This window comes from Emys orbicularis, chromosome 5 (assembly GCF_028017835.1).
Source record: "Emys orbicularis isolate rEmyOrb1 chromosome 5, rEmyOrb1.hap1, whole genome shotgun sequence".
Classification (NCBI taxonomy): Eukaryota; Metazoa; Chordata; order Testudines; family Emydidae; genus Emys; species Emys orbicularis.
In genome coordinates, this window is record NC_088687.1 from 102,810,684 (window position 1) to 102,871,631 (window position 60,948).

At 43.4% G+C, this 60,948-nt stretch overlaps 1 protein-coding gene across 1 annotated transcript; it reads right to left on the reverse strand.

Annotated features, from left to right (window-relative positions):
- Positions 1 to 9,885: 9,885 nt before the first annotated feature.
- On the reverse strand, positions 9,886 to 44,834 carry C5H4orf19 (chromosome 5 C4orf19 homolog). Its single transcript, XM_065404571.1, has 3 exons — positions 44,768 to 44,834; positions 43,487 to 43,544; positions 9,886 to 10,888 (listed from the first exon to the last, which is right to left on the reverse strand). Exons 1-3 carry the CDS (start codon positions 44,832 to 44,834, stop codon positions 9,886 to 9,888), a joined length of 1,128 nt encoding a protein of 375 aa, XP_065260643.1.
- Positions 44,835 to 60,948: the final 16,114 nt, after the last annotated feature.

Sequence of the window (60,948 nt, forward strand, 5' to 3'; positions counted from 1 at the left end):
GTATCTAAACCAGTGGTTCCCAAACTGGGGTTCGCGAAATGTTACAGGGGGTTCTTGGGAAAAAAATCTCTAATGGCAGTCAGAGCCATCCCTAGGGATCCTGGGCAGCATGGGGCCAGCAGCCCGGAGCCCCTGGACTTCCAAGAGCTAAGCAGATCAAAGCAAACATAGCTATCACACTGAGGAGATTTAAACTTCAAGACTCCTTATAAGAAATGGAAAGGGAGGTGGATATTTTTTGCTGTTTTTAAAATTAAATAGGCAGCTAGTATTGTTTTTAAAATTATTATGAACAATTTTAAGCTTTGTTGTAACGTGCATTGTTTGCCTGGACTGCTCAAGATCTGAATGCTTGTGTAGGAGGAACTCTTTGGCCTGGTCCACACTAACCCCCCCACTTCGAACTAAGATACGCAACTTCAGCTACGTTAATAACGTAGCTGAAGTCGAAGTACCTTAGTTCGAACTTACCGCGCGTCCAGACGCGGCAGGCAGGCTCCCCCGTCGACTCCGCGTACTCCTCTCGCGGAGCAGGAGTACCGGCGTCGACGGCGAGCACTTCCGGGATCGATCCGGGATCGATTTATCGCGTCTAGACAAGACGCGATAAATCGATCCCAGAAGATCGATTGCTTACCGCCAGACCCGGAGGTAAGTATAGACGTACCCTTTGGGTTGGCTTCTTTAATGCCTTCATGCTGTTTCACATCTGATACTCCTTGATGAAACATAGGATCCTTGTCTTATAACAGGCTTATTCAAAGTGATACAAGCGACGAAAGTGAGATCTTGGAAGAGTGTTGCCATTTTCATAATGTAATAAAAATACTGTAATGATAAATAATAATTAATAACAAATAGTGTGTAATAAACATGTCATAAAAACAAATTTTATATTTCCAAGATCACTGCTTTTATACTCAGGTAAAGGAGAAAATCCCTGGAAATATTCATTTTTATGAGGGGGTTTGCGAGACTTGACATTTTAGTGAAAGGGGTTCACAGGTTGTTAAAGTTTGGGAACCACTGATCTAAACGTATCTGCACAAGTAGGGGATTTTGTCAGTAAAAATTAACTAGAACTCAAACAGCCAGTGGTATTGTTTTGACAAAATATGCAATTTATTATTAGATTGTTAACCTTCAAGTGTCACTGTTTCAACTACATTGAAAGGGGGATAGCTCAGTGGTTTGAGCATTGGCCTGCTAAACCCAGGGTTGTGAGTTCAATCTTTGAGGGAGCCATTTGGGGCAAAAATCTGTCTGGGGATTGGTCCTGCTTTGAGCAGGGGGTTGGACTAGATGACCTCCTGAGGTCCCTTCCAACCCTGATATTCTATGAAATGCAGCACTTTAACGTGGGCACCAGCACTGTGAGAGAGCTCTCTCAGCACTGTAAAAAAACCACCCCCATGAGGGGCGTAGCTACCAGCGCTGGTGCACTGTCTACACTGCCACTTTACAGCACTGAAACTTGCAGCACTCAGGTGTGTTTTTTCACACTCCTGAGCAAGAAAGTTGCAGTGCTGTTAAGTGGCAGTGTAGACAAGGCCTAAGTCTTGGAGATGGTCCTTCTAGGTCAGGGACAGGCAGAATGAGGAAGCTTGTAAAGTGGTTTAGACCACAGTGGTCTTGTGTTATGGGTAGAGAATTTCAGTATCCTAGTATTGTCAATCCAGCACCTTTCTCCTACACACCTATGCATTTCTCAGGTTAGAGAAATACATAGGTGTGCAAAACTTCTGATAGTTTTGTTATCACCTCATGGCTTAGGGGGGAGAAATTCCCCAAATGAGAACTATGATGTTATCCAGTCTTTTTTCATAGGTTCTTAGAAACTAGAGATGGAAAAGGCCTAATAATATGTAGGTTACCAACAACAGTCTATCCCCAGGCTAAATGCCAATTAAAGAGTGCTCCCTACAGTATATCTTTTAGTGCTTTTAATACATAACTGTTTAGGTTTTTCCAGATGCTTAGCCTATTTTTTTCCTTTGCTAATTTCATCCCCTATAATCATATCACCTTTTGTCACCTTAAATTCCTCTTCCTTTTCAGTAGTTACACCTTTCCAACATCTATGGGTAGCTATCATGCACTCTCCTTTCCCCCTCTGCAGATGGTATATTCCCTTGGATCTTTGAGTGCATGGGACACAGTTCTCTGAGTGAATCTGAAGAGGTGAGGTTGTTGTCAAACTCTTGTAATCTACCCTGTGTTGTTCAGTTCATGAGCATGAACCAAGCCCTGCAGAGGTTGCACAGTTTTGCTCTTTTCTCCTCTTTTGATTCTTAATGATTATAAACAAAAAACAAACCCTGAACCTAGCATAGATTCTTTCCCTACTTTACAGTAATTCTTCAGTTCTCCATATTGTCAGTTGACATGACCCTTTATTCCACAAGCAGTGAGAGGAAAGGAGATTTTCAAGAAATACAAGCTGACTTCCTATCAGGAAGCAACAAAAAAAAAGTCACATGAGGAGTATGGTGTAATTTGTTTGCTCACTGGCAGAGTTCTCTCATATTTGCTCTGCTATACAATATTGATTTTTATAAGTGCTGATGACCAGATGTGCAAGTGCTCAGCACCACTGCAGCTCTGTTTAATGTCAGTAGGAACTGCAGGCCGCCCAAAAGGGGACCGTTGTGATTTAGGCAGACTTCTTGCATAATGCAGGCCATAGGACGTCCCTGAATTAATTTAAAGACTAACAGATTTATTTGGGCATAAGCTTTCCTGGGTAAAAAAACACTTCTTCAGATGCATCTGAAGAACTGTTTTTTACCCAGGAAAGCTTATGCCCAAATAAATCTGTTAGTCTTTAAGGTGCCACAGGACCTGTTTTTGTGGATACAGACTAACATGGCTACCCCCGATACCTGAATTAATTTGTGTTTCAACTAGAGCCTATCAGGGTGGATAAAAATCTGATATTTAAAAAAAAGAATTTAAAAACTGGACTATTTATTTAAATACATGTTTTTTAGATTTAAATTAAATACATTGTTTAGCTAGTTCCATTCAATGATTAGTTCATTCAAAGCTGAGAAACTGAATGAGAGCTGAAATAGCAGGAAAGTTTGTTTTTTCTCATTCAATCTCTGAATAAAAACTAGAGCTGTACAGAAAATGGAAATCCCTTCCTGAGGAAAAATTGTGTGTTTTTGAAAAAATATCCCAATTGGGGTGAAAAGTAAAAAATGTGGCATTTTTCACAGGAAAGGATTTCTAGTACAATTCTGTTTTGGGAGAGCCAACATGAATGTTTTGGCTACCCAGCTGCTTGCCTTATCAATTTCACTTTCTCACCATAGGAAGAAAGAAATACTCAGGATCTTCCAGGCAGGCAGGTGGGGAGCTGTTATTTTGACTTTCCTGATGGAAAAATAATTTTTTCCCCATGAATGCTTCAACTTTATAAAAAGGGCATTTCCTATTGGAAAATTGTTCTGCTGGAAAATTCCTGACTAGCTCTAATAAACATGAAATGTGAGAGGATGATCTGCTAGTTCTAAAATCTTGAAGAACATGGTAACCAGAAACAATTATTTCTGTTCACTAACTAGGGACAATACTCCCTTTGTTTAATAAATCAGTTGGTTTTAAATGCAAAACATGTTTTGATAAACAAATTTTTTTCTTATATACCCTGCACATTTAAGATAATTATCATATAAAATCAATTTGTGTGCACAAAAGAGCATGTTAAATTGAATTCCAGTTCCCATTCAAGTGCAGATTGACACAAATCACAAAAAATTAATCATCCCTTTAGCAGATAAGAAACCCATCATTCACCATTTTATAACATAATACAAATGTAAAATTAAGAATCTGAATAAATGTATGTTAAGCTATTTAATTGCCTAAATCAATTTGCATAGGCATCTCCTGGCTAGCAAAAGAAGTACCAAGCAATGAGAATCAATCTTACCTTTTAGTTATTTTCTTAAGGAAAAGTCAATGATTTGAATCAAAGTTTCTTGCTTGCTGTTTTAAATTATTATTTAAATCTGTGATTTAATCACTTTGATTTAAATCAATCCACCCTGCAGCATATCTTTTAGAAAAACATCCAATCTTGGCTTTAAAATTTCCAGTGATGGAGAATTCATCACAAGCCCTGATAACTTGTTCCAGTGGTTAATTACCCTCACAGTTAAAAATGTATGCCTTATTTCCAGTCTGATTTGTGTAGCTTCACCTTCGAACTATTGGATCTTGTTACACCTTTGTCTGCTAGATTGAAGAGCCCTCTATTATCAAATTTTTGTTATAGACTGTGATCAAGTGACCTCATAACTTTCCCTTTAATAAATTACACAGATTTACCTTGTCTCTCTCTCACTACTAGGTGTGTTTTCAAATTCTTTAATCAGTCTCATGGCTCTTCTCTGAACTTTCTTTATTTTTTTCAACATCCTTCCTTCTTTTATTGTGGATGCCAGACTGGGTGCAGTATTCCAATAGCAGTTGTGCCAGTGCCAAATGCAGAGGTAACATAACTTCCCTACTCCTATTCTTCTATTTATACATCCAAGGATTGCATTAGCCCGTAGAGTCACACTGGGAGCTCATTTTCATTTGATTTTTCCCTGCACACCATCCCCCAAGTCTTTTTCAGAATCACAGCTTCCCAGGATAGAGTCTGTCCTCCTGTAATTTTGGTCTGCATTCTTTGTTCCTATATGTTTGATTTTACATTAGGCCACATTGAAATGCATAAAGTGTCTATTCCCACTAGCGCACAGGTGGACAAGAGATGCGCTCACACTGACATGAAAGCTAGCAATGGAAGACTACAGCTTTTAGAGCTCTGCTTTATAACTGATCCCTCTGAATAGAAGGAGCATAAATGGTATTTACATTACTCGTAGTTCTGATCTTTATTATGTAGCTGCTTCTGATGTGTGTTTGGGGATTTTTTTAACTGCTACAAAGAGAGGAGAGGGGCTCTTAAAAGGTGTGGTTTTGTGCGTGCAGCTTATGCTCAAATTTCGAAGAACATTGCTTATGTCCTCTACATTCCCAAGGTAGTAAATTTTATTCCCACTAATGGCTGGAATAAGAGGTTTTATGCAAAAATAAAATGGACTGTAAAAGTTGATAGCATTTGCATTTCTACATGACTGCATTTTAAAGGGCTGAAAAAGGCTTGGTGATTACACAGTTATTTAAAACTTATCTTATGCGGGGAAACATACAGAATTTGTGCTTCTGTGGAACAAGGGGAAGTTCAGGGTTATTTCAGAGGTAAGTTGCTTCTCTTCCCTTTTGACATGGGTTGTTATTAATTAATAACTATTCTTTGTTGTAGTCAGTGAAAGGGGCCGTAACATTGGCCCGTATGCTGCTTTAGCTGCTCGGTGGCAGGGGTGACAGCGAGAGCAAATCTACCCATAAAACCATAGTATGACCCTGCAGAGTGTGAAAGCGGCTAAGTGGGAGGCTGCCCTCAGTTCCCACCAATTATTATGCCACGGGTTGGGAATAGGAGCAATACTACATGGCATGATCCTCTGCAAAATTGTGACTGATTTCATTCAGTGCTCTGACTCATGGCAGAAGAGCCCATCTGGGGCAATAAACCAATGGCAGAGCAACTACTGGTCCTCCTGTGCTGCTATGGCTGGCAACCATAGAGCAGCTTGCAGGGGAGCCTTTCCACGCAGCTGCTTTTTATATGGAGATATAACTATCTCATAGAACTGGAAGAGACCCAGAAAGGCCATCGAGTCCAGCCCCCTGCCTTCATTAGGCAGGACCAAGTATTGATTTTGCCCTAGATCCCTAAGTGGCCCCCTCAAGGATTGAACTCACAACCCTGGGTTTAGCAGGCCAATGCTCAAGCCACTGAGCTATCCCTCCTCCAGGGTTGGAGTGTGGATCCTCAAACCTCCACTCCTTTTTCAACCTAGTCCCTGCCAACTCTGTTCCTTGCAAATTGCAGCATGCAGACTCCAGGTCTCCAGTTTTTCTGTTAATTTAACCTCCACATGCTTTATACAGAAGAAAAACATAGAGTGCTTTTCTTTTCTACAAACTGAGCATGTGCACTTTGAGCCTTATTTTGCATTTCCCTACGTGACCAGAACTCTCACTGAAGTCAGTGGGAGCTTTGAGTTCACAAGAAATCAGGGCCTCTGTTCTTGAACCTGTAGATTTGCTTTCAAAGGTGTAACCTGGGGACAGAGTGCCACACCAAGCAGGCATGGGTTACAAACAGGGCCGGCTCTGGCTTTTTTGCCGCCCCAGGCAAAAAAGCCTCCGGCCGCCCCCCCCCCCCCCGCGGGGGGGGGGGGGGAGGGCGGCCGGAGCCCCGGGGGAAGGGCGGCGAGCCCCGGCCGGGGCTCCACTCTCCCCCCGGCGGCCAGAGCGCAGGGGCCAGAGCGCCGGGGGGAGGGCGGCGAGCCCGGCCGTGGCCCCGCTCTCCCCAGCGGCCGGAGCGCCGCGCCGCCCCCCTCCAGGTGCCGCCCCAAGCACAAGGTTGGTGGGCTGGTGCCTGGAGCCGGCCCTGGTTACAAAGGATATGTCTGTACTAGGGTAAAAGGTGAATTTTAAAATATGTTGGCTAACGAGTTTGAACTAATGTATTTTAAAATCCTACTATAGAGAGGGCAAGGTGTATTTTAACATGTTTTGGCTGGTCAAGGTGAACTCTACAGGAGAACCTAGGGTTAAAATACATGTAAATAAGGGTCACAGAAAATTCCCAAGGATTCAGAATTAGTGCTACTGCTGCGGACACTTATGCTTCTTAAACATGTTAAATAATTTGGAGAAACGGGGAGTGTTTAAGTGGAAAACAAATCATAGTAAGTGAGAAAAAAAGTTGCCTGGAAAAGAGCCCTAGTATACAACCTCTAAATGTTCCATATTTATACAAGATACTTGGTCTGTGTATGTATTTTTTGAATTACCTGAAGACCCACTAGTTTCTCTCTCTCTCTCTTTTTTTTTTTTTTTTTTTGGCACTCCAGTAAATTGTTTATACTGCTTTTCGCTCTTCATTTACTTACCATGTTAACAGCTAAGCTAGAAACAAAAAGCAGCTGTTCATAAGGAATCTGATCCAAAGTCAGTCAAAAACTTCCCTTCAGTGGGTTTGGATCAGGCCAAAAATGACAAGTGTGAAACAACTTTAGGTTCCATTTCAATGGAATGTCAATCTTTTCAATGAAGTGGGAAAGGGTCATTAATTATCAAATTACTGTGCAAATGAGGCTATTTAAGTAAGGGGGGAAGTTAGTTTAAAACACTGAAATAAACTCCACTACCCCAAAATTACCCCCAAATTATTAACTGACTAAATCCAAGAAGTGGAAATCCAATGCTTTAAGTTGCCTTGAAATTGTTATATGCAGATGGGCAGTCCAAGTATGCAAATACTTCCTTTACTTATTTGTGTGTGTGAGAAACTGTCTCCTAGCAATGCTGCCTACATACTGTATCAGCAATGAGAAAAACAATACAGTACAATAATATACTGCAAGTCGTATAGTCCGTTAGACACTATCAACATGTCATTTTGATTTTATACAGCAGAATTATGGTGCACAATAAGTATAGTCTGATTTTTATATTTTATGCAGAACATATTGTCCTTCACTGAGTTTTCTAATAAGCCTTGTTGAACAGATGAGTTCCTTTCTACTAACCAGCTGCAGTATGAGAAATATCAACTGAAGAATATTCAGATTTTATATTTACATAAAAATCTAGTTTCACAATATAAAGGCATGTATGCAATTTACTAGTAGTCTGGTTTATCTATAATGTATAAATTGTCTACAAGTGGAATTTGGTAATATAGTAAATATATACGTGTGTGTGTGTGTATATATAAAATCACATATGAAAAGATTTAGTAAATATAACTTTGCCTTACTAAACATTATCATTTAACACGTCTCAGTTTCACAAAAATATCTCACTCATATAGTGCTTTTCATCCGGCCACTTTACAGACTATACATATACAAGAGTAAGTTCACTTCTCACTGAAATGCAGCCACTGCCGGGGAGGCAGAGGAAAAGGACAGTCTTTTGAGACTAATGTTCTGTATTAAGAACACATGGAGCTTTTTTTATTTTAAAGATACAATGTGCCAACTATTTCATTTTCAGTCATGTTTAGCTTTCTTGAAGCAGGGATTTAAATCACTATTAGCAGGAATATGTGTAGTGATTTGAGAAGCAGAAATATGGATTTAATACTGTAGTAATTATTTGGGAAAAACTAAGGATATGTCTATGAATTGGTGACTGCTGGCATAGGCATGTCACTCTAGCTATGCTGGCCTAATCTCATTGTGTAGACTCAGCATAGATGGATGGAAGGGGTTTTTCCAACAGCGTGGGAACAACGCCACCCCGCATCATGGTAGCTAGCTCAACGGCAGCATCATTCCATCGACATATGCTTATCTAACTCCCAGCAAAGATGAAGCTAGCTAGGTCGGTTAGGGGTGTGTTTTTTTCACACACCTTACCAAAGTATCTATGTCGACCTAACTTTTCAGTATAGTTTAAGTAAAGACTACAGATTAAAGGTCTTAGTATAGATCAGATACGAGCTCTACCTTCAGAATTCTGATCCAGCGACTAAAATTAGCAGAATTACAATGGCATAGTACCACTATCATTTCCTCACTTGAATAGACTGTTGGCATATAGACTGGCGGCAAATACCATATATTGCACAGGCAAAGGTGACATAACAATTGGTAATTTTCACACACATTAATTGAGGATGGGTTTTATATTAAGTTTCTTTGAAAGTTTATTTCTTAGCAATTATTGCATAATTTAGAAACCTAACAAAGTATAAAAGTCAACAGATAATGGTTCTTTAAATTTTAAAACAATTATTTTATTAACAGTTTATAATCAATTCAGGAGCCACCAATTCTCAATATAAAACTTGGAGCACATTTTCTATTTCAGCCATTCGACAGCGTCCAACATTTGGTGACTTTAAACATGAAGTGTTTATTTTCCATATCTCCTAGGCTTCCAACCAGAAATTGTACAAGAGGAAGTTTAACATACTAACCAAAAATTAAAAATTTGAAATTATCCAGAAAGGGTAAACATTTCTGAAAGTAGAGATTCAAAAGTTCTAAAGTGTAGGTACTTGATTCAGGGCCAGCTGTCTCCCTGCTGTAAGTCTAGGGACTGCTGTCCAGTTACACCAGGATGAATTTAGCCCTCGCTGGTTTTTTTACAAATGGGTTTTACTTCTTCTGGGAGGCTCTGAGGCAAAATCCATTTGTAAACAATTGGTGAGTCAAGAGATTGTGACTAAGAAATTAGCAGAGCTGTGAGATGCAGTCACAGTGAAACCCAAACCATGTGAAACTTCCTGGTTTCATGCTTTGCAACAAACTAGAATCCCAGGTCAAGTTTGCTGAAAGGTTTTCTGAACCTAGGGTCAGTTGTATATTTTTACACTGAAATAATTCAATTCTGTGGTTCTGTACGGAAATGGAGAAACTCTGGTTTTTATAGTTGTGCTTTGAGATTCATTTGAACCTGAAACTTGAGGTGTGTGTGCAAGCCCTCGAGTCAACTGAAGAAAACCTTCACGTGAACTATATTGTAACATGCTGGCTTTGTGTGAGTGATGCTACGCCCTTGTTTGTGGCCTATGGGAAAGAGATGGGCCTTATTACTACCAGAAGCCAAGGGAGTTCTTCAGTTCAGGTGGTAAAGGACTGTGTTTTAGCAGCTAAAATGATCAACATTCTAGTCCCAGCTCCTTTTGTTTTTGTGCTTTATACAATAATTGTCTGTTCTGTACAACACATGCATTCAATAGTGTTTCACACAGCTCCAGAACTAAGTTTACTATGAATGTGTTAGAAAGAAAGAACTCTCCATCTAATACTCCTCATCCTCTTCATAATCTTCCCCTGCAGTTGCAGCTTCCAGCGCTGCAAGAGCTTCTGCCACCTCTGCGTCCTCCACCTCCTCCTCCTCAATTTTTCCATTAATTTCTTTATGGTTAATGTGCTCTTCCTCTTGTGCTTCTGTTATGAGGCCCTCAGATGCAATACCATCAGGCATGTCCTCTTTGACACACACATTTACAGACTCAGTTTTAAGAGCTTCCTCCACTGAATCATAATTTTCCTTCATGTGCAAAGGCAGGCTTAGGCCAGGGTCCTCACCCTTATTTATCACTATAGACTCTGCATTTTGGTCTGAATGTGTGTAATTGTCTGAAAAACTATCCTTTTCAGGAGCATGATAGTTTCTGGTTTGGCTACCATGTGGGAGGTAATCCAGGTCTGGTAATTGGATGACATCGTTTTGTGTCTCCAGTATTGCACTTTCTGTGAGAGAGCTGTTTTCTCCTGCAGACTGTGAGTTCTCATCTAGAGAACATTCTGGCTCTTCTGACTCCGGCTTCTTGTGATCGCCTGTTTCTGGGTCACATTCTTTGCCAGATTCATTTGGTAAAGAGAGTCCATTGGTGCAGAGGTCTCTTGTCCTGTTGGCTAAAGAAGAACTTACTGACTGGCTGGAATTTCCATGTGTGATGGTTTCTTTGGTTCGGTTTGTGTTGTGATTAGGAAGGGGATGTGTACCACTACAGGAATTGACACCACTGTGAGCATGGTCAAACTTTCCAACACAGTTTCCTAGCCCTTCCTCGTCAAGAGCAGTTCCTCTGTGGTTCTGGAAGGCCTCTTTTGTGCTATTGAACTTGTTTTTATTTTCTGTTCTCTTTAATTCATCATTTTGCAGTTCATTTTTATGCACCGGAGTTTCACTGTTCTGATCGCCTTTGAATTTATTGCTGTCTTGCTTGTCTGGTTTGTAACTGTTTACTTCATTGGGGTATCTCGAGGATTGTACATCTTCTGAATCAAAGATATAGCTGGGGAAAGGAGAATTTTACCAGTTAATATTTTCTCTGTTAGAAACTGAAAACTGATTACACCCAACTCTGACGTGTTGAGATTAAAAACTAACGCAACTATGCCCGACCTACAGTATTGTGTACTAAGCATAAAATACACATACTTAGTTGTGGTCATTCTCAAGAGACTGAATGCTACAGAACAATTAGGCTCCGGGACAGAGAGGCCATGGAATGCCTCACTGGGTATGTCACAGCCACAGGACAAGAAGTCCTTCCACCTTATAACAATGCAGTTGTTCCCAACCTTTATCCCCTGGGGGCTCGATTAGCAGGTGGGCACCCCGTAGATGTTCCCTGTGATCATGTCCTGACCCAGCTGCCATCATCTTTCCTTCCCTCTGAGCATTTTCTCTCTCACATCTCCCTTCTGTTTCCCCTCTCTTTTTATTTTTTCCATTCATTTTTTTTACCCCCTCTGCCCCTTTTCCATTTCTGTTTTTTTTTTATTTTTTATTGCTCTGACACAGGTGTTCTTGTTTTTTCTTCACGATGCCCCCTTCCCCCTTATCTTCTCTGGTAGTTTCAGTTTCCTTCCCCATTTCCCTCACTCACCATGATTACTCCTGAGGGCATTCTGCGCCAAAAAAATAAAAATTCTGCAGACAATATTTAAAAATTCTGCAAATTTTATTTGTCAAATGTGGAGGTTCCAGTATGGCCTTGGGGAGCACAGGCCACTGGCTGCCTAGAGATCACTGTGCAGCTCTCCCCACCCCGAACACAAACTCAATGGTGAGGCTGCACCCAACCCTGACACAGCGCAAGGACCGGGCCTGCCCCAGAAACACCCCAGGGCCCTGCCCCTCCATGCCAGGTGCAATAGGTGTGCAGGCAGGCTCAGCAAGGCAGGATCCAAGTGTGGAGGGGCTAGTGTGGGGGGATCCAGATGTGGATTGAGAGGGTTCTGTGTGGGGCAATCTGGGTGTGGGAGGCTCAGTGGGGGATTTGGGTGTGGGGGGATCTGGATCCACGGGGGCTAGTTGGAGGGTTCTGGATGCAACAGTAATGGGACTCTGCAGGGGGGTCCAGGTGAAGGTGGTTGGGGCTCAGCAGGGGGGTCTGGATGTGGGGGGGATAGAGCTTGGTGGGGTGGTCTCAGTGTGGGGGACTCAGTGGGGGGTCAGATGTTGGGGGCAGGGCCGGCTCTAGGCACCAGCGCTCCAAGCATGTGCTTGGGGCGGCACTTTCCAAGGGGCGGCACTCTGGCTCCTTTTTTTTGCGCTTGGGGCGCAAAAAGCTGGGAGCCGGCCCTGAGCGGAGGTGAGCTGTGGCGGTGGGGAGCGCAGGGAGGGCCGCAGGAAGTAACCCTGGGGGGGGGGGGCAGAGGAACCACCCCCCACCGCCGCAGCTCCCCTCCGCTCCGCCTGCTCCCCTCTGCTCCGCTGCCGCCGCTCCGCTTCTCCTCCCTCCCTCCCTCCCAGGCTTGCTGCAAAACAGCTGATTCGCGCAGCAAGCCTGGGAAGGAGGGGGGAGAAGCGGAGCGGCGGCGGCGCGCTCAGGGGAGTAGGTGGAGCGGAGGTGAGCTGTGGCAGTGGGGGGTGCGGGGAGGGCCGCAGGAAGTAACCTGGGGGGGGGCAGAGGAACCGCCTCCCCCAACTCACCTCCGCCTCCTCCCCCGAGCGTGCCGCCGCTCCGCTTCTCCCCCCCCCAGGCTTGCCACAAAACAGCTGATTGGCGCGGCAAGCCTGGGAGAGGGGAGAAGCGGAGTGGCGGCAGCACGCTCAGGGGAGCAGGCGGAGCGGAGGTGAGCTGTGGCGGTGGGGGGCAGTTCCTATGCCCCCTCTCCCCCAGGGTTACAAGCCTGGGAGAGAGGGGTAGGAGGGGAAATGCGGCGCGCCCGGGGGAGGAGGCGGGGCAGGGATTTGGGGAAGGGGTTGGAATGGGGCGGGGAAGAGGCAGAGTTGGGATGGGGCTGGAGGGGGCGCGAGAAATTTTTTTTGCTTGGGGCGGCAAAAATCTTGGAGCCAGCCCTGGTTGGGGGAGTGGTTCTCAGTGGGGTGGGGATCCAGGTGCGGCTGATTGGGGGATCCGGGTGAGGGTGGCTCATCGGGGTGGTCCAGGTGCAGGGGGAGTGGGGCTCATCGTGGCGGGGGAATTCTAACTGCGGGGGAGGGGGGTGAGTTCCCCCAGGAGTACATGGTCATGGGGATGGCGTCCACATAGGGCTGAGTGGAGCATTGAGAAGCTTGGGCTGTCAGGCTGTCTAAATTGAAAGCCCTTTACCATGTGACCTGCCCAAAGCCAGTTATTGTGAAGGCTACAATGGAAGCAGGGATGGAAGGTGGGGGATTTCATGGAGCTGTCTCTGCCCTACCTGCAGATTTACAGCACATTTCCAGTGTTTAGAAGATGATCGATCCTACAGCTTCCCCCACCCACTGAACTAGTCTGGCTTCTTGCCACTGAGGTGGGAAAACGCTACAGTGAGAATTTGCCTCCATTGCCACATAGCTTCTGTGGGTTGGCAGCTAAAGAGATGAAACTCAATTAAAATAAACCAACATGAAGTTTACAGGAAATCAGCATTTCTGGGCTTCAAAATGCCTTAATTGATCTAAACTGTAAATTCCTGGATTATTTGCAACATGGTAAATATCCTTAACCTAAAGGATGAATGCAGGTGAGAATGGATTTATTTTTAACAAGCTTTTATTTTATTCTGATTCCAAGCACCATTTGTTCTGCTGTACCTTTGTATCATTTTACAGCACCTGCACCCCATCTGGATTACTCGTTGTTAACATCTGAAAAGAGAGAGAGAGAGAAGGCAAGGGAAAAGAAAAATGAGGGATGAATTATTTCATGCAAATATTAAATGAATAAACGGTGGCTGCACTGAACATGAGTCTCCTATTTTGAAAGGTTCTGCTGGTTGGAGAGAGATTCCCTGTGCTTAGCAATGGGGAATATCGCGGCAATTGGTAACAACTCTTGTACAGAATGAACTTTTTCAGTGTTACCACTATGTCACCAGAATAAATTCTTCCCTTGCAGTTTGACTAGAAATAACAAATTGTTGTATGTAGCTTTCTTTTTGTACATAGCATCGCACAACAGACAACAACAAAGCAGGCAGAGCTTCTCCTGTGGGGTGCTAGATGCCTTCAAATCCCACTGACAGCCCAACCCTTTATTATGATCAGAATCAACATGTTGGTTTGTCCCAATGGTAATCTTGTGTTTAGAGATGCGCTGAAAGCCAAAACCCAGATCTGAACATCCCAGAAATTTGGGAAAAATTGATTCTCAATTTTATGGCTTGGGCCCATCTCTACTTATGTCAATGGAGCCAGGGCCCTTTGTAAGCTTCTGTTTGCCAGAAGCTGGGAATGAGCGACAGGATGGATCACTTGATGGTTGCCTGTTCTGTTCATTTCCTCTGGGGCACCTGGCACTGGCCACTGTCGGAAGACAGGATACTGGGCTAGATGGACCTTTGGTCTGACCCAGTAGGGCCATTCTTATGTTCTTATGTTAACTATTTTGTAATAATGGAATTTCTATCCATTACTAGTTAGGATGCCCAGTTTCTCTTGACATTTGAGCCTGATAGAACCTGTTACCCCTTTGCCCAGTGATAGCAGATCAATTTCCCATTAGGAGAGAAATTGGTGACACTGGATCAGGGTATTTGCTAGTGCCATTGATTTAATGTATTTACAAAAATCCTGTTTATCTTGAACAGAAGTTCTGTAATTCCATTTGCAGAAATTTGAACTAAAACACCAGCATCAAAAAACCCACTCTCTTCTCTAGACTTGTTTCCCCTGGTGCAAGTGATGAACCTGGCACAAGGACTGAGAAGGGAGGCAATGCCTGTCCCCAATCCTGGCCCCAGTGCAGGATAGAGCAGCATATAGGGCTCCACTAAATTGTGGACTGATTGTGATGGACCCCTACGATCCATTCCAGCAGCAGCAATGAATTCCCATCTCTTTGTTCCTTGGTTGCTTTCTCCTTGCTTTCAGGACACTATCACTTCCATCATCATCTGTTCCTTTCACCAGGGAAGTCCCTTATCCCAAAGTCACTAGCCTTTGACTGTGTAGAGGCGAGTCTCAGCACTGACCCTCCTTTAGAGCAGCTGTTCTGCAATATAAAGGAATTCAGACAGGTTTGACTAGACCCTGAGTGTCCATTAGAGCTGGCTCCTCTACAAGTCAGACCTCATCCAGATAAAACAGAGTGCTTAACCCAGTAAGTCCCCTTTAACAATTTTCTGAGGACTTGTCTACACAAGAAAGTTGCACTGGTTTAGCTTAAGGTGTAATGTTAAACTGATTCAGTTTAGCAAGCCCCAATATGGACACACTGATTTTCATTTAAGAGTGTCTTGTTTTGATTTAGCTTAAACCTGTTCTTAATCGACTTAAACTAAACCAAAATAAGCCTAGTAAACTGAAATAAGTGTCCTCTCCGCCTTTGCATTGGTTTAAAATCACACCTTCAGTTAAACCATTACAACTCTGTGTGTAGACAAGTCCTGAGCTCTGTCACTGCAGCTAGTTTTCTTGAGGGACCTTGGTCCATACCCTCTAGGTTTAACCATTTTTATATTGAGTTTCTCATTGAGTGTTGATATCAGTTAATTCATATCCTGTATTCTGTTAACATCTTTTCCCACAAAAATATCTCATCAGTGGCCTTTAACCATACCAAGTGCTGAAAACTTTTGTTTTATTTAGTTGTAAAGCAGCCTGAGACATTCTGTAGAAAGATATTATAAATGCAAATTACTTCTGTCATTTCTATAAGAGCACTTTCCATGATTTTACACTATTGTGAGTATTTGAATTGTCTCTGCATTTACTCCTAGGTTTTACGAGCTGATAGTTACAAACATTTGTATTTGTCCTCTTGTATGAATAAACTAATGTTTATGGGAAGTATTTTGTACTGCATTCTTTTGTTAATAATTCTCAGCATTGAAGCAAGAATACAGGATTTTAAAATGTCCGTGTTTCAGGTTTTATTTTTTCTAGGTTTACAGCAAGTTTCAGAACCAGGATTGCAAAGTAATGGTGTGAAGTAATACAGTCGTATACAATGAAACATATGTTTTAGTCCTATTAGTATTAGACATCTTGCTATAAAAATTTCAGTGCTTATCTTACTAAAAGTGCTATAGATGTGTTGATATTTTACAATACACATAGTTTTGATAGATTCCCATCCAAAGCAAATTACAATTTGAATCACATGAATACTGTGGAGGAAAAATAGTCTAAGGCCTAAACTTTGGTCAGGTGAACTGTATGTAGGGTCAGGTGAACTGTATGTGTGGCCTGGAGGAAGGAAAAAGGAGGGGGGGGGTGAGTAAAAGGAGAAGGGTAGACAGAAATCATAAAAGCAGAACTAACTGTAGAAATTATAAAAGTAGAATTAACCTTTGTAACAGACTATGATTAATAGATGTCAGGTAACAGAGCAAAAAACCGCAAAAGGTAAAACTAAGAAAAACAGGAAAACTTGTTTTGTTTTATTCCTTATTTGGATGTAAAACTTTAAGGAAGTATATGTAATTTTTGTGGTTTTATCCTATATAATCTCTTGCATTTTATCTGTCGGGGGGGTTCGGCTGCCTTGGCTGACTCCCCCATGCATGCATGTTTGTTTGATCAATAAAGGAGCCTCAGGCTGTCTGATCCAAAATCAACAGTGTGGACAATTTTCCACAACAATTTGGGGGCTCGTCCGGGATCCACAGAAGACTTCCCCAAACCGGAGGACCGCGGGCAATCTCCCACCAAACCCAGGGCCCATCTGAAAGGTAAGAGACCTTTTGAAATCTCTGGAGTGGGTTTTGGTGGAGGATCTGCCCGTAGGCTCAGGGTTGGGTGAGTTGCACGCTGGATCTGAACCTTTTGCTGACAGACACGCCTGACACCCTTTTGTTTTGTCTTGTTCTGGTTGTTTTTTTGTCTGTCATAGGTTCGGGGTTGGAACCCCCCGAGGTAGGGGCCACTATGGACCCCGGGGAAGTGAGTAAGGTCGATTACTCTGGTGCCCCCGGAGTGGCCCTAAGTTTGGCCAGCAAAAGTTCCCACCAGCGGTAGGTTGGTGGTGAATGCTGTAAAACTAGCTGCCAGTAATTGGGGCTAAAAGCCAGTTTAGGGGGTGTGCCGTATGTTTGTGAATGAGTGAGGGTCGCAGGGTCCCCTACCCTTGTTTCCCTCCTGGAGCCCTAGGCTTCCTTCCCCGCTCGGAGAGCGAGGAAGCCCTGGGAAACCGTCCACGAACGCCTAGGCAGTAGGGTGACTGTCTCTGCTCTCTCGAAGACGGACCGGTGCCCTTTGCTGGGGTGTGTGTGCGGGGACCGCGCCTTTCCAGACCCTTTCTTGTATGGATGTCTGAATGTTGGGGTTTGGGTCACGCCTCGCCGGTATAAAGAGGGGGCACACAGTGAATGTTAAATGTTATATGTTTTGGTTCCCCGGGAAGACCCACAGGTAAGTGGCTAGGTGTGAGTTGGAGTCCCCACCAAAGTAGGCCTCGGTTGTAGGCCTCGCCTCGGCGGTTGTGTGCAAGTGTGAATGATTGGTGTGAGTGACCTGAGCGGTTGTATGCCGGAAAGCTGAGGATTGTGGGAGGTAGAGATTGTGGGTTCGGGGCACACGGTCGGAAACTTAGGGATTGTGAGATTGGATCACACAGTCGGTAACCTAGGGATAGCTAACCCAAGCCCTACAATCAGGAAGACTCCAGGGAAATGGGGGTTGGTGAGTCCAAAAGAACTGCCGTCCTGCCAAAAGGCACACCAGCGTTTTATATGTATAAAAATTATAGTCCTTCTACTTGCAAGTTTCTGGGGGGGAAAAATGTAATTGGTATACCAGAGATGATCTAAATTTGTAATTTCCATTAGAAGAAAGCTTCGACCTCGACAAGACTGTGCACCTCAGAGGTGCACTTCTTGCCAACAAAGTCGGACAAGATCAGTTTAATGTATATTTTATTGGTGTAAGGAAACAGTAAAACGGCGCCATAAATCTCAAGTAGGGAGTCCCAAGGACTCCCAAGAAAAAGCTTAAAACGCAACTAAAAAAAGATAAAAAGGAAATTGACTCTTTTCCGTAACCCCGCTGGCCAGCAGATATTGCTCTATTCATCTAGACTCCTTCAGGAGGCAAAGCCCCTTTGGAGTATCCCCTCCACACCTCCTGATCTTATAGACCTGTTATTGTCATTTTTTTCTCTTTAGTCCTTGTTCGCCGGTTAACCTTTTGGGAAGAGACTTGTTGTGTAAATTAAATTGTATAATCTGTTGTACCCCAAATGGTGTGTATCTGGACGTGCCTGGTCCCGCTCACAATGAAGTCCTGGCAGTTTATAGGAGAAGACTGACCCCAGTCCTTCCTCGTTGCAACAGGAACTGCTGGTTAAGGTCTCTCCCTCCCTGTGGGCCTTGTGAGCCGATCATGCCAACCAGGTTGGGTGCATTGGATCTGCCCAAGCCGTTAAGATTGGCCTAAACCCAACAAGAACCCTTCCCAAGGTGCAGCAGTACCCTCTATCAAAACAGGCCAAGGAATCCAATCTGTTATTACCTCCTTAATTTAACAAGAAGTCATTATTCTTATGGTCAGTAAGTGTGACTCCCCCGTTTTATCATGCTGTTCATGCTGTTGTTCTTTCTTCCTCTCCCATTGTCCCTAGCCCTGTTATTATTCTTTTTTATAATGCACCAGTGCTGAGGGGTTATCGCCTCAAGAAAAGATTGTATTAAGTCCAGACATAAAGAATTAAAGTTATTATTAAATAAGATGCATCTAGATGTAATGTGTGTATGTAAATAGGTGTATATAAATAAATAAAAGGGGGGTTAGTCAAAAGGCCCACCCTCCTTGCTAAATTGGTAGTGAAACAATGCCTGTGCCCATGGAAAGAAATAATGCAGCAAAGAAAAAAGGATCGGGCCCAAGCAAGGAGGCAACCGCAGTTTGAGGAAGTTGAAAGAAAGAAAGTGAGACGTTAACTCTGTAGTTATTGGAGGGAATTAAGCAGTGAAACTATGTATAAATGTTAAAAGAAAAAATTCTTGGTTTCTTTGCAGCCATTCCTTTGGGAATGTCTGTAAATAATCCAGGCAAGAGGTTATATAAGTGAAATCATTTAACTATGAAAAAGTTAGTCGAATTTGTTAAAGAACACTCCTGGTGTGTATAATCTTTGTTTTATAAGTTTAAAATAAATTAATGTTGTTTTGGGGTTATAAAACCAAAAAATACTTTTGCCAAACAAAAGAAACTAATATTATTTAATTTTGGTATTTAGCATTTAATCCGTAAGGTGACTTAATGCTTTATAAGATGTAAATTGTTTTAAATAAAGACCAAAGTTGTGGCTGCAGCAGGGTAGTCAAAGCCAGGAGAATGGAAGATTTTAAATCTGTTTTGGTAACAAATAGCAAATAAAAGCTGATATCAACTAAAAAGCTGCAAATTGTTCTTGAAGTGTTGCTGGGTACACTTTATACCCTGATCACCTTTGGTGCTCCCTGGACGGTTGCGCCTCAGGTGCTCTGGCCCTATTTGTTCGCGTGCATCACCGAATGACCGTGCACCGTTGATTGCTGCAGTTGAATAAGACTTTTCCTCTGTGGCCCAGCACTATTGCCAGCAACATAATGTTAGGCAGGCAGCACTTCTCCCCTCTTTGGGGACCTTTTCAAAATATTTAGATTAATTTTATTTAAATGTTTAAATGTTATAATTGTAAGTATGCGTTAGTTTTAATAATGTATTTTTTTTTTGTAAAAAGGCAGATGCCAAAACTGTTGTAAAACTTTTGCTTAAAAATTCTGTATCACAATCTGGCATACTTGGACAGATTATAAAAAAGTTATGTGCAGCTTCACAGATCCAGTATGGCTAATGCCCTTTGAAGGCCATTCCCAATTGAGGAAAAAAAAAAAAAAAAAAAAACCTCAACTCAGCCCTTATGATATTCTAACAGGGCACCCGATGCAACTACCGACACTGCCCTACTGGCCCTGGCTCAGATGAACATTCATTTAATGAATGACACAATGCTTAATTATTGCCAGGCACTAATGAAATGTGTTAGGTCTTTTTATATATAGCAGCCCTGCCACTCGCTGAAACCAGAAGACTGGATCTACATAGAGGTTCATCAGTGAGGAACCACCCTGAACCCACGCTTTGCACTGCAAAAAGGCCCCTCCACCGTGAAAAGATTCTCCGCCTGATGATTGGCTGTTTCTCCTTCTGGTGCTGCTGTTTCTTCTGGACAGCAGGAGAAAAGGACAAGATAAAAAGCTGGTAACCTCTCCTTTGTCCGCTGACAGACCCACTGTGCCTTTGGATCTTGCGAAGAAAACAACCTCTCCACCTAAGGACATAATAAAGCCTCTAACCAAGCAAGGTAATTGTGCTAGTAACCTCTCCCTTGCTGCCTCACTGCCGAACAGCTAAGTAAACTAAGACTACGGAATCTCGAAGAATAGCTTGTGGAAGCTAGCCAAAACTACCTGAAAATGAAACTTTTCCTTAGCCTCTCCTTCTTAACGAACTTAGGGTGGGGATGGGGAAGTAATATTTTTAAATCTTAGCCAATCAGTAGCCTCTGATTTAGCCTGTACCATATTGTAATGTATCCCTATTTATATCATTGATATTAATGCCTTTCTGCCCTTTGTAAAGGTGTTTAACCAACGGATGTGGTATAATACTTCACAAAAAAGAGATGTGTTAGGACATCGGTGGACTGTAATTAATGCCACATTAGGGACCATTAAGTTCACGCTGTCCTTATCCAGTTTTTAAATTATCTTTATATATCCAAATTGCTCTAAAGGAGCTGCCATTTGGCTAGCACAGCAAAAGACCTGGGCTTCTCCCCCCAAAAAAGAGAAGAGATTTGACTGGATACTTGTGGAATGGGGCTAATGGCGCAGCTGTAATTTGGAATATTCACAAAAGCCAACACCATAAGGAAAAATTAGGTCAATTAGAAAAAAGCCACTGGTCTTATTGAAACACAGCTAATGCAGGTTCAGGCTGGGGTTGGTAAATTGTATGTTATTTCTGCCCTTAGTTTTATAACCCAGAAGTTGCTGACGGAGATGGTCTTAAATATCACTGGTGCTGGGAAGACATTGCAGTGGGACATGGCGTGTTCAAAAGTCCTGGATTTTCTGAGTGACCAGCTAATGGCCATTCGGAGTGATCTTAAGCACCAGGCCTGGCCCACTGCCCTTACAAACACTTCAGGAGTACCATCTGATCTATGGCCATGGAGGCATACTTGAAGGTTCTCCGGGTAAAGGAGTGGATATTCACAGTGCTCCTTCCAAACATACGAACCGGTTAGAGGGATGTGGGCTGCCACATACTGAATCCTGCCTGGTCCATGGGGAGGATGCATCTGGGATTGGGTTATTCACTGAGACATTTGGGAAATCAAGCCACCTGGTATGCCTAGCCAATTCATAGTCAGTGATCCTGAAATAACACCCAATATTTGGATTGGATTAGGAAACCAATGGACACTCTGGCCATTAGAACCCCCACAGCTCCAATGTATATGTAAACTCAAGCCAGAGAAAGTTGTCACTGTCCATAACAATGTTTGTTGGGAAGGTAAGGGACTGGGGACCCTCCTGACAGAAGTCATGATCTTCCAGGCTAATAACAGCTGTGTATTTGTTAAGGCCCATATTGTATACAACGCCCATTTTAACCTCACTATGACTGCAGGCAGCCATGTTATTTATTGGCCTTTGGATAAAAATTTGCAATCAACTCTCAGGTATAAAATGCCCTTTAACTGGACAACTCTGGTACCAGACTGTTTCCAAAATCTGCTTTCATTAATACCCGAGGTCCAGAAAATTTCTGATTTATAGGGACAAAATCATATCCTTAAAAATATATATCAGATAGTAAAGGGTTCCTTTCAAACAGTCTATAGACTGTCTGCTTTGTATATTAGTCAAGATGTGTTGTGTGTGGTAACCAGAATTGTGCGCGAACCCCATCGTATCATCACCATAAGTGGACTAACACTTGTGGTGGTGTTGGTTGGTTTGGGATTGTGCCTTTATTATTACTGTTGCAAAAAACATTGCTGTATATATAATCTTCTGTTAGGCCCAGCGCAAGGGAACAAGTAACATTAATGATTGTTAATAAAATCTTTGATGAAAGTTGAGATGAAAAAAGGGAAAGGGAAAGGAAGGAAATCAATGGGCTCATAAATGTGGAAGTTTAGGCCAAAGGTGGCGCCAGAAGCGCCAAAGGGGGGAATTGTGGAGGAAAAATAGTCTAAGGCCTAAACTTTGGTCAGGTGAACTGTATGTGTGGCCTGGAGGAAGGAGGAAAGGGGGGGGCGAGTAAAAGGAGAAGGGTAGACAGAAATCATAAAAGCAGAACTAACTGTAGAAATTATAAAAGTAGAATTAACCTTTGTAACAGACTATGATTAATAGATGTCAGGTAACAGAGCAAAAAACCGCAAAGGGCAAAACTAAGAAAAACAGGAAAACTTGTTTTGCTTTATTCCTTATACGGATGTAAAACTTTAAGGAAGTATATGTAATTTTTGTGGTTTTATCCTATATAATCTCTCGCATTTTATCTGTCGGGGGGGTTCGGCTGCCTTGGCTGACTCCCCCATGCATGCATGTTTGATCAATAAAGGAGCCTCAGGCTGTCTGATCCAAAATCAACAGTGTGGACAATTTTCCACAACAATACTATGCAGACTATTAAAGAAAGAGGTTTGGAGCAGACCACCATAGTCTAAGTGCCCAACTATGTTTTCAGAAGAGATTTCCACACAGAGATATAGGAGGGCTGTTGCAAATGAAGGAGAAGGCTCTTCAAAGCTTAGGGGGAAGCAAAGTAAAAAAGGCAGAGAGAAGTGAGATCACAGAAAGGGACACAAAGCGAATATTGGGTAGAATGTGGTGTCTGAGAACAAGTGTAGGAGGAAACCTGTTGTATCTTTATATGTTCTATTTTTAATTAGACACATTTTAGATTTGCCTTTTGTGACATTTTCTTGCAAAGTCTGACTCTTAGATATTTCCATACTAGTGAACCATGAGTGAACACACAAAATATATCCGATTAAGAAGGCATGACTCAGAGCCAGGGCTGGCTCCAGGGTTTTGGCTGCCCCAAGCAGCCAAAAAAAAAAAAAAAAAAAGCCGCGATCGCGATCTGCGGCGGCAATTCGGCGGAAGGTCCTTCGCTCCGAGCGGGAGTGAGGGATCGTCCGCTGAATTGCCGCTGAATAGCTGGACCTGCCGCCCCTCTCCAGAGTGGCCGCCCCAAGCACCTGCTTGCCAGGCTGGTGCCTGGAGCCGGCCCTGCTCAGAGCCTAAACTTGCAAAGCACAGTGTGTGGAATTTTCAAAACAGCTCCGCACTGGCCAAACTCTGCTCCTGTTGAAATCAAAGGGAGTTTTATCTTTGACTCCAATTGGAACAGAGTTGGATCAATGCTGAGCTCTCTTGAAAATCCCCCTCGAGTGCCTTCTGTGAAATTCTGAACATCCTCAGTTTTCACTGATTCCATTCTCAGTGGAGGACACTCAGGAGATACTTAGCCCTTCACAGGATAAGCCTTCACTTTTTAAGGTGTTTGTGAGCAGCTGAACCTAAAAGATGATGGAATCACAATATGCTAGGAATAGGAACGAGCTGTTGGTAAAATAGTTACAGATCTCAGCATAGAACTCTCACTGGCAAGGCCAAGGCCATATTAGTGTCAAAAGCGAAGGTCCGCGTGAGCAATGAGGGGAGAATATACCCTTAAATGTTATATAAGTAAATAGCACTAAAATAGAGTTGCATGTGCCTGCTTCCTTGGTGAGTTCTACTTGACTAAAACCAGCTTGTAGGGCTGTAGCTAGCAGTGTGAAATGCATGTGTATATTGGCTCCCCTACACTGTCATCACACTTGCAGTATCCCTATAATCCCCCACAATTTATTCTCCTACATTCTATTACATGCACAACAGGTGCAGCTGATAGATGAAGATATCGGAATCGGGGCCCGCAGCAGAGCCAGCCTCAGGACAACCTAATGAATGCAACTGGCCTGTAGTAGGCTGCCTGATTGACCACACAGACTGATTGGTGGGAAGAGTCAGCAGACCAGCTCTTAAGCCCAGCAGTAGCAGTTTGGTGGGTGCTCAAAGCATTCACCCACAACTGTGATAGCTCCTGCACCTGCCTCATCCCAGCCCTGCTCCTGCCTTTTTCCATCCTTGGAGCCAGCCCTTCTGCTTCCTTGGTCTCAGCCCATCTGCTGCCTTGGACCCAGCCTTTCCTCACTCCACATAACCTGGCTCTGACCCTCAGCTCTGATTCCTGACTTATGACTTTGGGTCTGACCCTCAGCGCTGGCATCTGGCCTTTGATTCTGCTTTTGACCCTTGGCTCTGGTTCCTGACGGCTGACTCCGGCCCTAACCATTAGGTACGACTGTCCACGTCTCAGTCACTGACAATTTGAGCAGCCCCAAAACAGGGACCTGGAGCTGATATGGTGAACATGGACCCTACAAAGGCCATTATCTCTCTGACAGAGAGTGGAAGCCCTATGGACCTTGCAGGCCCAGGTTGCCACCCTGCAGGTGCAAAATGCTGTCCTGCCACGCCTTCAGCTCCAACCCAAGCTCCCACACCTGGCAAGTTTGATGGTGATCGTGGCAAATTTTGTGGATTCCTAAATCTGAATCTGCTCCTATTTCTGCTACGTTGTACCTATTGACCAAGCCTGATTATCAGCCTGCTCAGTGGGGAGTCCCTGGCTTGGGCTTCTCTGCTCCTGGAAGAATCAAGCCCGCTTCTGGGGCAGTTTGAGGTCTTTGTTCAGGCTATGGAGGTGATCGTCAATGACCCACGTCACAAGCGTACGGCCAAAGTCACAGTTCAGGTGTTGCTGCAATGATGCCAGCCAGTTGTTAGCTACACCACGGAGTTCCGATGCTTTATAGTAGATGCCGAGTGGAACAGTGCCACCCAGCATTATCATTTCCAGCTCAGCCTAAATGATGACATTAAAGTGAACTGGCACAGTTAGAATCCCTGTCCGACCCAGATGGGTAATATTCAGCTGGACTGCACTCAAGGATGAACGCAGGGTGCAGCGATTTCTGGGGTTCACCAATTTCTACAAGTGATTTATTAAAGGATTCTCTATGGCACTCCTTGAAAAGAGAGCCTGGTTTGTCTGGTACATGGATGCTCAGTTGACCTTTGATCGACATTCACCTAGCACCCATCCTGATTGACCCAGATACCACTAATCCATTTACAGTTAAGGCTGATGCCTCTAATTTTTCTATATGTGTAGTACAGTCTTCACATGAAGGCCCATGCAATCAACTCCACCCCTGTGCCTTTATTTTCGGAAACTAACCCAGTGGAAAAAATATGTGATGTTTAGCTACTGGCTATAAAGGCGGTTTTCAGACTGGCGCCACCTTCTAGAAGGGGCTTGATTCCCAGTCCAAGTCCCGATTACCACAAGAACCTGGAGTACTCATGGACTGCTAGATGCCTTAACCAGCACCAGATCTGCTGATCTCTCTTCTTTGCTCGCGTTGACTTTACAGTTACCGATCACCCAAGGATGAGAAATGGGATGGTGGGTGATCTATCCTGCAAAGATGAATATATTGAACCTGGCGAAGAGCCCTCTGCCACCGTGCTCAAGGTGTCCCACTTTGTCAACAGGACAGTTGGCAGCAGTCTGAAATCCTCCATCTGCTTCCTGCTCCCTGATGACCTGTTTGCGACGCAGATCTACCAGACCCTGAATGATGTGGGTATCCGACCTGACTCCAAGTTCCAATTTCAGAAGGGCCTTCTCTGTTGCAAGGGTTGTATTTATGTTCTGGGGGGGATAACCTAGGCTTCAGGTATTGAAACTGTGCCACAATTTACCACTTGCAGGCCATTTGGCCAATTCAAGACTTGGAATCTGGTCTAGAAGAATTTCTGGTAGCCAGGCCTACCAATTTACATTAAGGATTATATAAGGTTCTGTGACCTCTGTGCCCATACCAAGGACACAATCAAAATCCCTAGGTCTCTTCCATCCTCTGTTCACACCTCTACTACCTTGGTCTACTATATCAATAGACTTCACTTTAGAACTGCCACACACTCAGGGATACTCGGTAATCCTGATTGCCATCAACTTCCTAGCAAAGATGGTGCACTTCATCCCATATTGTATTGTTCCCACTGCATGGGAGACAGCTTGGCTCTTCCTGGAAAATGTCTACTGCTACCAAGGGTTATGAACAAGCATTATATCAGACTGGGGACCTCAGTTCATCTCCCGAGTCTGGAGAATATTTCTCGGACTCGTTGGCATCAAATCTCTTCTCTCATCCACTTATCCCCTGCTGACTAATGGGCAAACAGAGAGAGTCAATCAAATCTTGGCGAAGTCTCTTCACTGTGTTCTGAGTTACCACCAGGATGACTGGGTCCCCCTGTGCTATGCCAAATTGGCATATAACAATGCAAACCATGCCTTGACCCAACATAGCCCATTCTTTGCAAACTATGACTCTTACCTCTGCTTCCACCCAGACTTACCCATAAGTTCCTCAGTGCTGGCCACTGTGGATTTTGCCTCCCACCTGCATTGGGAGAATAAGGAACACTTGCAGTCTTCCAAAGAAGCCTTTAAGCACCACGTGGACCAAGAATATTGGGCTGTCCCAAATCTGCCTGTAGGGGACAAGGTGTTGCTCTCTGCCCAAAGCCTTAAACTGAGCCGCTTATCTGCCAAACTGGATTATTGATACCTGGGTCCCTTCAAGATTATAAAATGGGTAAACCCAGTGGCTTTCTGGTTACAGCTGCCCAAGCCCTTGAAGATCCACCCTGTCTTTCACATTTCACTTTTAAAGTCCTACACTGAGAATCCATACCTAAATGGCTCCAATCCGGCACTGCCACCCATAATAGTCCATGGATAGGAGGGGTACTTGTTCCACCAAATCCTCTGCTCTTGGCAAGTTAGGGGAAGACTCTAGGACCTGGTGGACTTGGAAGGCTACAGTCTGGATGAATGGTCTGGGAACTGGTAGAGAACATGCATGCCTTGGACCTATTGTGAGAACTCTACGGGAAGAACCCAGAAAAACCAGGCCCCTAGGAGGTGCCCTTGAGTGGAAAGTACTGTCAGGAATCAGGGCCGGCAGCAGATCCAGTGTCTGGACAACCTAATGAGCACAACTGGCCTGAAATAGACTGCCTGATGGGCTACACCACCCAACTGGTGGCAAGAGTAAGCAGAACAGTTCTTAGGCCCAGCAGCAGCAGCAATTCAGTGGCTGCTCAAAGTATTTGCCCACACCCTGCCCCTCCCTTGGCCCCAGCTTTGTTTCACTGCAGTAACTCGACTCTGACCCTCAGCTCTGATTCCTGACTTCATAATTCGGTTCTGATTCTGGTTCTGACCCTGGGCTCCTATTCCTGGCTACCAACTCCAGCTCCAACCACTAGGCATGACTGCCCATGTTCCAGTTGTTGACAGTAGAAGCTTCTAATGAAGAGTAAAAGCCCTGTAAATCACCATAAGAAATATTGTCTATAGGAAATGTAGTTATAATGGTGGCATGTGCTTTCTATGCTATTGCTGTGTACTTCAGTAATTGCTTTGAAGAAGAAGTGGGTTTTTTACCCATGAAAGCTTATGCCCAAATAAATCTGTTAGGGCTAGTCTACACTTACCCGGTAGTTCGACGGCTGCGGATCGAAGTTCCGAGTTCGATTTATCGCGTCTGGTGTGGACGCGATAAATCGAACCAGGAAGTGATCCCCGTCGACTGCTCGGCGAGAGGAGTACCGCGAAGTCGACGGGGGAGCCTGCCTGCCGCGTGTGGACCGCGGTAAATTCGAAGTAAGGTATGTCGAATTCAGCTACGTTATTCACGTAGCTGAATTTGCGTACCTTACTTCGACTTGGGGGGTAAGTGTAGACCAGGCCCTAGTCTTTAAGATGTCACTGGACTCCTAATAATTTCTTTGTGGCCTTTATCATCAAGTTGAGATCATTAACTTTCCATTTTAAATCCTTATCTGTTCTGGTGTTCCATTCATCATCATGATAATTAATACTGTTGAAATGCTTTATATCCAATTATAATATTTAACAATTTCCTGGAAGTGAGATAGTTGAATGGACAATAACTTCTATTTGCAACAAAATCTGAAATATTTAAACAATTTTATTTGTAATTTAGATAATGAACTATTAGCAAAATTAACATTCAGTTTTTTTAAAAGTTCACTTTGATGCTTGATCTTTAGACTAAATACAGTGTATACATTTATTCCTTAGCATTATTTATTTTAGTGTAATTTTAGTGCTTGTGAAAGGTATGCAATTATCTGTAGAGCCTGTAGTTTCTTATTCACAGAACAGGTACAGCTCAGTTAGTGGCAGAACAAACTTCCTTTCATTGCTCAGGTATTGTGCTGCAAACCTGAGATGAAGGGGCCACATATGGATAAGAGTAGTTTATACCCTACACCTAGGTAGACATTGACATCAGCACTATAAGCCAGATCTTCAGTTGGCATAAATGGGTACAACTCCATATGGCCCTATACGTTTAATTCCAGAATGTTCAGAACACTTATGAAATATTTTCCTGTAATTCTTCCCCCTCCCCCGTATCCTTTGCATTCTTTTCTTTAGGAATCTTTTATGATTTTTGAATTCCAGTGTCACCAGGGCTAAAAGCAAAAGTGCCAACAATGCATTTGCACTGAGGTGGCAGTTTAATCTTATTCTTTTTAACTGAAATGAAAATTTGCATGGAAATTTTTTATTTTGGTTAAAATGTTGTCCTGGTTTTTTAATGAAAAATTAAAAAAAAACCCTTCCGTTTTTATGTTTTTGGTTCCTCCCCGCCTCTATTCTTTCACCCTATAGCGGGGTGGTCACCCCGCTCCTGCCCTGAAGGGCTTAAAACAGCCCTGGGAGAGGGCTGCAGCAGGAGAAATGCTAGGCTGATTGGGAGAAGCAGCCACAGGTGGGGCCACGCCCCAATCAGACCACAGCTGGCCCTATAAGAAGGCTGAGGGCCAGAGACTGAAGACACATACTCTCTCTAGCTCCCTAGAGAGAGAAGGACCTGGCTGTCTGGGAAGCTGAGGAGGGTACCTAGGGTGGAGCAGTGCTGGGGAAGGGCAGAGGGAGCTGGGGAGCTCCAGCCTAGCAAAGCCCCAGGCTGCAGGCCAAGCTAAGGGCCCACAAAGGGGTACTAGGGCTGCAGAGGGGAAGCCCAGATATAGGCAGCTGGTCCAACCCCCCTTGCCAATGATGAGTGGTTTACAAACTGCAATCTGCCCCAGGGAGCAGGGGCTAGACGATGACTGGCAGTAGCCACTGAGGCAAGGTGGGGATAGGGGGTTCCCCTGGGAGGGGAGACTCAGACAGAGGGGGTACTGTGGTGGGCAGAACCCCTGGGCAAAGGGCACCGGGGTCTGGGAAGGACACGGGTCTAGTGGCAGGTGAGACATCATCCAGCAGAGGGCGCTCCGGAGCTGGAAATGAGCTAATTCCCTGGACAACCAGCAGGAGGCGCCTCGCCAGTGAGTCTTGCCCCGTCACACACCCTTCATCAGTGAGGGAAAAAAGGTAGTGAGAAGGGGGTTCTTTTTGTCAAAAACCCAAAACATTTTAGAACATAAGAACGGCCATAGTGAGTCAGACCAATGGTCCATCTGGTCCAGTATCCTGTCTTCCGACAGTGGCCAATGCCAGGAGCTTCAGAGAGAATGAACAGAACAGGTAATCATCAAGTGATCCATCCCCTGTCGCCCATTCCCAGCTTCTGGCAAACAGGCTAGGGACACCATCCCTGTCCAGCCCCGGCTAATAGCCATTGATGGACCTATCCTCCATGAACTTATCTAGTTCGTTTTTGAACCCCGTTCTAGTCTTGGCCTTCACAACATCCTCTGGTAAGGAGTTCCACAGGTTGACTGCGCTGTATGCTAAGCATTTTGTGTTTCATTTTAAATGTTTTGTGAAAATATTTATCCTCCAACCATGTCTAATATTTAACCAATAATTTCCCCCCGTTGCTTGCAAAGCCTAGGACTGATGGGAGATATTCATTTACTTCGAGACCCACTAGAGCATAGTGGATGGAAAGTATGGCAGTCCTGAGTTCTGACCCCTGCTCTGCCAACAAACTTGCTGTGTAATCTTGGGCAAGTCACCTAAACCAACATTTTAAAACCTGAGTGTGATGAGTCATCCCTGAGTTACGCCTGAGCCTGCTTAAACCTGATGAGTCCCTGAGCCAGAGCATGTGACGAGTCATAGGAGGCAATTATCTTTTAGACTCCATGCCATTTACCTAGGTTCAGCCAGTCCACAGGCAAGAACCCACCTGGGTGATCCTAAGGCAGGTACATAGACTCCTAAGGGAAGCAGTCTCTCTAGTCTGCTCAACTTCAGTACCTGGTCGGGAGTACTCCCACAGCCTAGTAGTTCTGATAGTTTGCCTGTGCTCCTGCTCCAGCCAGCCCTTGCTTCCATTCTTGCTTCGTCCTATGCCTGTTTCTACTCTAGCCAGCCCCCTGCTGATTCTGACACTGGCTGCCTACTGCTAGGTGGTTACATTTCAGTTCTTCTGGAAAACAAGCCACTTTTACTTGCATTACATAAATTTAGGAGCCCAACGTTAATCACTCACTTGAAAATGTTGACCTTCACCTTCCCTGTCCTAATTTGAAAACTGGGGATAATGCCTACCTCAGAGGTGTTATGAGGATTAATTAATCCTTTTTATAGTGCTTTGGAAAAAACTATAAGGGACTACGTAAGTGCTCAGTAGTAGTATCGCTGTTCTGTAGTTCACAATGTGTGTGTGAGTATGTATGCAAGGGGGTAAACTAGAAAACCATTTCTGCTTTTGTATTAAAAAAGAAAAGCCAGATTTGAATCTGTTTCGGTCTGTGGTGTTACTAATCTGGCTCCTGCTCATCTGAGAGATAAAGGGCCAGATTTTCAATTTGTAAATCTGAAGTAACTCCACGACTTCAATAGAGTTATTGTCACCAGAGGAAATGAAATGAGAATTGGGCTCTTTTGCTCAAATGCCACCTGCTGCTAGTCCCACTGCAGTGTTAGGACACTTCTAATTTTTTTTTGTAGCCAAAAGGAGAGAAACTCCTTTCTTGTCAATAGAAATGGAGTTGCTAATAGAAGAATCACCCCAGCTATTGTATTTCCTTTATACAGTAGAACCTCAGAGTTACGAACTGACTAGTCAACCACATACCTCATTTGGAACGGGAAGTTCACAGTCAGGCAGCACAGAGAGAGAGAGACTCACACAAAAAGCAAATACAGTACACTACTGTGTTAAACATAACCCGCTTTAAAAAAAGACGGAAAGTTTAATAAAAAAAAAAGTGACAAGATAAGGAAACTGTTTCTGTGCTTCTTTCATTTAAATGAAGATGGTTAAAAGCAGCATTTTTCTTCTGCATAGTAAAGTTTTAAAGCTGTATTAAGTTAATGTTCAGTTGTAAACTTTTGAAAGAACAACCATAACGTTTTATCAGAGATATGAACATTTGAGAGTTACAGGGCATGGCTACACTTGCAAATGTAAAGCGCTTTGAGTTAAATCAGCCTTCGGAGAGCGCAGTAGGGAAAGTACTGCAGTCTGTCCACACTGACAGCTGCAAGCGCACTGGCGTGGCCACATTTGCGGCACTTGCAGCCGCATTGGGAGCGGTGCATTATGGGCAGCTATCCCACAGAGTACCTCTTCCCATTCTGGCGCTGTGGCTTGTGGGAAGGGAGTAGGGGGTGCGGGGCATTCTGGGTCCTGTCTCAACGCCCCGTGATGCATTGGTTTGCATCCCGGCAATCTCTGTGCTTCCGTCCACATTTGGCGCCATCTTTCAACGTTTTTTGTACTGCACGCTCTTATCTTCCCTTTCGGTCTGCAGGAATGGATCCCGAACTGCTGAGGAATATGCTGATGAGTCTCGCCAGCACGTCACGTTTGGCAGTCGAGTTACTCCTTAAGATCCAAACTGATAGTGAGGACTCCGATGATGATATCGACTCGAGTAACGCATACAACACGAGATTGCTTGTGGCATTCATGGACATGCTCACCACCGTGGAACGCCACTTTGGGGCTTGGGAAACAAGCACTGAGTGGTGGAATCACATCGTCATGCAAGTCTGGGATGACGAGCAGTGGCTGCAGAACTTTCAGATGAGAAAAGCCACTTTCATGGGACTGTGTGATGAGCTCGCCCCGACCCTGCTGCCCTGACGGTGGAGAAGCAGATGGCTATTGCAGTCTGGAAGCTGGCAACTCCAGACCGCTACCGATCAGTCGCTAACCAGTTTGGAGTGGGAAAGTCGACAGTTGGAATCATGTTGATGCAAGTGTGCAGGGCCATTAATCGCATCCTGCTCAGAAGAACCGTGACTCTGGGTAACGTGCATGACATTGTGGCTGGCTTTGCACAAATGGGTTTCCCTAACTGCAGAGGGACGATAGATGGGATGCATATTCCAATTCTGGCACCAGCCCACCTAGCCTCCGAGTACATTAATTGGAAGGGGTATTTCTCTATGGTTCTCCAGGCGCTTGTGGATCACCGTGGGTGTTTCATTGACATTAACGCAAGCTGGCCTGGAAAGGTGCATGATGCACACATCTTTCGGAACACTGGCCTGTTCAGGAAGCTGCAAGCTGGGACTTTTTTTCCCAGACCAGAAGATCACCATAGGGGAAGTCGAAATGGCCAATTGTGATCCTTGGAGACCCCGCTTACCCTTTAATGCCATGGCTCATGAAACCCTACATAGGGAGCCTTGACAGCAGCAAGGAGCGGTTCAACAACAGGCTTAGCCAGTGCAGAATGACTGTTGAGTGTGCTTTTGGCCATTTAAAGGGCTGCTGGTGCTCTCTGTATGGGAAGCTGGACCTGGCTGATGACAGCATCCCCGCGGTTATATCCGTGTGCTGTACCTCCATAACATTTGTGAAGGGAAGGGTGAAAGATTCACTCTGGCATGGAACTCGGAGGTTCAACACCTGGAGGCTGAATTTGAATAGCCAGAGAGCAGGGCTATTAGAGGGGCCCAGCGCAGGGCTTCAAGGATTAGGGATGCCTTGAGGGAGCAATTTGAGGCTGAAAGCCACCAGTAATGTCTGGTGCCCTGCATAGGAGTGAAGTGCAGTGGTGTTTGCTACGCTGACTTGCAGTGCCTGTTGCTTTCCTGGGCTAAGGTATCTTTTACTTTATCCAATAATAAAGAATGTTTTCAAAGCCAAAAAATCTATTTATTGAAAAGAAAATTCATTTATTGAAAAGAAACACAACTGCCTGGGAAACAGAAAAGGCAAGGGGGTGGGGAGGGGAACGGTACAATCACAGATTTGCGTATGTCCTGTTATTATACTCAGCCTTCCTGTCTGGAGTGCTGTGCAATGAGTGCTGCACTTTAGGATGGTTATAATGCATGGTGATGGGGGTTGAGTACAGTGGGTAAGGGTTGTAGTTTTCAGGGCTGGGTGGTGAAGCTATAGATGTTGGAGGCAGCTGGTGGCAATAAGAACCCGGATGTTGGGGGAAGTGGGTTGGAGGTGACATGGGGGCAGAAGGGAAAGAGTTTTGGGACAAGGGCTGTGGGGGCGGGGTGTGGCAGTGTTTTGCCTGCATGGCTACGAGCGCCTGGATCGAGTCTGCTTGGCGCTCCAGGATGCTTATCAGCCGCTCCGTGCTTTGTTGCCGGTGCTCCTCATTCTGCTGGCGGATGCTCCGTTCACTCTCCCTCTACTCCTGCACTTTTAGATTCTCATTAAGGGACTGCTGCATTACTTCATACAGCCTGTCTTCTTTGCTTCTACTTGGCCTCTTCCTAATTCTTTGGAGTCTTTCGGCCAGTGATATCACGGACGGCTGGGATCTCAAGGTTCCATCTGTAAAGGCAAAATGCAACACTTAACAGAGGCAGCATTCTTCACACCAGACAGCGCAATGATTCCCCCATACTTAAGGGCAAGCACAGTCTACACAATAGCATAATTTGCCCGTCCCAAAGCGAGCGCACATAACCCATGGGAGCCCCAAAATGGTGAGTAAGCACAGGGTCAAGGGGGATTGATTGTTTCATGGCTGTACTGTCCTCTGGATTTCTGTGTCTTGGGGAGAGCCTATAGCTGCAGGGGGCCCCTATACTGAACACTGTCCTCACATTTTCCACAGGAGTTCATCCTGGAAGATATCTCGCTGCTGAGGGTGACCTGGGAAGCCAGGGAGAGTCTTCTACTATAATGCGGCTTCCACCCTGGCCCATATGCAGCTTGCCTGTGTGCAGCAATTGTCTCCCTGCCCCTCATGGCACAGTGGCGTGGACATGTTAGCCTGACTGCGACAAGGACCACAGTGGCTCTCCCAAGAAGCCTGTGCAAGCGCATTGCCCAACTTCTGGATGAGATCTTTAAAGAGATCACTGAGTCCAATTACCGCGATGTGAGAGAGCACATCAACACCCTATTCTGCATCTAGGCATGCATGCAGCCCTAACCCTCCTCGCCCCAAGAGCCCACACCGAATAACTTCCTTCCCAAAATAAAAGCCGCTTACCGGGAACCTCCTCTGGTGTTTGTCCTTCCCCAAGCACCGGCCGCTGCGACTGGCTACCTTCCACCCGGCTTGAGAACAGCTCCTGGCTGCATGCATCTAGGGATGCCGGGCCATCCTCTGGCTCAGCCCCCGTCCCCCAGCACCCTTGCTCCCGCTTTCTTCCTCCTGCCTTGTTGAACTGGGCTCTGAAGTGTCCATGGTGGTTCTCGGAGTGGAGGTGGGGTTGCCCCCAAGTATCGCGTCCAGCTCTTTGTAGAAACAGCAGGTCACAGGGGCACCACCGGAGTGGCGGTTTGCCTCATGGGCTTTGCGGTAGGCACTCCGCACTCCTTCACTTTAACCCTGCACTGCACTGCATCCCGGTCATGGCCCCTTTCCATCATGTCCCTTGATATCTGCCCGAAGGTATCGTAATTCCTACGGCTGGAGCGCAGCTGGGACTGGACAGCTTCCTCCCCCCAAACACTGATGAGATCCAGCACCTCGCCATTGCTCCATACTGGGGACTGCCTGGTGCGTGGAGGCATGGTCACCTGGAAAGATGTGCTGAGAGAACTCCACGCCTTGCTGAGCAAACAGGAAGGGGCTTTTCAAAATTCCCAGAGAATTTAAAGGGCGGGTCTGACAGTTGGTCACCTGAGGGCAGGGCAGTAGAGTTCAAAGTGATGACCAGAGTGGCTAGAACAGGCATTGTGGGACACTTCTGGAGGCCGATCAGAGCGCATTAATAGACCAGGGCGTCCACACTGGTGCTGCAGTGCTCCAGCGAGGGCGCATTAAATGTTATTCCACTCGCCGAGGTGGATTACCAGGACTGCTCTAGCCGTGGAGTCCGGGCGCTCTACGTGCCTTGCCAGTGTGGATGCGTCATGAGTTAGGGCGCCCGGGCCTGCTTTAATGCACTCTAACTCGCAAGTGTAGCCATGCCCACAAACACCTCAGGAATGGAGGTTGTTTGTAGCTCTGAATTTTGACAAGAGATCGAAATGGATGAGTCAGTTGATGACAGAAAGAGGAAAAGTTAACATTAGGGAAGAGATCTAGGAAGACTGATTTTTTTTTTCCCTAAGAGAAAATTTTGGGAACACTGCCATTTTACACAGTCAGAGAAGTGCCACCATGTAGTCATGGTGATTGAGGGAATAGTGACAAGGCTTGAATCCCGCTGGAACTGAAGGAACGATATTGCCTTTAATAAACAGACACAAGAAAAGTGGAAAATTTCCCTTTTTATATGTTTACTAGTAGCATTCTGCAATCTGTCCATACAAGGTGAAGAGAATGGAATGAAACCTTTCTTGAAAAGTGTAATTAAGAAGGGGGAGAGGAATGTACCCTAACTTCTGAAATTGTAACTTCTGTAAATGAAATGTGAAATGCAAGGCAGAGGATACCTAATAACTCCCCCTGTCTGATTAAATAGAAGTAAGAAACATAATACTTCTGACTTTGTATTGTGTAATAACATAGGTTGTATTGTGTGTTTAAACTGTGATATGTAATATGGATAAACAAAAAATACAAGCGAGAAGCGTCATGAATAGGGAAGGGCAAACTATTCCAATGAAACAAAAACCATCTGGCACCCTCTTCCAAAACAATGATTGAAGTGAATTAAAAACTTTATTGTGGTTTTAAAAGGCTGATCCTTTTTTAGTTGTGTTAATATACTGTTTCTGTCCATTTCCTGGTTCTGGCCAGGAATGGAAACAGAAATGCCAGGAGAGAAGAAATGTAAATGGTATTTTTGACTCAGCCTAGACCAGTAAGAACTGGAAATCTGACTGAAAATGTTTTTGCAAGATAATCCAGCCTCATTTCTATGCCAAAGAGTTTGGCATGAGATCTGAACTTTTGCATGTTTCTTCCAAACTAAACCAGTGGGCTACCAAGTAACCAGGCATTTAATATATTGGTCACTTCAATGGGCTGCTGGGCCAGTTTTCCCCCTCTCTCTAATGCACTGCAGTGCCTCTCTGGGCAGGCTAATGCATATGGAGTCAGCCAATGCAAAACCCTGCTGGCTTTTGCTTCCTGCTGCATCAGCCGACTGTGTCTCCACTACCCCAAACTCCTGCCTGCTAGTGATTAGAAGCACCAATTTGCATACCCTGAATGGTTCCCGTTCCTCCTACAAAACACACAAACCCTCCCTACTTAGGGCTACGTCAATGGAAGTCCAGCAGCCTGCACCTCGCTGCCAAGATAAACCCAGCCATGTTTCACTTAGTTTCTATCACTGTCTTAGGCCTCATGCAGGCACCCCAAAAACACCTGACATTTTCAGAGGCAAGTGTGGGATGAGAATAGATTATGTGGGGGAGATGGATGGGGGAAGGGAAGAGAGGAAACAATAGATTTTGGGCGTTAATATCCTCATGAAGTATGCAAGCAGCTGTAAACACCTAGTGGGCTTTTCATGATACGAACTCTGGTTTGTATTCTGTGCTGTGTAGGTATCAGAATCTCATTTAAGGATTTCAAAGGTTACCTTGTGGATATGCATGCGGGTGCATATGTATGAGGTCTGAGAGAGTAGCAGGGCTGTGTGTGGTAGGGAGCAGAGGATTAGTGATGGGTGGAGACAATGGAATGAGCGATAAGGAAAATGAGAAAAATCAATGACAAATAGGTGAGAGAGGAATGGAAAGATTATGGAACTGCAGGTGGAGCTGGGAAGAAGAGAGAACAAACACAGGAATAGAAAGGTGGGAGATTATTAAACATAAGGCAGAGAAACACCAGCTAGTAAAAGGAGAGAGAAAATGCTATGAAAATAAGGGAAATAGAAGAAGAAAAATAAGAGAGACACAAGTTATTTAGAACCCCACTCCAGCAAAGACTTAAGCAGTCTCTGTCATTTGGACAACTAATGTGCTTAAAGTTAAACATGCAAACTGTAACAGAAATTAAAACTATGTAGAATGTTGAAGTTTAAAATGAGACACAAAATTCTTTGGTAACTTCCTTTTGGTTTCTAACCCAAACTATGCCTGCATTGGCGTAATTTGGTATGGAGGCATCAGTAGCAAATCCATAGTTAAATTTGCATTAAGATTTGTACTTAAAACAGGCCTGAAATCCCTCTACTTCCTATTTTAATAACTGAATTTAGTCTTGAAATTAACCACAATAGCTCATCAATGGAAAATTAATTTTCCATGTAATTATCTTTTTTTTTTTTTTTTTTTAGTAAAGCAATTACTAGCTTGGTCAGAAGACAGACTTTAAAATAATCCCTTATTGAATTTTGGTCCTGACCTGTCTCATGTTTCTTTGGCTCCCTGTAGCCAAACAACCATTATCACCACAAATTCCCCCCCCCCCTTTCTGCACACCCACACCCTTTCTCATAATGTAACTTGAGAAGTCATTTTCATACTTTATGTTTAAACATAAAGGGTTGGATTGGCATCTCACAATCCATCCCCAGTAGGAGGAAGCATGTAGCTGCGCTGTACCAACAGTAGAATAGGGACCATATTGTGACTCAGAAGGTTACAGTTTAGTCCCTGCTTCCCCTACTGCTCTGTAAGGAAAGTAAGTGCTGCAGTAATCTTTCTCCTGGTGCAATCCACTTTCTCCTCCATGTCAGAGCGACCAAAGCTCTGCCTGCAGTGGCAATGTCTCTTCCCCACCATGCTGCTGCCCTTGAAATGCCACCTTGGTGCCCTGCATAGGAGCATTGCCAGGGGTCACAATCAGGCCCCAAAATATTAATTTCCCTAATTTGCTATAATTTAATTTACTTTGCATGGAAACACTTCCAGCGTTGCCTGGATCCACCAGCTGCTACTTTTCTCCCCTCTTGCCTGGCCTGGCTCCCTAACTCATCATCTGTCCTCCTCCTCACATGTATCTCCCCTATTCCTGACTATGGGAAGGCAGGAAGACAAGCTGCCTAGCAGGGAGCCTGGTCACTAATCCATATGCCTTCTTCCTCCACAGTTGCGCTACTGAGATGGGGTTTACATGAGTGCAAGCTCGGGTTCTCAAGCCTGATTTTGCAGCAACTCCCACCCTGTGCTTGCTCCAACCCAACCTCAAGTCTGACCTTATATTTTTTCATATACACCTCTACCTCGACATAACGCTGTCCTCGGGAGCCAAAAAAATCTTACTGCGTTATAGGTGAAACCGCATTATATTGAACTTGCTTTGATCCACCGGAGTGCACAGCCCCCCCGCCCCCCCCCCCCCAGCCCCCCGGAGCACTGCTTTACCGTGTTATATCCGAACTCGTGTTATATCAGGTCGCGTTATTTCGAGGTAGTGGTGTACAAACTTCACCACTGCACGTGTTTTGTGGTCATTCGTCTTTAACTATGATGAGTGTTCTAGCTGTTACGAGGACTTTGAGCAGGGGGTGGGACTAGATGACCTCCTGAGTTCCCTTCTAACCCTAATTGTCTATGATTGATTCTGTGTGTGCAGTGCTGGTGGTTCTATGGTGAAAATGAGAGGGAGGTTATGGAGTTGAGCAGACAATGTGTGTTTGGGCATTATGATTAAAGCTGGTTGAAACTTTTGAACAGCTACTTTACTGGTTAAAAATGGGCTTTTAAAAATGTTTGCAAATAAATTGACATTGAAATTTTTCATCTTAAAAAAAAAAGATGCCTCTTGTAATCATTTAAAAACATTTTTTCATGGGACTCTGGTAAACAAAATGTCTCAACAACCATTTCATTTTCAAAAAGTTTTCTTTTAAAAAATTGAAAATTAAAAACCCCTAAAAATTTATAAAAGAAAACAAAAGAAAAAAATCCAGTTAGAACATTTCAAAATCCAAACCACTTCAGAAATGGTGTGTGTGTGTATATGAAAATAGGTTTTCATTATTCAACCAGCTCTAATTACGATGTTTGAGTGGTAAAGCATATTTGAGGTTGGTGTGTATGTAAATGTTGTCTTAACTAGTGATTCCTGGTTTTAAAAAGAACTCATTAGTAGGCAATGCATTTGAGCAACATTAACTCTCAATTAACAGATTTTTTTTATGGGGTTTTTGGGTGTGTGTGCCCGTCTGCCTACCTCTGTGACGTGGTCTCTTTTAGAGTTTCCCAAGCCATCTCAGCTATGCTTAAAAGTTCTTCCAAAATCTATTTGTCAAGCCTACAGCTAAGGCTGGCTGAAAAACAAGAATTCTGTTTCATGAAAAATGTTGACGCTTCAACGATTGGTTTTGTTTCACATTGGAACAAAAGCTAGACCTTTGAGAACATTTTTGCAAAAACAAAAAACAAAAAAAACAAACAAACAAGCCGAGTGGTCAGGGCATTCAGGGGGATGGGGGAGACCCAGGTTTAAGTCCCTGCTCTGAATCAGGCACAGTGTATAGAGTCAATCTCCCTTTCAGGCTCTCCTGTTGGAGCTGTTCCACTTTGTATAAATAATTAAATATTCACTAGACCAGAGAGAGAGAGACTGACTCTGTAGCCCAATGTTCAGGGCACTCACCTGCAATGTGCCCTATTGACTATTCTGAGGTGGGTCTCGGTCTCTCTCTTGTTTTGACCAGAAATTGCATTCTGGATCTGAGACACCTTTTGATATTGATGAATTGGGTCCTTGCCTGTTGCACTTGCTGACAAAAACACATTTAGTTGAAAAATTCCCATCTATATCTTTTCAGAGTGGTAGCCGTATTAGTCTGTATCAGCAAAAACAATGAGGAGTCCTTGTGACACCTTAGAGACTAACACATTTATTTGGGCCTAAGCTTTCGTGGGCTAAAACCCACTTCATCAGATGCATGGAGTGAAAAATACAGTAAACAGTATGTATATGAGAATATGGGAGTTGCCTTACGAAGTGGGGGGTCAGTGCTAATGAGGCAGTTCAATTAAGGTGGAAGTGGCCTATTCTCAACAGTTGATTACTTTTGTAGTGCTAACGAGGACAGTGCAATCAAGGTGGATGTGGCCTGTTCCCTACAATTGACAAGAAGATGTGAGTATCAGCAGAGGGAAAATTACTTTTTGTAGTGACCCATCCACTCCCAGTCTTTCTTCAGGCCTAATTTGATGGTGTCCAGTTTGCAAATTAATTCCAGTTCTGCAGTTTCTCATTGAAGTCTGTTTTTGACGTTTTTTTGTTGAAGAATTGCCACTTGTAAGTCTGTTATTGAATGTCCAGGGAAATTTAAGTGCTCTCCTACTGGTTTTTGAATGTTACAATTCTTGATGTCTGATTTGTGTCCATTTATTCTTTTTCGTAGAGACTGTCCGGTTTGGCCAGTGTACATGGCAGAGGGGCATTGCTGGCACATGATGGCATATATCACATTGGTAGATGTGCAGGTGAATGAGCCCCTGATGGTGTGGCTGATGTGGTTAGGTCCTATGATGGTGTCCCTTGAATGGATATGCGGACAGAGTTGGCAATGGGGTTTGTTGCAGGGATTGGTTCCTGGGTTAGTGTTTTTATTGTGTGGTGTGTAGTTGCTGGTGAGTATTTGCATCAGGTTTGGGGGGCTGTCTGTAAGCCAGTAGGAAAGCACTTCAGTCTCCCTGGACACTCAATAACAGACTTAAAAGTGTTATGCCTCCGAAGAAGTGGGTTGTAGCCCACGAAAGCTTATGCTCTAATAAATTTGTTAGTCTCTAAGGTGCCACAAGTACTCCTGTTCTTTTTGCGGATACAGACTAACACGGCTGCTACTCTGAAAGCAGACTTAAAAGTGGCAATTCTTCAACAAAAAAACTTCAAAAACAATCTTCAATGAGAAACTGCAGAACTGGAATTAATTTGGCCTCGTTAGCACTACAAAAGTAATCAACTGTTGAGAATAGGCCACTTCCACCTTAATTGAATTGGCCTTGTTAGCACTGACCCCCCACTTGGTAAGGCAACTCCCATTTTTTCATATATACAGGGAAACCCTGCTATAACGCGCCCCGCGATAATGCGAATTCGGATATAACGCAATCATAAGGTGGCTCCCACCGCCCCAAGCGCGCAAAAAAAAAAAAAAAAAAAAAAAAAGGCGGCCAGAGCGCCGCCGAAGCACAAAACAAACAAACAAAAAAAGCAGCCGGAGCGCCGCTGAAGAAAAACAAAAAAAAGGAACGTGCCTTCCCCACTGCCTCTTCCCCCCCTACCCCTGCTTCTCCTTTTGGCGTGAAGAGCCATTCTCCTCCCCAGGTGCTCCTCACTCTTCCTCTGCCCCTTGCACATCTCCCCTGCTCGCTGCCCAAGAGAAATTGACCGGCTTGAAACTGACCGGCTTTAAATGGTAAAATTTTCGTAACCCCGCTATACCGCGACCCCGCATTTATCGCGATCGAATTTTTTGGACCCCAATCATCGCGTTATAGCGGGGTTTCACTGTATATACTGCTTACTGATGCATCTGATGAAGTGGGTTTTAGCCCACGAAAGCTTATGCCTATCTATCTCTGTTTCCGGGCACATCTCAGTCAAATCCCTTCTACAGACCAACTTATGTATCGTCGCTGCATTTTAAATTGAAAAGAAAAGGAACAACCTGTGTGGCTAAACCTAAACCACGCAATCCAATCTCTAACTCACATCCTTCATTGCCCCTTCCTCTTTCTGGTGCATGTTGTATTCTCGCCTGTCTGTCAAATCCATCATGGAGACTGTATGTTCTTAAGGACAGGAGGCCTGTCTCTTATGTGTTTTCTGTGAATAAACTGACACACTTGTGGGTGCTATTAAATAAAGAATAATAAAGATACTATCATTTCTGTGCACACAAATGGCTGTACTGGGGTGAACTGAGAGGAGTTATGATAGAATCTTATGTGCCATTCAGAACATATTGTTTGGGCTGTCAGAATTTAGAAGGTGACTTTGAGAGGAGAAGTCAGGGAACTGATTTTATTTAAACTCAGTGTGGATTGCCCAGGGTAGAAGTGGTTTTTGGCAAGGTGAGTATTGAATGGGGCTGGAGACTACCATGCATGAGAATTGGTGCCTTCCTCACTAATTCTTGTTTGTTGTTTCAAAATGTATAGGCCCAGCTCCATTACCATTTCATGCATTTTTTGAAGCTTATTCTACTCAAAACTATTAATCCTCTATGACTAGGGCCCTACTAAATTCATGGCTGTGAAAAATGTGTCACAGACCGTGAAATCTGATCCCATGAAATCTGGCTAGTGTGAGGGAGGAACAGGGCTGGGGGTTCCTACTGTGCGCAGGGCTCCAGCTGCTAGTGCAGGCCAGGTTGGGGAGATGGGACTTCATCTTCCTCTGTAGGGGCTGCTCCCCGGGGCCAGATGAGACCCCCCCCCCTCCGGGAACCTTCCCTGGCTGCAGGAAGCTCTGTGGCTTCTGGCTGGGAGCCCAGCTCTGAAGGCAGCGCCATCACCAGTAGCAGTGCAGAAGTGAAGGTGGCAATACCTCGTCCCCCCCTACAATAGCCTTGCAACCCCCCCTCATGACTCCCTTTTGGGTTGGGACCCCCATAGTTGCAATACTGTGAAATTTACTATTTAAATACCTGAAGTCATGAATTTTACTATTTTTAAAAGCCTATGACCATGAAATTGACCAAAATGGACCATGAATTTGGTAGCGCCTTATGACAGAGAAGTTTTGACACAGGAATTGTTTTGTTGTCACAGATAGGACTATTACTTCAACAAGGGCATAAAGCAAAAGTAGCAGAACCCTTAAGTAACAAAGTTGCTGTTGTCATACAAACATTCAGAGTAACAAGAAAACAAAAGAATACAAAATGGAATAGGTGACATTTAAGCAGAATTGTTTCTAAATTGTTTACCTCCAAATTTTCCTGGAAATGACAAATCTATTATTTAAATAATTCACAGGAACATAGTAATCAAACGTAACATTAATAAACAATTGACAGCAAACACAGTGCATGTTTGTAATGAGCCATCAGTATATAAAAATATCAATTATCCCCCAAATTACAGCATACTTACCAAATAGCCAATGAGAGTTGACTGATCATGATTTTAACATCTGGCTGAGTGGTGACATCTGAAAGTACATGTATGTGTTATTTGTTTATTCAAGATAGTTGCAATAATAATAATTAATAAGAAGACTTACTGTGTTTTTCATCCCAGGATCTCAATATGCTATTGCAAACAATAATTACAATTTACTTGCAAATTACTTCAAATATTAAATGCTACAAATTAATTGTTATACTTCTGGCTTATTCACAATGGCCACCCCTGGGGGAGTGTGGTCTGCTGGCCAAGGGATGTGTCTAGCATGTATTGTGGTCAGGTGCATGCTTTAGTTAGGGGTGCATGCAGTCACATTTCTGAATAGTAAGAAAATGCATCCTCACCACATGGAGCCCAAGTCCGGACTAGTGGAAACTTGCCCTGATTGGCAAGATGCCTGGAGCAGAGTGTGTATCTGCTAGCATCCCTCCTCCCACTCACCGTGCTGAACAGGGCAGGGTTTGGTCTGTATTGTATTAGTCCAAAAATATGTACTAATTGGTTTCAATATATGCAGTAATAATATCAAGAATTTTTATCAAATGCAGCTTTGCCAGCTTGTAAACATTTTGAGTTGGTGGCATTGGTACATCAGAGCCAGCTCCCTTTCTGAACCTCACCCTCTTCCCCTTCTCTGTCTATTAATGTTTTTATATGGTCACTGTGATATGTTCTGCCCCTTGCACCTTCTTGTTCTTCCCTTCTCCTCTTTTTTGAAGACTCCACTGACCAGCAGCTACAAATGGGCAAAGATTTTCCATTGGAAGCAAAGTTTAAATGTTCCCACCCAGCACTGACAGACACTTCCTGGCACACGTTAGTATTTGTTTAATGCTGCTTTGCAGGTGGCCTGACACCAGTGTGATGTAGTTAAGGTTGACTTTCAGCGATGGTTTCTGCAAAAGTCATATTTTTGAGGTTGTAAATGCTAGCTGTTGTCTAGCTGAGCTTCCCATAAAACAAGTAATAATCATTCGTGGTTATTTTAAGTCCTACTGGCTCCTCCCTAGAATGTTCTCCTGGCTCCATAATCTCATAACTTTGTAGGTAAAATCCCTCCTTTTCTTTCTCTTGGTGCAGCGCTAGACCTTCTCTCTCCAGTGGGGACTTTTCTAACCCTCCTGAGCACCGTCAGAGGTGTGTGTGTGTTGGCTATTTTTCTCAGGAAAGGAGGGGAGGTATTTCCCAGCCAGGTATTTTATTTTGTTTCCTTTATAAGGTGGCCCCCTTACAGGCTGTTCTCCATACCTGAGAGTGCTGTGCTCTTGCAATGCTGCTCCCTCTTTCCAGCTTTCTCTCTTATCCTGGCCAGCATTCCTTCTCTCTATAAAACAGGCTCTAATGTCCAAGGCTGTGTGTGTGAGTTACTGCTGAGTACTTAGGGCCTGGTCCTGCTTGGTGCTGAGTGCCTTCTGTGAGGTACTGAGTGCCCTTAGGTCTCGCAGAGGTTGATGGGAGTTGTGGGTGCTCTGCATCTGGCAGGAGGTGCTCAGCGCCTTGCAGGACAGGCCCTTAATGACTAACATGTTTGCTTACAGTCACTGCACTGCTAGTATCCAAGTTACTGCTTTGAGATACCTCAGCTTTGAAAAGAGCTGTGTAACTAGGGTGACCAGATGTCCCGATTTTATAGGGACAGTCCCGATATTTGGGGCTTTTTTTTATATAGGCTCCTATTACCCCCCACCCCCTGTCCCGATTTTTCACACTTGCTGTCTGGTCACCCTATGTGTAACACTATGTAATACCCAGATATTCTTCTATTCCTCTTCATCTCTCTCTTTGTCTCTGTGTTTCTCTAGCAAACACTCATACTCTTGTGTTGTCTCTCTCTCTCACACACATTCATCTCTGTTTTTATGTGTAGTTTCTCTCCTTTCCATATCCATGGAGGAAGTTTGAGGGGATACAGCCTTCTAAGGCACTTCTTACCAGAAGCACATGGTGGGTATTAATCACACTGATCAGTAAAACATAATGAGGTCTAAACCTGTCCCTTACATTATTACACCCTTAAAAACAGATTTTAAATATTTATTCAGGTTTAGAGAGAAGAATGTGCCCTGTCTGATTTCCCTCTTCTACCACCCAAAACAATAAGTCAAAGAGCATCTCCTCACCCCACTATTTACCATATAAGGTTAAAATATGTTTTTCATTTTAGATTATTAAAAGGAAGAGTGGGGCAAAGGGTAAATCCCTTGCAATCATTAGCTAGTTTGCACATGGGACAAACAAATATGACCAGTAGCATAAAAAATCACTCACTTCCTCTTCAGAAGTCTTTCCTGAGTTTACTTTAATCTCTTATGATTGCTGAAGTTCATTTGTCCCAGGTTCATAGCGACTTATCCCTCTATTATTAAGTACTTGTTCTATGGTAGTGACTGGAGTCCCCAGTCAGGTATCAGGGCCCCACTGTGATAAGCATCGTATACATGTCTAAAAATGCAGTCCCTTTCGCAAAGAGCTTACAGCCTAAGCATATGACAAGAGGCAATAGGTAGTTCCAGCAAACAGCTGAGCGGAAGGACAAGTTAATAGTGTGCAAACCATATTTGATTCAGTGAGCAGCAGTCACATCATGTCCACTACTTACCCATTTTAACACCCTTCAGCCACCTGGTCATTGATTGTAATACTACATAACACTGTAATATCACTGCATTATCAATTATTACTTGAGTGCTCAGAAGATGGACAGTTGGTCATTCTAGCCAGGGCTGATCACATTGCTAGGATTCTGTACCACTAAAAGACATCACTGGAATGCACAAACAGAGCCAGCTCTGAGCTGAGTTGGCAGCTCAGTCTTGTGTGCCAGCATATCCTGTTTGGCCAGCATTGTTGGTGTCTGACATCACCAGCTAATCCATTGCCGTAGTATTAATTTAGGTCAGCTTGCTCACAGTAATAATAATAAATAATAGGTATATCAGATTCTGTATACATGCTCCCATGCTACATATATCAATGGGTATGTTTCTGTACCACGTTGTACAGAAAACTGTCTTGCCAACAGGATCGTGAGCACTTACAAACTCTTATGGGAGTAATAGGCAAAGTCCTTGACTGGTGAGGAGATGTAGAAGTACATCCAGCTGCAAAATGAGTTCATTTTATTTTAACATTGATGCAACTTAATATGAATTACATTGCAATATGCTGCTCAGTCTATTTTAAATATTCTACAAGTGTGAGGCTCTTGTGGTAGAAGAAAGTGTTACTGAACAAATAATGGGGTTAGAATGGGAAGTAAAATCTAGAACTTTAGTTTTTTAAAATTAATTGTCTCTAATGACATTGTTTAAAATAGCCTGATCAGATGAATGCCATATAATAGGCTGTAGAATGACTCAAATGTATTGATGGCAGCTTCATTAAGGATTCAGGACAAGCTGTCTATATTGATAACTTCCATGTCTGATAGCTAGACTTGACACCAGAGAGAGTTTGAGGCCTAATGGCATAGTAATAGTGCAGTGGGCTGCCATGTTAGAAACTGAGCATTAGCAGCTGATTGGTGACTCTCATCCCTGAGGGTAGTGGAGACTGCATGCATTACAGATACACAATGGACTGACTCTCTTGGAGGGAAAAGCAGGACATGCTTACTCATTTGACCAGCACCCCTTGAAGGCCAATTCAGCATTTTGCTGGAGGATGCAGCTTGTGAGTTTTATGTCAGGCCCCTTGCAGTGAAGAAATGAAGTGGCAAGTGCGTGGGTTGTGAGGAGAAGCGTAAAAATATAAACAAAACCAAGACAGTGGTTGGGCTAAAGCCCAGGTTCCTAAGATTTTGAGTTTACCTGTACTTCAGTAGAAGCAGAATTATTTTTGCATTAAGCGGGTCTGATTATCTGCTCCATAGCTTTGGAAACACACTTAGCTGCAGCCCTGGCTGGGGAATTCAAAGGACCATTGCTATTATGCTTCAGGGACTTTTTAAGGAAAACATTAGAAAAATGTCATGTAATGAACTTGTTTGACTTGGTATATGGTATGCTAGGAGGGAGGCATATGGGAATTAATACATGCTAGAGATATTTAAGTTTTAATGTTTTATTTTAAAATATGTGGCTACTTAACATGGAGTTACAGTCAGAAAAGTTGTGATGTAAAATGGCAATTCTGTTCCTTGTGTATTTGGCTTTTAGTGACAATCTTTAAACTATTTTTGTCTCCTAATAATGGACATTTAGCTTCCAGGACCTCCCTCTTATACTCCCTTATATTATTGGTACCAATCTGTATCATAACCACAGACTGCTCCCTAATAGATTTCACTAGAAGTTTCAGTACATGTCTTGTGAGATCTATCACCCTCTTGCTGTGAAGACAAGTCATCTAATGTCTCTTATAGTCACCCACCTACCCAGCTATTGATATTTCTCTGTGTGTCCTTCAGTCATAACACTGGCTTAATCAACTGGAGGATCAAGACAGCCTTTTCCGAGGTAGGCGTGTCCTAGAGTGCCCCTGTACATTGTCTCTGTAAGTAATTAAGCCTCCCCCAGTTCAGCAACTCTGTCCTAAAGATGCCGAGGGACACTGGGTGCATACATATGGCCACAAGGCAAATAGTAATACATTATGCACTCTAGGACTTATCCAACTCCCTTTGAAGTAAACAGAGGACTTTCCATTGAATTCAATGGAAGTTGGCTCAGGCACTGAACTGCATAGTCCCTACCTTGACTAATCTGTGGCTAGTTCTCTACCTCCACTGGATACACTGAGGTTTTTATTTATTTAATCATTTTTCTAAGCTTTCTTCCAGTAACAGTTATTTGAGCATCCCACTGTTCTTGGCACCAAACTCCCATGCAGTTCAGACTTCCTTGTACTTGCTCTGTCTGATGCCTTTCTCAGTATGGGAGCTAATTTTAGATCAGTAGTTCTCAATAGTTTTGGGCTCAAGACCCAGGTGTAAATGTTTATGGCCTGTCATGACCCAGTGAATAGTCTGGGGGTGGAGGCCCTGGCATGGTTCCTGCCCCCCAGTGGGTTGGGTCCTGCTTGTCACTCACCCCTGCAGCTCCTGTGTTGTGGGGCTGGCTGAGCTTGGCTCTCTGCTCCGGGCGTTGCAACCCTGGGGTTGCAGTGCCACTCAGGTTTGGCCCTGCCCCCTTGACTGGACCAAATGTATGTGAGTGGAGTTGTGACCTGGCTCATGGGGTTACAGTGCCACACACTCAAATTTGTCCTACTCGGACTCCCGCCATCATGATGGCTGGGCTAAAGCTGAATGGTGCTGGGAACCCAGAGGTTGCAGTGCCTGCAGCAGGAAGGCGAGCTCAGCCACCTCGTGGGACAGGAGCCACAGGAGCTGCCACACAACCCTTTGAAACATGCTGGCGACCCAATTTTGGATCCCGACCCCTGGGTTGAGAAACCCTGCCTTAGATGATTAAGGGCAAGGTATAAATCCAGGGACTCTTGGTAGCTGTCTCAAAAAATACTTCTAGTTCCAAATGCAGCAACAGCTAGACAAGGGAGACTTCAAGGTTGTGTGGATGAGAAGATGGTGTGAAGAAGAAGGGTTTAAATTTATTTGGTTCCATGGAGTTTTTCAGATCAGAAAGAGCCAGTACAGAAGGGATGGAACTAAACTGTTGCACAAAATATGGAGATAATTTTGATGGATTACTTAAATGCTGAAGAAAGCCAACAGGTACTGAGAAGCACTCCGGTCAGACAAAGCCATCTGTTAGGGATGGCCGTAGAACAAAGGTGTCTCTGTATCTAGTAAAGGATAGCACAGAAATGACAGCTGAACTGTATGAAGGGCAGGTTGAGATCAGAGAAGTACATTCCAGAAAAATAACAGGGTATCAGATTAAAGAGTTAAATTAAAATAGGCACACAGCCAAAAATTAAAACTAGAACTGGCTAGAAATAAGTGTGAGAAGCTTACATTCAAAAATAGGTGAACTAGAATGCCTGACAATAAAAAGGTATCTTGATAAAGTAGGCATTACTGAAATATGGTGGGATGACAGTAGTAATGGGCTGGTCAACAGACAATCATGCCACCTTCTTACAAGCTGATTATTATATTACAGTTTTCTTACTGCTTCCTCTGATGCACCAGGTGCTGGCCACCGTCAGAGACACTGGTCTGATGGCAATTCCTATGCTCTCCTTACTGTCAGCAGTGTAGTCAATACAGCAACATGAGAAAGAGCTGGATTTCTGATTCTTGCATCATCAACTAATTCTGCCTTTATTTACATTTTTGCAACCCCTAGGAGATTTGATGAGGATTGGAAAGATGTAATAAGGGCAGAATTTAGCCTACAAAATAGTTATTACTGCTGGTGCTGAATGAGCTGAAAACAACACAGCTTGATTTTCAATGCCTGGAATGAACTCTCAGAGTTGACAGTTATTCAAGGTTTTGTTTGTTTTTGATCTGTAAGCAGAACTGCATGTTAAGCCACCTTCTGAGCCAGAATAGAGAGAGAGGGAAGTTTTGCTTGCATAGTACCTCAGACTCCCACTTTAGGCTTGACCAAAGCCTACAAACCTGCTGAAGGTGGAATCATTTTCTCAATTTGGGATGAGGTTTGTTTTTGTTTCCTCTTCTTTGACCATTTTAGAGTAATTTTTTGCCTTACCTGTGCCAGTTTTATAAATGTCCAGTGTGACGAAGGACACTGCTCAGAGTACTATAGAGGGTGAGAAGACTAGGAAGGGTGTTTTCTTTTTAATTTCTCTAGGGGTAAAAACGGTGAGGAAAAACTCTATAGGACAGAAACAACGAGGAGTCCTTGTGGCACCTTAGAGACTAACAAATTTATCTGGGCATAAATAAATTTGTTAGTCTCTAAGGTGCCACAAAGACTCCTTGTTGTTTTTGCTGATACCGACTAACACAGCTACCACTCTGAACTCTATAGGACAGACTGGTTCTTAGCAATTAGTGCTGGCTGGCCAACATGAATTCTGTTTCATGAAAAAGTTTTGATGTTCTGACATTTGGTTTCATTCTGCATTGGAACAAAAACTAGAACTTTTGCAATTTAGAGAGAGACCCCAGAATAACCTGTAGCCTGGTGCTAAGGTGGTTCAAGTCCCTGATTCAGAGCAGGAACTTGAGTCTCTCACATCCCAGGGGAGTATCCAATTGCTATTCTGGGGTGAGAGGTCTGTCTTTCTTTTTCCCTGTAGACCTGAGAAACCTTTCCAGGGAAAAAGACCACTTTTATCAAAAAATTCCGGACCAAGTCTATCAGCAATACTGCTATTTAATTAGTCCTCCGTGCCATAACTTCACCAGCACTACATGGCAGCATAGCATGACTTTATACTGCTGTGAAGTCAAAGCTCTATTTGGGCCTCTTCAACCCAACTGTCACTCTACTGGACCACGTTGCCGCTTGCACAAACTTTGCTTATAAGCTCCATGCAGAGGCAATAGTCTACAGTGGTTTTATCTACTTTTGTGGGTAATGCTGGGAGTGTGGCTAACAGAACTTTTAAAAGACGAATTATAGCACAGAATCTCTAGTCCAACTGGAGAATTTTTGAAACAAAACATGGGCTCAGCAGTTCTAGATTTAATAAAACATGAAGGCCAGATTTTCTAAAGGAGCATCTAAATGTATGTGCCCAAAATTGCACCTTCCATTTTTTGCACATGTAATTTTAGTATCACAAGGTTATTGCATGCCTAGAGTCTTATGTGTGCAGATTTGGTAGCTGGTGGCTCTACCTTCTGCTGTTCGTCTACCTGTTTGGTGCACACACTTCTTTTTAATTTGGGTTTTGGGCTGAGGTGTTCAAAGGGGTTTGATGGATATCTGCATATAGGCAGCCCTTTACATTATGTAGAATTGTGTATTTTAATTTAAGGGAGAGGAGTCCTGAGTATAGGAAGGATGGCTATGGATACCATTCTAAATGTACAGCTGAGTTTTTTGGGAACATGAATTTAAAGGCAGGATTGAGGTCAGTTAGGGAATGTTGCTCTTGCCATCATGTTCTGACTGTCCTGGTATCCTGAAAATCATCTTGCCCTGGATATTTTAAATACCTCTGATTAATTAATGCTGCTAGAGACATTGCCAGGAGCACAAAGACACTTCGACTGTGAGCCACTTGCAGTGAAAAAAGACTGCAATAAACCTGGAAGCAGTGAATGTGACTGAAAGGGATTCTGTTCTGAAAAAACTACTGGAGGGGGCCCAGAGGTTTCCCCATATTTATAGGAATACTGGGTTTGTCCCTCTGTTGGAGTGAACTGGGGGCCTGCAACCAGCTCAAATGGGACCCACTGAGGTCAGTACTATCTCTATTGGCTCTGCATTGGCTCTCAGGTTTCCTGTCTCTCTTTTTTTCCTCAGTTCCCTGCTATCTTCTCCCAAAGATCTTATCCTGTTCTGCTGTTTTCTTTCTCTACATCCGGTTGTCTGTCTTTTCCCATTTGCGCGCTCTCTCTCTGACTCTCTGTTCTTTTTTGGATTGGATTAATTGATTTTAACTTGAGTGAGTCACTGCTGTACCCCTGGTTAGTTAAAATCTCTTCTTTATGAGGTTTCATTTTCTGAACTTCAAAGTGAAAACAGGGAGGCTTTCAGTTGTCACTACAGAACGAAGATCAGGCTGGAAGGAAACACAGTTCAGAACCTGTCCTGTCAGTCTGTATAGGTATGACCATACATCATCATCATTAGAATATGTGATAGGATAGCACAGAGAGAAAAATAATCCGATGACATGCTTATTGCGCCTGAATGCAGAAGACATAATGGCATATCAGAAGAATGTCTACTAAATCCAAAACCTACAAGAGGAGAATAAAGATCCTCTTACTGATTAGGGTGTACTCCAGGATGTACCACTAAGGGTGTGCACTCAGATTCCTCTAAATATTTAATTTCTCAAATGTCCTGATCCTACAATAACAAAGCAAATGTTTTTGACTCAGAGAATCAATAACATTTTGGGAGCTGCCTCTTTCTCATGTTTATATTGCAAAATATTTACAATAGTATGAACCCCAGGTTCTTTGACCATAGCAATGTAGTAGGGTTCCCAGCTCTCCCCCCTCCATACTCTTTAAAAAAAAAAAAAAAAGATCAGATTAAGCCCTGACCCAGCAAAGCACTTAAGTATATGCTTAGCCCATTGAAGTGAATGGGAATACTAGCCTACTTAAAATAAAGCATATGCTTCGTTGGATTGTGGCCTATGTGAATTACTGGCCTTTTAAATAAAACAAAAACAGAAAAACTCAAATATGCAGTTGTACAGTATATTTTCTAAGGGACCAGGATATTTATATCATCACCTAAAACCTTTTCTTCACCTTACACTTGTCCGAACCCCCCCTTTGAATCGTCATGAACCTGGAAACTTATCAAATGCCTCAGGCATTTCCATAATACTGCACGTATCTAGTAAAGATATTGTTGTCTCTGATATATGTACTCCTGGCTGAATGAAAACTGCATTAAAATGTCTCTACCGACCATTGACAGACGGGGTAGATATGTTCATATAATGATAGAATTTGAATTTAAAAATGCAGATACTTTTATCTTTTAAAGGATATTAACTTTTTGTTTCCAGATATCCCACAAAAAATATTGTGTGTGTGATTGTGATAGGAAGATTACTCTGAGAGAGGCAGGACCGTATAATCAGCAGGTCAAACTCATTCCATGAAATGGGCAAAATATGGGGCCCGGACTATAAAGTTTGTCATGTACGCATTCCTTACTAGTGACAGAAGAATGTTTGTACAAAGATTGAGGGCATTACCACCATTATATATTACTTCATTTGCAGGCGTTGATCCTGCACAGGGTTCTGCTTGCTCGAACCATGCACCCTATGTGGGGCATCAGTTAAGTTGGTGGCACGCCGCATGGGCCTACAGGTGCCTGTTAGCAGAACCGCATGCAGGATTGGGTCCTTAGTAATGTCATTCTGAAATTCAGCAGCGGTTAGTAGGGAAAATATTAATACAGAGCACTTTCAGAACCACCATTGTTCCGTCCCTATTTTTAGGCTATTTTTGCATGCAATTATTTGTTTTGTGTATGTATTTGCAGTTATGCAAATCAGGCTCACAGTTCCGCACCTGAATTGTTGGAGAATAAAGCTCTTAAAATCCCATAATGAGATTTCAGTGTTACCAGTCAAATTATACCAGTTAGGCAGTTGACAGTCACATACATCTTTTTCAGAGCTGCCATTTCAGACTGTCTGCAGCAGAATCATGCTACGAATTCTACGTTGAGTTGGTGTGGGTTTGCACTCAGTCCATATTTGGAAGGTTTCCTATGCAACCAAAAGAGTTACTTTGCCTTCCCCGCTCCCTTCCCTCTCCCCCCATCCCACCCCCTACCCCTAAGGGCCTGAGTTCTCCAGAATCCGATCATGTCATGGACTGGGTTTTTGATACTACCCCTGGGGTTTGAGGAAAACCTGGGAACTCTTAACTACTTACATAGCTAGTGGACTGGGTTTTTGATACTACCCCTGGGGTTTGAGGAAAACCTGGGAACTCTTAACTACTTACATAGCTCTGTGCCCTTAGGGGTAAGGCACATCAGATGCTGTGGAGTAAATAGGTTTATGGAGACTTTCTTCTCAGAGTGATGCCATGTAGTGTTTTGATAGACTTTTGCCCTTGAACTTGCATCTGGTTGTCAGTTTGTGAAGAAGAGGAGTTCTCTGGTGTCTGTTAACTTTAGTTCTATTATATTTGATGTGGATAAATTTGCTCATTCTTAATTACAAAATAGGTCCTGTAAAACTCTCTCATTCATTTCTGTTCTGCTCTAGGATTGACAGGGTATTGTTATCCTCATGTCCTTGCTTGTTTGATGTAGGAATCTAGGCTGTGGCCTAAGAGTTTACACACACTACGGAGCATTACAATTTCACCTGACAGTGAAATCCGTATCCTCCTTATGTTGCATTGAGAGAATGCAGATTTTAGCTAGCAAATACAGAAGCTACATTTTGTGTTAATGAATTAAACCCTAAGGTGCCTTTTTATTTACTGTGAATTGTTTTCATTTGCTGACAAAGTTTGGCATTAAAGATTAGCAGGTACAATAATTTTTCTTGCCAGGAGCGAATTTATATACATCGACTAGAAATGGAGAAGAAAAACCCCCAAAGAGAAGAGACGATATGAGTCACAGTTTTTGGCAAGCATATCCATTACTAGATGTCAGGTAATTAAGTTGTTCCATTCTGAATTTTGCCTAAACCACAATATATGGGATCAGTTTCTGTTAAACAGAAGGGATTTTTAAAGAATTCATTCATAAGATCATTTGCCTAATACTCTAAGGACTAGCATTAGAAAACATAGTAGTGTTCGAGACTTTATGTGTAACGAAAGAGAACATAGAAAAACTGATGGACATTCAAATGAACCTGCAGATCAGTGATACTCTTGCTCTTCATGGTATCAACCAGAAGTGGTAACCAATCTCAGTTTATACTTAAACTTTAATAATAATTTTTTTTCAATTCTTGGACTTGCCCAACATGATTTAAAATTATTCCTTCCATCACATTTGGAGCGTGTTCACATAACTTACAATTTCAACTGTGTATGTTTGTCATTCCCACAAACCACGGCTGCCTTCTAAAATGAAGTACTCTTTCTCCATTTATCACTTGCTTAGCGATGTCCTCCTCTTAGTGGTTTTAGGAAACTTTCTCTATTTGTCTGGTCAATAAAACAAAGGCATATTTCCATATCCTGCTCTTTTGTATTGTTCTGAAGGACAGAAAACCCGTGTGCTTCTGAATGCATTTAGGTACTGCTATGCTCTTATACAGGGCTGACGAGAAGGGGGGGGAAGCCGGTACAAATTACCGGGGCCTGGCAGTCCAGAAGGGGGCCCGGCTTTCCCCCCTCCCCTCTCGTCGGCCCTGTTTAGCCGGTCAGCCCTTGCTGGGGGGCCCGAAAATTTTTTTTCACCAGGGCCCGAACCCGCTCTCGGCGGCCCTGCTCTGATATGCCATAAGATACAACGACATATGATTTGATGCATGCCCTATAAAGTAATGCTTACCATGTCTATGAAGGTTGAGTGCACTTTTATGAGACTGAGTGGAAGCCACATAGTCGTCATGGGTCCAGGCAGAAAGCAATTTTCACATTACAAATTAACCTAGAATTTTTAATACAAATGATTAGCCTAAACTCCATGTCCCATCATTGGCTGTTCCGAGTACTTATGCCATAGACACCCCTATTGTGTTTCCTTTTTCATTTTGTTCCTGAAAATACATTCTCTCAAAGTCACATGGTTAAAATCTAAATGAAATATGGTAAGCCTGCTTTGGCATAAACACTAGGTGCAGTTTTGTGAAGCAGCAGAAGGAACCTTTTAATCATTGTGATCAGTAGTTTCCATGTTTATCTTCCTGGGGTTGGTTTGGTTTGGTTTTTTAAAATTGTATCTGTGATCAAATGCAAAGCATCCATTGTTCAAGTTATTCTGCTTTCTCTGTGCAGGCTGTGCAACTATTACTCCACCTTTGCTGTGCTATTGCTTTGTTTGGAATTTAGTCCCTAAGGAATTTATGCACCATGCAGGGCTCTTTTGTTGTATAAGGTTACATGAAGCCAACCAGTACTCTTCACAAGAAAATAGACTCCCTCACCCTAAGGATCAAAGGGGAGTAGTGTTTGCTTTACTCAGTGAAACAAAACAATGTTTAACCCTTTCTCCCTGATGCCAGAGCATCTTACATTGGTATTTCAGATAAACAGGACAGTAAGCAATACTGGATTTACATTGTTTGAACAAGTGTACTGAATTTTAATTCCCCAACTCATGGTTTAGGATCACGTGTGGTTATCAAAACTATTTTATTTTGAACCTAAAGGAAAGGTTTTTTTTATTTCCCTCATGACACTTTCCCCTTCTTCGTTCTGTCCATGTGTAGTCTTGCTACTTAGTTCAAGAGCCTTCTCCTCTGCCACTTCTATTGTCTGAAACAGTTTCTCTCTGTCTCAGCAATTTTCCATCTCAATTCAAATTTCAGCTGCAAACCTCTGATTTCCATGAGCTCTTGACCTTTCTGTCATACTCACTTTGCTATTATTATTTTATATATATGGCATATCGCTCTATAACTGTATTATGCAACCTTTTGTAAAAAGCAGTTTGGGATGAATTTTGAATGAGAGATGCTTTTTGAAAGGCCCATTGCATGTTGATGGCAAAACTCTCGTTGACTTCACTAAGAGCAGAATCAAATTCTTCAAAGTTCTGTTGTAAAACTGTGAAAGGAAAAACTCACATGGAACTACAGCTGAACTTGAAATCATACATATTGTTCTCAGGAAAGCTCTGGGATCCGGAAATAATTTTTGCAATCCTAAAGCTGTATGTCTCTTATCTAGATACCATAAGGATAGGGTTAAGTAAATACCTATAATACTAAAGTTTTCTTAACTTTCGGGGAGCAAAAGGTAAAAGTATATTTTCTTTTTAAAATTTTGAGAAATAAATGCTCATCTTATTTCATCAATTTGTGACTGACTTTTAACAGATATTTGTAGTGAGATGGTTTAGTATAAAAACCAATTCATAAATTCTTGAATTCTGCTGATTTCTGGAGATATTTTCCTTTTATAAATATTAACATTCATTCATTAACAATAGAAAGTAGATAAATAAGGAACCAAGATGCCGTTTGTCTTTTAACCTGTGGGAAAAAAAACACTGTCTGGTATTTCTCATGGGTCCAGTTGCTGAAACAGGAGAGTTTTGCTTGGTGATGCATCTGAGCAGTAACCATTAAGGTCCTGGCCATTTCCTGGGGATTAATGACAGGCTTGGCAAGAGAAGATGGCCTGATGCACAGTCTGAGGCTATTAACCCAAGATGGTCATTAATCTCCAGGAAAAGTCCTGTGCTCTGTATTTAGATGGCTTGCACCCCCATCTACCACCCGAGAGGGTATAAGTATCTGTTTTGCTCACCTGGATATAGAGGGCAGGGAGAAGTCCCACTGAGACTCACCCCAGACAGTGAAAATGTAAACAAACCCCAAATGTATGGGTTTCTAAGGAGTGATGCCTTTTCAGTCAATACGTGCAAGGGATTTCTGGAGAATTATTCCTACCTTTCTGCTAGCCAGTCAGGCAGGCTCTCTCCTTTCAGCTCATGTGGTGATTCATTCTCACTTGAACAGTTCCTGCTATACCACTGTCATCAGTGATCGTTATTGGGCCTGATTCAGCCAGGCCGACCTGAAGGGAGGGGTGAAAGTGCATGCCTTTGCCCTTGCGGGGTATTTACTGTGGGGGGAGCACAGGTGATGGTGCCAGTGTTGCACTCTTCCAGAGGTTCCATCTGGGAAAGGAACCTTTAAAGCTTGGGCTCCACAGGAATAAACGTTTTTCTGGTTATACCTGTTCCACCAAGGTCATAGGCTGTGCTGGCCACCTCCTGCTCCTCCCTGTGGAGTAGGTTGTGGGCATCTTGTGCTGTGGCTTCCCTGCTCCTAGCAGTCTTTTGGCTGCCTGGAGCACAGATCCCAATGGAGTCGATCAGGCCTGTAATTTATTAAGTGCCATAAAGGTGCATAGAACTTTACAAAACACATTAAAGTCTGGTAGTTTTCCCAGACTTATGGTACCAACTGGTGAGTGGGACAAACCATTTCCATTTCCTTTTTGCTCTAAGTTATAAAGCACTTTATTGGTAAAGATTCTCCACAAACCTAGGATTAAGGTTCAGGTTCCTGTGCATTTAACATCCCAGAAAACTTCCGGTTCTTACAGTATGAGTGTTAAACTGTAGAGTTTCAGTGCAAACACTACCCTACACCGAGGGGGGAGGGGGAGTTTCTCCCGCCAGTGTAGGTAAACCATCTCCCTGAGAGGTTGTAACTAAGTTGATGGAAGAATTCTTCTGGCAGCGTAGCACTGTCTACACTGGGGATTAAGTCTGAACAGCTGTGTGTCTCAGGGATGTGGATTTTTCACACCCCTGAGAGACGTAGCTCTGCTGATGTAAGTGTAGACCAGCTCTCAGTTAAGATTTAAAACCATCTAACCTGCCATCTTTAAAGTAGATATGGAAAAGTTCCATGTCTTCATTTTTGCCCACGTATATGTGGAGCATTGGAATATCTACCTCGTTATCTTTTGGATTGTAGAATTTGTCAGCTTCTGAGAGCACACTGGATTTTACCTCTCTCGTATAAAAAGGAATTTTTATCACCATCTCAAAAGATGTTTTAGTTTTTTCTCAATACCCAGTAGTAATCAAATCGGTGGCAATTTTTGCCCTTTTAGCATTGTGCTGAAGAAGAGAGTTTTTACTAGGGTCTTCTGATTGACATTCTAGTGCAGGGGTTCTCAAACTGGGGGTCGGGACCCCTCAGAGGGTCGCGAGGTTATTATATGGGGGGTCGCAAGTTGTCAGCCTCCACCCCAAACTCCGCTTTTCCTCCAGCATTTATAATGGTGTTAAATATATAAAAAAGTGTTTTTAATGTATAAGGGGGGTCGCACTCAGGGGCTTGCTGTGTGAAAGGGGTCACCAGTACAAAAGTCTGAGAACCTCTGTTCTAGAGCATTGTATGTATTAAATGGATGTTTTTCTTTGTGTTTGCAAGAGACATATGTCATATGCAATTAAATAAAATTGAATTGGGGTAATATGAGCTGTGCAAATGTCATTAACAGATTTTCTTCCCATTACACTAGCCTCATTAAAGCCAGGGACAGGATCTGGAGTAGAACAGACTGAGGTGCTGCTGATTTCTAATTTAAACTATTTACTGACGGCATGATCAAAAGAACTGCTAGGGGAGAAATGTCTTATGAGATAGGACTTCATCCTGCAAGTTTCTTAGCACCTCCTTTGAAATACTGAGAACCCTCAGCTCCCATTGACTCTGCAGGAGTTAAGGGCGCTCAAATCCCCACGTGGTCAAAGCTGAAAAAATTAATCTGCCCAGGTGATTAAAAAACCCAAACCAAACTCACAAGAGAGAAAACAAAACCATCACCCAGGTCCTGTAGCTGCCAAACCTCAGCAGTTGGCTCTGTTTTTACTTTTGAAGCTGGACATGAGACTGAATTTAATTAATGGGTTTGACTTGCTCTAGAAACACATAGTAATGAGCCCACCCTCCCCACATTTCTCACAGATGGTGTAAACATACAAATGTTGTTGTGTATTTACTCATGAAAACTTGCCAGCATCATTGTGCTAGATACAGCTGAATGCCTCGAGCAGATGGCAAGCCAACAATTGCAACAAATTCCTTGCTCTTTGAACACACAGATCATTTCCACAAAGAAGCAGCAGGTTACAAGGGGTTAGATGGCTAATGTCACTTTCTTGGTTCCACATGAGTTCTGCTCAAAAAATAGCATTAACAATACTGTTATGGAATATCATATATGCAGGCAAAATGTAAATATTGATCTTATGAAGAATTTAATTACATGTTAAATCCATGTATCCCAAAATATTTGAGTTAGATTTTTCCTGCCATACTGTGGAAAAGTTCCCTAATCCCTTTTAAAACAAACAAACAAGCAAACAAACAAAAAGGTATCCCCACAAAAGTTTTGGAATTTCTTAGGCCATATTGCTTGTTGTTACTGTGTTTTTAGTTACATTTTGTAAAGTATAGGAATGAAACCTAGAAATGGCCAGACTCTATCAGTCCCAAGTCTAGTCCACTATTCTGTTAGTGGCAGGGCCGGCTCCAGGCACCAGGCAACCAAGCACATGCTTGGGGCGGCACCTGGTAAGGGGCGGCGGGGGGAGCGCGGCGCGGCATTCCGTGGAGCAGCAAAAAAGTTAGAGCCGGCCCTGGTTAGTGGCCTGCAACAGATGCTTCAGAGGAAGGGCAAAAAACCCCGTCAGCTGACATTTATGGGATATCTTCCCCCTCCCCCCCCTGGAAAGTTTTCCACCTATTCCCCAGTACTTAGAGATTGGCATAAACCCTGAAACATGAAGGTTTATATTTCTTCCAAAACTTATTTGTTGTCATCTTTATTAGTAGTATTCTGGAAATTCGTGTTGTCCATATAAATATCCGATCTCCCTTTGAATCTTTCTGAGTTCTTGCCTTCAATTGTATCTTGTGGCAACTGATTTCGTGGGCTAATTGTGTGTTTGTTTCCTTGTTTCTGGTTAAGGCGCCATATAGGGATTCGGAGAATTGGGTTCGAGTCTTGGTTCTGCCACAACCTTCCTATGTGGTTTGGGGGAAATCATTTAAGCATGCGCTTAACTTACATGCTTGAAGTCAATGGGCTACTCCTGTGTTTAAAGTTAACTTAAGTGCTTTGTTGAAACAGGGCCTATAAATCTCTCTGTCTCTCACTCCCTTTCTATAAACTGGGAATAACACTTCCCTACTACATAGAGCTGTGGTGAGTATAATAAATTCATTAGTGTTTGTGAGGGGCT

What these genes read in the sequence shown, in the direction of transcription:
- C5H4orf19 (XM_065404571.1), bottom strand. Translation starts at nt 44,834, where the DNA reads ATGCTGGCCAGGATAAGAGAGAAAGCTGGAAAGAGGGAGCAGCATTGC. An exon ending in CAAGAGCACAGCACTCTCAG is followed by an intron (nt 43,545 to 44,767) that starts GTATGGAGAACA and finishes ATGTACTTTCAG; the next exon opens with ATGTCACCACTCAGCCAGAT. An exon ending in CAACTCTCATTGGCTATTTG is followed by an intron (nt 10,889 to 43,486) that starts GTAAGTATGCTG and finishes TCCTTTCCCCAG; the next exon opens with CTATATCTTTGATTCAGAAG.